This window comes from Chionomys nivalis, chromosome 6 (assembly GCF_950005125.1).
Source record: "Chionomys nivalis chromosome 6, mChiNiv1.1, whole genome shotgun sequence".
In the NCBI taxonomy this organism is placed as follows: Eukaryota; Metazoa; Chordata; class Mammalia; order Rodentia; family Cricetidae; genus Chionomys; species Chionomys nivalis.
In genome coordinates, this window is record NC_080091.1 from 11,194,241 (window position 1) to 11,263,660 (window position 69,420).

Genomic DNA, 69,420 nt, shown 5'->3' on the forward strand with positions numbered 1-69,420 from the left:
AGCTATACAGTCACGAAAAAGACTCGGGTAGTGAGGGTTTCTGGGCAGGTCCTCTCCCCTCCCACCCTCTAGGTCAGCCTGCACAGGGAAAAAGAAGAGATGCCTTCTTAGAGGGCTTTAGTACTGGGCTTTGAGAATTGGGTAAGAGTTGCTTACGCCTCATAACCTGTTGGCCAGATTATAGAACATTCCAGAGGGCCAGGCTTAAGCTGTCACCTTCCTTGGTTGTTTCCTCTACTTTCAAACTCCGGATATGTCCCAATTATTCTGCTCTTCAGTGTCCTGCCTTCCCTTCCCCGCCTCTCAGTGACCTGGTGCTGGGATTCGAACTAAGGTCCTCGTACTCTTCCATGGCGCTTTACCCGCTGAGCTCTTTCCTCAGTGCTGTGTGACCTCAGAGGACATCCCAGCCCATCCCTCCCTCCCTTGGGCGGCATCAAGAACCAGTCCACACTGAGGTCGGACGAATCTTCCTTTAATACAAAGTCGGTTTATCTACATACAGGGGCGGCGCCCACTGCTTCTGCCCAAAAAACTGGCGTGGACAGAGCTGACCCGCTCTACAGTTGCTCCAGGGGGTCGAATGCCCCCAAGTGTCCTGCAGTCCTGGGGACCAGGTCCTCCATGCAGGGCACGGAGCCCACAAGTGGACGAGGATGCTCCTGGTGGCCGGGCTAGACCAGTGTCCTCGGTGGCCCGAGTGCCCCCAGCTTCACCCTCCGTATCTGATATGTCTGAAGATTGATTTAAAAAAAATAAAGAGGAAAAACAAGAACTAAGAGTGTGCCACTCACACAGGGACGAGGGACATGTCGCGGGCTCAGTCCCACGCTCGCACGTAACTGCCACACGACAAGCTGACTGAAAAAATAGGCCTCCCATGGAGGCACACATGGCGATCTTGTTTGTTTTTCAAAGTTTTGACCGGCACGATTTTGTTTCTTCTTTTAAAAAAAATGAGGGAAAAAAAATACACTATTAAAAAAAAAAAAAGAAAGAAGTAAAGTCCCCACCAGGCAGGCAGGGAGCACGGGGCAGAGCACGGGGCAGAGCTCGGCCTGCCGGCAGCGGGGAGCAGCAGCCATACCCTCTTCACTCTCTCCCCCACCCCCCCGCCCTGGAACCTCGTTTGTGCCAAGTTCGAGTTCGGAAGGCAGGGGCTGGGCCCTGCAACGCCGGGCCTCCTCCTGCCCTGCGGGGCCTGGGTCACTTCTGGGCGCATTGCGCAGGGTCTGGCGTCGGGCAGGGCCCATGGCTTATGTTGCATAATGGTCAAAGCTGCCCAGGTATTCCAGCGCTGCCTGGAAGCAGAACTGGTACTCATCCTGTGGGGCAGAGGAAAAACTGAGGCACCTGCTCCAGAGACACAGGGTTCCCCGAGCGGTAGCAGGGTCCTCCCCAGGGCCTGCAGCCTCATCCTCCCCTGGCCTGCTGTGGGTGTTACTTCAGTTATGTGAATAAGGAGGTCACACACGCTCCCGCTGACTTTTAATTATGCAAACACATGTTGCCTGTGTTTCACCTTGTCGACCTAAGGCACCTGATTGGTCTGATAAGAAGCTGAATGGCCAATAGCTGGGCGGGAGAGGGACAGGCGGGACTGGGCTGGCAGAGGGGGGGGAGAAGAAAGAGGAAGAGAAGGAAGGAGAAAGAGAGGGACATGCCCAGGGCCAGAAGCCAGGTGGTTAACCAGTGGTCAGCTGGACTGAGAAGCAGGGAAAGAACACAGAAGAAAGGTAACAGCCCCGGGTCGAAACAAAGATGAGGAGAAACAGGTTAAGCTGTAAGAGCAAGAAATGAAAATAAGGCCTAGCATATTCATGACTAATATTAAGTCTCTGGAAGCTGGCTGGTGACCCCCCCCATAAAAAGCCTGGTATAGGCCTCAGTTTCCCCAATTGTACACAAATATCACTAGATTCAAGATCTGTGACCCAGAGGCAGACACCTGACCAACCCCAAGCTGCAGGGCTGTGGAGCAGGCCCGAGGGGAGCAGGGTCCCCAGGGTCTTGGGCACGGCCCCGTACCTCCGTCTGCACCATGGCGGGCCTCTGGGTCCGAAGCACCTTCACTGTCTGGAAAATATCCACCACGCCCTCATACCGCATCCGCTCCAGCACGATGCTCAGGGTGATGAACACGCCTGTCCTGCCCACTCCAGCGCTGCATGAAAGCGGATGGGGGTCACATGGGCGCTGGCCACCCAGACCCCCACACCTGAGCTCCTCTGTGCACTCACCTGCAGTGCACCGAGATGGGCCCGTCCTGGCCAAACTGCTCCTTGGTCTTATGCACTTGGCCGATGAAGTCGATGAAGCCTTCGCCTGACTTGGGCGCGCCCTGCTCCGGCCAGTCCGTGAACTGGAACTGTCGAACGGTCCGGGACTGGCCATCCTGGGAGGGAGAGCCAGTCACAAACCCCTTCTGCATCTAATGGAGTCTTCCACAGAGACAATGTGATCATTGCCACGAGAGCCTTTGTTATCCAACGTCCAAGATGCCACCTTCTGTGAATGCCGGCTGCCCACACAGCCAATCACAGCACAACCCGCAGAGCTGACGGTGATCACTAAAATCCACAATAGCTCCCAGCAGTGCCAAGCTGCTCCCACCCTGGTGAATACTGCCCTAGCCTCTGCTGCGCCCCACTCACCCGGGCATCTGTGACCTTGAACTCGCGCAGGATGTACTGGGGCATGTTGTACTCCGCCATCGGGTCCACCACAAAGTACTGGTAGCGGGCAGAGCGCTCGGCGGGCCAGTACTGGTGGCATTTCTCCTGTGGGGGGGGCGAGGGCAGGGTCAGAGGCATGTCCTGCAGGGACCTCCCTGGGGGCCCCAGGCACACTCACCCGGCCCATCTCCCGGAGCTTGGTGAGCATCACGACAATGGTGGAGTTGTTCTCCCACAGCGCGCGCCAGAAGTCCTCCGTGGTCTCTGCCAGCGGCCCCTGCGTCGCAATGTAGGCTTTCTGCTGCCTGTGGCGGGGCAGCAAGCATGGGGGTCAGCCTCCAGGGGAGGCACACTGCGAGACACACGTCCTCCGTCCACTCTCCAAAGCCATCAGACACACTCAGCTGTGACAGCGTCCCCTCACCCCAGCCAGGGCGCCACCTCTCGGAACTACAGACTGTGGAGCCATGGGTGCTAGCGGCCAGACCAGGGCCATCTGGACGAGCAGCCAGGGCTCCAGCCACGGGACCATCTCAGCTCCAGGTCAGACTTCAGCTTAGTGTCACCGAGGGGACTCTGGGCTCTAACTCCCGCAATGACCAGGTCAGTGTGGGGCCATGGAGGCGGCTCAGTGGGCAGAGAGCTGGCTGAGCGTGTGGAGACCTGAGTTCAATTCTCAGTTCTGGGACACAGCAACAAACCATCCTGGTGGTCACTGCTCAGTGTGGTGTCTGAGCAAAACCGGCTCCACAGGCTCAGGTCCCCAACAGGTGCACGTGCCACAGAGCTGGGTTCTGAGGGTTCAGGGGCCCAGGGCTCTCTGCCTCTCATTTGCAGTTAAGACGTGAGCTCTCGGCTACTCCAGCATCCTGCCTGCCTGCTTGCCGCCACGATGGACTGACCCCCAGAACCCTGAGCCCCAAATAAACTTTCTTCTTTAAACTGCCCTGGCGTCCATCACAGCAACAGAACAGTAACTAAGGCAGCCTGTAGAACCTACTTGGGGAGTTTCAGATGCCCTGGCTCACTAAAGAAAATGCCTAGGAAAAGACGCAGCATGCAACAACAACAAAAAAAAAAACCACGAAAATCAAAACTAGGCAGCGCAGGTTGAGGACGGGGGCGAGGCGGCCCCCGGAGGCCCAGCGCACCTGTAACCGTCAATGAAGCTGGCATTGATGTAGTCGGAGCCCTCGACGCCGCGGATGGGCTGCAGGCACACACGCGAGCTCTCGTACGGCAGGATGTTCACCAGGCGGTTCTTAAACTTGTTGCAAGGCAGGCTGGCGGTGACGAAGCGCGAAGTGTGTGCCTTGGAGCTGGCGAGCCTCTGTGGGGACGAGAGGCGGGGCGGTCAGGACAACAGTGAGGGGGCCGCAGGGGGGACCCCACCTTATTGATTTTATGTATGAGGTGAATGTGGAGGTCCTGGGGCCCAAGCGCAGGGTGACAGACCTTGAACTCCAGCTCCATGCCCGTGACGTGCTCGCCAGGCTCCACCTGAGCCAGCTTCTGGATGTAGGTGTAGAGACTGCGTGCGGGGACCTCGGTGTTGCCGCAGCCCACGGCCTCCAGCAGAGCTTCGTGGATGAAGCTGTACTGATCCTCCGTCTGCACCATGTAGTTCCGCTGCGACCGCATGAGCGTCACATGCCCATACACGTCCACCGTCTTCTCAGTCTTGATGCGCTCTAGCATGGCGTCGATGACGATGAAGCAGCCAGTGCGGCCCACACCCGCACTGTGGGGACAGATGCCACGGTCAGGACACAGGGCAGGACGGGACAAGCCGGGCAGGGGACAAGCCGGGGCTGCACTGTGCACACCTGCAGTGGACCACAATGGGGCCCGCGTCAGGCGGGTTGCAGGTCTTGACTCTGCGCAGGAATGCCAGGAAGGGAGTGGGGTACTCGGGCACCCCGTGGTCCGGCCATGCTGTGAATTGGAAATGGCGCACCTCACGCTTCTCGCTCGAGCCATTCTGAGAACAGAGGGAAAGCAATCTGTCACCATGGGCCAAGGGCACCCCAGAACACCTCAGTCCACACTTCCCTGGTTTAGGGGCTTTTACGGGGCATCACCCACTGTGCCCACATCACACTGACCACAGCCTGGAGTCACTCAGCTCCCCCCAATTCCCTTCTCTCACCCCAAAATGCACTAACCCCGTGCTGACTCCAGGAGTCCCCCATCCTGCTCCCAGGGTCTGCAGCTCCCGGAGCACAGCCCTTCCATATCCCCCTCCCTCAGAGTCAAAGCAATCCGTGTCCCCTCTGCAGCTCAGCCCTGCCCGATCCTGCACACCCTCCACGTTTCTCCAATGCTGGGACGCCCAGACCTGCAGCCCTCCCACGCACGACGTCCCTTCCTGTGCTCTACAGTCACACCCATTATACAAGGAACAGACGCTGGTGATGGCGGCCCTGGGGGCTCACGGTGTCCTTCCTGCCCCACAGCAAACACGCAGTACACTGTGCCCTGATGAAACAACCGGACTGAGCGGATTCAGCTACACACCAAGGGCGGCCACCATTTAAGATGTGCACGGACAGAGAGATGACTGTGTCCTTTCCTGTCAGGACAGGACTCGTGGGTGGCAGAACCCAATCAGCTCAGAGGCAGGCAGGGCACACCGCACTGCCAAGCCAGGCGGGAGTGCTGTCAGCCTGGAACACACTCATCTTTCTGTGCGACGCCTCTCCTAACCAGGCCGCACCTTGTGTAGGGAAAAGGTCCTGACGCAGAAGGTGGCCAGCTCCATGGTGTCCAGCAGGGTGACCTGGATGAAGCCGTAAGTCTCTGTACCTCGGTTAGGCCAGTACTGGTCACATTTGATCTGTGTTGGGATAAGGGGAGGTGGGTGAGGAAGGGCGGTGGCTAGTGCCCTGGGTGCCGTGGGCAGGTGATGAGGGGAGGTGGGTGAGGAAGGGCAGCGGCCAGTGCCCTGGATGCCGTGGGCAGGTGCTGCCCATGGTCCTCACCCGTGATTTCTCCTCCAGCCGCGTCATCATGACCACAGTGGCCGACCGCTGCTCCCACACCATGCGCCAGAAGTCCCCGAAGGTCTCGGGCAGGGGCCCCTGCGTGGCGATGTACGCGTTCTGCCTACGGTACCCGTCCACATAGTTGGCGTTGATGTAATCACTACCCACGATGCCTGCAGCCGGGCAGGGTACCAGGAACAGCTTTGTGGGGGCTGCCCAACTCACCCTCTGACCCGATGCACTCTGGCCCTCTGTGGCTGAGGTGCTGGCCCGGCAGCCACCTGGGACTGATCTTTCTCTGCTGGGCCCACTGTGGCAGTCGGTCTCTCCTGTCTGCCACACGCCTGTCACTGTGGTACCCTCCCCCACAACGTGACAACCCAGAGCGGGCAGAGGCTGACACAGACATGTGCGGCCCTTCCCCCACCTTCAAGGGGCTGCAGGATGACGCGGGAGTGGTCATAGGCGATGACGTTGGCATAGCGGTTCTTCGGCTTGTTGGCCTCCAGGTTTGAATGTTCCCAGGTGAACTGCTGCCCGGGGTCAATGGACTGTAGGGGGAGGGCAGGCTCAGGACTGGCAGGGCTGGGGTGCTGGGGCATAGGTCAGGGAGGCCCTGCTGTAACCCCAGCTCACCTCATATTCCTGCGAGAGCTTGAGGCTGTCGTTGGCTTTAAGTCTCTCCATGTGCTCGGCCATGTCTGCGATGGGGATGGGCGGGTGGCTGAGCATGCCTGTCGGGAGACAGACGGCTGAGGGTCAGTGAGCAAGATGGGGGATAATGTCCTGGTCCCCACACTGCCCAGAGAGTGTGAGACTCTGGGCACTTGGAAGAGCACAGCAGATGTCAGTTAGACTCAGACTCAAAACCCTTGCTGGCTGGAGCTCATGATGGGGGGGGGGGAGAGGGAGAGAGAGAGAGAGAGAGAGAGAGAGAGAGAGAGAGAGGGAGGTGGCGCACGCCTTTAATTCAAGCACTCAAGAGGCAGAGGCAGTGGATCAATGCGTTCATGGTTGCCTGGTCTACACAGCAACTTCCAGGACTGTTACACAGAGGAACCCTAACTCGAAAATAAAAGTGCGTGCACAGCACAGGTGCCACAGAAGTCCCAGCGTGCACTGCAGGGCAGGGGCGGTCAGTCAAACATGAGACTGCCCGCTCGGTAAGAAGCATCTGACGATGGGACCTGCGGAAGTCTGAGGCCACAGAGGGAAACTCAGGGCTCAGCAGGTGCCAGGACACCTCCAAAGGACTGTGTGGGAAATGGCCAGGATGACCCCTGAAACCCTACCTGAGGGTGGGGGCACAAAACTGCGGTTCTCCTGCCCAATCCACTGTTTTCTTCTGACTTTTTAGGCCGCCACGTAACTGGTAACTGACCTCGCTTGGTGATGAGAGCCCGGGGTGCAAGAGGCCCCGGCACAGCAGCCCCACCCAGCCGCCCCCGACCCCAGGGCCAGCACACACCTGGCGTCTGGAAGTTGATTCGCCGCATTTCCACAGGGTCCTTGGGGTGATGCGGGGCGAGGTCGGCATTGTTCAGCAGGCATTTGGTGCGGGGCTCAGAGTCCTTGCGTTTACTTCATGGAGAGTGAGTGGGACAGACGGCCCGGGGTCAGCACATGCACAGCGGAGGGTGCCCCTCAGGGGTGTGAGACTCGGGGGAAGGGGCCACTACACTCAACAGTAATCCCACGGCACCTTGATCCTACACTGAGCCTTAACCTCGGTCTAGCAAAGCCCCAAATGCTAACAGAGCCTCAATCCCAAATAAAGGCTGGATTCCATCTGGGGCCCCAATCAGGACTGAGCCCAGCTCCTCCCACCGTTGCCCACCTGCCTCAGACTGTTCCTCACCTGTCAGGTTTGCTGTCCGCAGGCCGGAGGAGATGAAAGAAGAGAAGACCACGTGAGAGGTGTGAGTGTGCCCTGCTGTGACTACAGTGGCTTCGCGACCCTGCTGACCCTCAGTCTCTGGCAAGTGAGGGCTTGCCGTTCATGTCTGGACCCCACTCCGAGGCTCACCATGGCTCTCTGGGGAAGGTGTGGTGGTCCTGCCCCTCACGCTGCCTGCGAGGTCCCCCACCCCCTGCCTCCTGCCAGCCACAGGGCTCACTTCTTGTACAGCAGGATGGCGATCACGATACAAATGATGAAGACCACGGCCAGCACGGGCCCGATCACCCAGATGAGACCTTCCTCACCATCCACGATGGGCTGGGGGTCGGGGTTGTCCAGCTGGAATGGGTCTGAGAAAGGACTGGCTGCAAATGTCTGCAGGGGAGCGGCAGGAGAGCTGCCGTCAGGACCGGTCACACACTGGTCTGCCGCCTTTTGCCTCCCCGACTCTCTCTGCTTCTCCTGAGCCCATGAGTGATGGGGATGATGGGATACCTTTTCTGGAGTGCTCCTACTCATCCTTCAAAGCCCCTGCTCCCAGGGTCCTTCTCTCTAAAGGATAAGCCCTTGGGTCCCCCACTGCCAAGTCCCTCCCTCTTTCCAGGACTGACCAATTGGGAGCTGATGAGGCCTCTGCTTGGCTTCAGGGATCAATTTAGGTCAACCTCACTGAGAGGTTCCCTTGTCCATCAGTTTAGTGGGGTGACTGGGGCAAGCCAAAGTCCACTGTGCCCCCATTCCCACACCCTACTTCCAGGCTGGTGGCCAGGCCTAGCTGGGATGTGGGCAGGCACCACGGAGGACTTACAGGCTCATTCTTCTGTAACACCGCAAGCACAAAGAGGACATAGCGGTGGCCTGGCTCCAAGCCGCGGTTGTCAAAACCGCCATATTGCTTCTGGTTCCCTGGATGGAAGACGGCTGGCAGGATGGAGAAACGGGCGGCAATGTAGGGCCGGGGCACTTCCAGCTGGCGTGAGTGGCGCAGGCTGCGCCTCTGCAGCCGGGAGATGTCCTGGATGAGCTGCAGAGACAGTGGTGTGGCGGCTCAGTGCTCCAGGGGTCAACATGAGCCACAGCCTGGTTGTGAGCCGGCCTGGGAGAGGGGAGCACTGGCCTCACCTCTTCCAGATCCATGTCCTCAGGACTACCCATCAGGATCGGGAACTGGCCGCCACGAGTCTTGCGCAACGGGACCATCACAATGAAGTAGTTCCTGTGGAGGAAGTTTGGTGCTATGTGTCCCTTGCCCACGTAGCCCTCTACTCCACATCCCAGTTCTGGGCCACATGCCTTCTGTTAACTTCCCTAGTTCTCGAACTCCTGTGTACCCCTCAAAGTCCAAGTTTTAGTGCCCATGTGCTCTTAAATCCATTTCCCCCTGCTCCCAGGAGCACTTCTAGTTCCTCGCTGGGGGCTCCTAGCCAGGCCCCCATCAGTCCGGAAGCACAGAATCAAATCCTCACAGAGACGCTAAGATTGCCCCGTGAAGGGTCAGGCTCTGTGGGGACAGTGCCATGGGGCAGGCTCACTGATCCGTCATTTCAGTAAGGGAGAAAACGGAGGCAGAGCCTGTGTGGGGACAGCAAAGGACCGGGTCACGCGGGGAAGGGAGGCGTACTGCACTGCCACAGGGCTCTGGCCGTCGGGCAGGTAGACCACGATGAAGCCGTCGTTGTCAGGCTTCGGGGCGACACCAGGTTTGCCACTGAGCATGTTGAAGGCGGTCCTGGCGGTGACGGTCTGCTGCAGGCCACCCAAGCTGCTGCCACGGTTGGTGAGCACGAAGTTATAGAAGGTGTGTGGCTTGAGGTGCGTGATCAGCTTCTTGGTGGTGCGGCCATCCACGTCCAGTGTGAGCCCGTTGTACTGGATCTGTGGGCGGGGCCCCCGTGGGCGGGGCTGGCTCAGCGGGGCAGCTCACAGCCCGTGGACCCCAGTGGAGCCACAACCTCAGAATGCTCACCATGAGCTCAGGCTGGCTGTCCTGAAAACCCAGGCAGAGTGCTGACACCCTCCCAAGCCTGACTGAGCTCTGGTCCTACACTGAACTTCACATCCAACTAAGCCTTGATCCATGGCCAAACTGCAATCTCCACTAAGCCCTGAAGCCAGTCTGAGGACCAACCCAATTGTTCCGGGCCATCCCTAACGGCCCAGTTGGGCCTCAACCCCACAAGAAATCCTGGCTGCAGGCGGAACTCCCAGCTGAGCTTCTGGACTGAGCTTCAACCCGAGGTGAGGCCTATCACCGACTGAGCCTCCATCCCAGGCAGAGGCCCAACACTGACTGATCCTCTTCAGTCTCAAACCTGCTCAGGTCCCAAACTCTTCCTTAACCCAATCTCAAGTTTAAAGGTGATTCCTGATCTTAGACGGAGTGTCACCGAATCCCGACCTCGGTTGCTTTGCCAGCTGATTCCAGCCAGAGCCTGGGTGTCTCCCGCCCGGCTCTCACTGTGGTACCTTATAGGGTGTGGGCGAGTTGTAGTTGTCGGGGAACTCCCAGCTCAGCAGCACTGACGTCTTCATGATCATTTTCACCCTGAAGTTCTTGGGGGAGACTGCAGGCGGCAGCAAGCGGGGAGAGAAAGAAGAGAGACCAAGTAAGCGCTGAGCCAGACCCAAGGGGCCCTTGGGGCGGCCCCTGTCGTCCCTGCGGTGCGCTGTGCCCTCGGCCTTCCTGCCTGGCCCGGCCCTGCCTGCCCTGTCCCCAGTGCCTGCTGCTGCAGAGACGACGCCGCTGCGGAGAGAAGCGGGAGGGGCGTGGCCTCCAGGGCAAGGCCGCCGAGCCGCATCCCACCTGTGCCGACCGGAGCCTCGGGCGCCTGGGCTGAGTCCGTGGAGGCCGAGACTTACCTGCGGGGAGGGGCGGGCCGGGGCCGGGGCGGCGCCTACCTGGGTCCCGCGCGAGACTGTAGCGGAGCGGGGGTGAGAAGGGGCCCGGGCCGCGGCGCGTGTGCGCTCGCACGCGCAGCTCGTAGGCCGTCTCCGGCCGCAGCCCCTGAAGCGTGAGCGCCGTCTCCGCCCCCGGCTCGGCCGCCGCCGCCAGTTCCGTTTCGGTCGCGGGCCCCGGGGCGCCAGCCTCCCGGACGGACACCGTGTACTTGACGATGGCGCCGTTGCGCTCGGCGGGCACGGGCGGCAGCCAGCGCAGCAGCACAGAGCCCGCGGACGCGTTGCCCGCGGCGCCCAGGATCTGTGGGAAGCCGCGCGGGGCGTCCTCGGGGATGCTCAGCGCCGCCGCCGCCTCTTCTCCCAGCCCCGCGCGTCCGCGCGCCGCCAGTCGAAACACGTAGGTGGCGCCCTTGTGTGCAGGCGCTGCGAACCGCCGCTCCCACGCCGCTAGTTCCAGCGTGGCCGGTGCCGCGTCTTCACGCCCAAACTGCAGGCGGTAGCCGAGCACAGGGTCCTCAGCCACGTCCGCGGGGGGCTCCCAGCGCGCCAGCAGGCTGCCCTCTGGGGTCTGCTGCACCGACAGGGTGGGGCGGCCCAGCACTGCGGGGAGAGATGGTCAGCTGTCCCCGCGGCCAGAGCCAGGCGCGTGCCTCAGCCCGTCACTCAGCCCCTCCACCCTGACCATGCCCCCAGCCCCTCACTGGGGAATCCTAAATGGGGCTCCACCCTGACCATGCCCCCCAGACCTTAAGGTCTAGTTCTTAAAGATGCATTTTAGCAAGGACTTTTAAGCAAAGGCTTGGATTCCAGGGTGGGGCACGAGGACATCTCTCGAGCATCCTTTCAACACTGGAAGCCTGACTCCCACACTGCTGCTGAGAGACAGCCAAATAAGTAGTGTCCAGGCAGAGGGCCGGACGAGGACAGAGACAGACACCGGTTAGCAGTGTCTGGAACCTGGAACCTCCGAGAAGAGTCCATGCCTTTCCTCTCTTGGTCCCACTGGCCTGGTACGTCTTTACACTATACAGGCTTGAGAATCATGGGGACTGCTCTGGGCCTGTACCTGCTCCCTTGGTCACCACCACCTTCGGCTTGCTGCGAGCGCCATCGCCTTTCATGGTGTACGCGGCTACCGTGATAGAGTAAGCAGTCTCAGGCTGCAGGTTCGTGATCACCATTTCCTGTGAGTGTGGACGGGAGGGGGTGTCAGCAATGGGGCAGGCTGCTCACCCTCTCCCTAAGACAAAGACGGGACGTGGGCAGACACACTGGTGAGCACATGCACAGATCACAGCATGCAGCGGCCACACCCTGTCAACTAGATGCATCCTGGGCTAGGCTATCACCAACAGGTCCTCAGAGCCACCAGAGTGCGTGAGCAGCCATCTCAAGGGCGCGCCCACTTCTGTGAAGCCAATGAAGTCTTCCCCAGCCCCTCACTCCCTCAGCTCCAGTCACAGGGTGTCCTGGACGCCCCAGGCCTTGGCATGGCTTGGCCTCCCTGAGCCCACTGAACTTTTAGAGATGCCCTAAACGACTTGAGAAATGCAGTTATGCTAGCTGGAGTTTTGAAAGTCACTTGTGAACCGCAGCCGTCTCATGCTAAGATGCAAACTGCAGACTTCAAGTCAACAGCTGCAGAGGTGCAGGACTGGAGTGGGAGTCTGGCGCAGGCTGTGCAGTGAGGCCTGTGTCAGACACAACCCCGCACTGGAGCGCCTCTCCACCCAGACCACCCTGTGCCTGGCCCCTCTCCTATCCAGGTGACAGTGTGACACGGTGCTGGGATACAGTTCACTCACACCGCACCCACAGTGGACGTTCCAACACATTGGGTCCTGTTGCCCCCTTCCTGGGGACTTTGGTCAGCCTTGGCCACCAACCCTCCTGAGCCCACAGCACAAGATCTGTCAACTCTATAGTGGTGACTGACATGTCTTGCACACAACCTATGCACACATGCAGTGTGTATTCTTGTAAGCAGGGGCACACGCATACACACACACACACACACACACACACACAGCATGCCTGGCTGCAGAGTCCTCAGGAGCACAGGAGTGGGGGATGGGGCAGAACACAGGCAGGAAGGACAGAAGGCGTCCCCTGGAGCCGGAGAGAGACCTCTGCAAGCCCCAGCCAGGTCAGTGGCAACTTTAGACCTTATGCGGAGCCCTTGTCTCCTGCCAATCTGACTGAGCAGCCCAGAGACAGGCAGTGCCAATCCACACGGCTCTGAGCTGGCAGCCTGGCAGCTGTCCTTCCCCACCCTGGGTCCGTCAGAAACTATGGAGGGCACGTGAGGGACCACGGGCGTGCAGACTGCACAGTGCGGACAGCAGGTGGCTCGGGAGACTACTCACGTATTCGGCAGTGTCGTCCATCTCCCACTGAGCGGGAGGCGGTGGCGGGGGAGAGAGGAGGGACGTGAGAGGGGGGCCAGCAGTAGAGTGGGGAGTAGAGAGGAAACAGTGCCCAGGCGCCCCTGCCACCCCAGCCGTGTGGCCCACCTGGGCATCTGCCAGCATGATGTCCTTGATGCGCGGTGGCCCGCGGGCCTCAGCGCCTTCCATGCGCACATAGTGGACCTGGTAGCCGCGGATCTGCCCGTGCTGCCGGCCGGGCGTGGGCGAGCGCCACAGCACTCGGATGGCCGTGGCGTTGAGCGCCTCCGCCTCCACCTTCCGCGGGGGCGCGCTGGGCACTGGCGGGCAGGAGGGGGGCGGCGGGGCTGTTACAGGGGCACTAGGCCCCGCCCCGGGCCAGGGTACTGGGAGTAGCTGGCCCGGGAGGGCGTGGCCCCCTCCAACCCCTACTTTCCCAGGACCTGCTGCTGTACCACACAACGACCAACGCGGCCCCTCTCCTAGGCCCCATTCTTAGCGCTTGTCCCCCTCAGAACTGATACACATCTCTGCAGCCTACTGATGGGGAAACTGAGGCCTGGAAAATGGAACCGTGATCCCAGGTGATCACAAAGCTGAGACAGACTGGGCGGTCAGTCCAAATGCATCGTCCCCTGGTCTGCTAAGCTGGGAGCCTTTTTTCTTTTTTCAGCTTGCCATCAGGCCCAAAGCCTCCCTCCGGGCACTGGGCACCGACTGCTATTCACAAGTCCCACGTCCAACGATGCTCCGCTCTAGCATATCACTAGCCTGCCTGTCACATGGTTTTCCTGCTTCAAGCTACATGGACTCTTGAACAGGCCACCATGGGTATATGTTGGTGGAGGTGGCCGCCTGCCTCCAAGGCAGGATGATGCAGGACCACGAAGAGTCTAAAACTCAGGTTAAGGAGGCCACCTTAGAGGCGCACCAAGGGAAGAGGGTGCCCCAGGCTCAGGCTACCTGTGGCGAGGCCCCCTGAGATGCAGCTTGCTCCTGGCTTCCTGGCTCCCGCTCTGACCCCAGCCCTGGGTCCGGCCAGGGCCGGTGCTTACCATCTTCGTCGGTGCGGACGACCACGGGCGAGCTCTCGGGCCCTGGTCCCACCTCTGTGTAAGCCACTGCGGTGACACGGTACTCCGTCCATTTCTCCAAAGCTTCCAGAAGGATCTGAGTGGTGGTCGGGGGTATGTTGTTCACCTCCTTGGGGTCCGGGTCCTCTGAGCCCAGCGGTCGGTAGCGGACGCTGTAGCCCACCAGGGCCCCGTTGTGAGTTTCTGGCGGTGGCGGGCGCCAACTTACCAATATGGCCGTGGAGCGCAAGCTGGTGCACTTAACGTCTTGAGGGGGGGCTGACGGTTCTATTGGGGAGAGCGTGGGGGCGGGGAGGTGGGATGGGCAGGGAGGGCAGGGACAGAAGATGGGAAAGAGAAAATAAAAAGATGATAACAAAACAGAACGAACCAAAGGGAAATCGAACCCAAAGGAAGCGGGTGTCAAACAGAGGTGAGATGGGTGGGAGGGCGGGCGGGAGGGCTGGCCAAGAACTGCTGCACTAGCTGTGTGAGAGACAAGGGTGGTGGGGAAGGGGCTTGCCACTGGGTTCCTCTAAGTGCTGGAGACGATCCTACTGTGTGTCATGAGTATAATGCCGGCTTCGTGGAACAGGGAAAACAATTACTGAGCATCCTCTTTGTGCCTGGTAATAGGACGACGAAACCAGAATAGAAGCTCCATACACTAAGGACCTACTGTCTGCCAGCTCCTTTACAGAACAGGAAAATCATTTCCCAGATTCCTACTATGTGTCAGGCTCCACAAGGTTGCTAGGACACTGTCATATCCTTCAGAGAATGGCAGAAGTCTAGTTCCTGCATACCTACTACGGGCCAAGCACATACTGGCCCATAGTACACTAAGGGATGTACTTAGCCAGGCACCACGACAAGGACTGCAACTGAACACCTACTAGGTGCCAGGTACCCACAGGGCTTAAAAGAATGGGAGCAAAATCACCTATGGCCCCCAGACCTATTATATACTGGGCTTCATGCCAAGGGGAGAAGTCTACACACAGGTACATACTATGTGCTGGGTGTTTGCCAAGGGGATTAGCAATCAGATATCAGGGTCCTACTATGTTCAAGGCGTCACACCAAGATGTCTTAAGACAACAGCAGATTTACTTAGTCTCTGAACATCTCCTTCAGGCCTTGCATGGTGCTGGGGTTAGAGCATACAGTGCTTAAATACTCTCATGGTTCATCTATGTACTGAACACTGAGCCCTGAGGCCACCCCACAGCCAACTCCAGACACCACTGTTCCCTTGGCCTCACTCAAAGATGGGTGTCTTGAGCACCTCATGTGCGCCTGTCACATGCCAGGAGTAACAGCAGAGGCACTGTGCACAGCCTGTGAGGGCACCGGTTGTGTGCTGGGCACTGGGCCAGGTCTCTGAATACTGAATACCCACTGTGTGCCAGGGCCCCAGGCTAGCACTCCTCACATGGTAAGCACTTACCCATGTGATGGGTATTACACTACTGCTAAGTCAGAAAGTCAGACTGCAAATGGAAAATCACCTACTGTGTACTAGTTCTGTGCTAGGGGCTCTACTGAAAAGAAGTCTCCATACTTTAAGCACATACTATGTGCCAGATGCTAGCCTAACAATTCCTGCATATTAAACACCCACTCTGTATAGGTCATTGAGTTAATAGGCTATATATACCAAATACTTAGTGTGCCAGGGACTGGGCTAGTAGCACCCATACATTATACTTACTATATGCCAGGCACTGACTGGGCTAACAGTGACCACCCATTATGTCCCTACTATGTGCCAGACATTACACCAGGGTATTTACTGAAGAACAAGAACAATCCCCACATGTTAAATACCTACTGTGTGGGCACTGGACTAACGGCTCCCACGTATTAAACAGCCACTGTATGCCAGACACTGGAGGAATTGTCTCCATCATTAAGTGTCTACTATGCATCAAACACAGTTTGTTATGCCCTGTGAAGCATTAAGAGTGTTCATGTATTGTCAGATACTCTTAGGGGCTGTAGCTTAAGCATTTACAGGGTGTCTGTCCATGTTGTAGGGATTTTATTAAATCGAGTTCTAACTTTCACATATGAAGTAACGACTTTGTGTCAGGTGCCATGATTCGACCCTAGAACGGCGCAATGCCAGGGCTTTGGCAGGAACTGTGCTGAGCAAACCGGAGCAGAACAATTCCTTTTCAGACCAACACGGTCCAGATGTGAGCTCCTGTGTGCTGTGTGTTAAACATCAAGCCAACTTTTCCTTTTTTTGGTTTTTTTTTTGTGTGTGTGTGTGTTTGCTGTTTTTTGTGTTGTGTGTGTTGAGACAGGGTTTCTCTGTAGCTTTGGTGTCTGTCCTGGTACTAGCTCTTGTAGACCAAGCTGGCCTCGAACTCACACGCCTGCCTCTGCCTCCGAGTGCTCACTGTGTATGAAGAGGCTTGCGTACTGTCAGACCCCAATGTGCGGGACCTACGATGCATCCAGCGTCAGATCCAGCTTGTCTCTGATGGCTTTCATTTGTGATTCTATCCTGATCTAAAGGAGCACCTACTGGCACTGGGCAGGACAGTGGAGAGCCACTGTGTGCCTCACAAGGGCTCTGGGGACACTTGCAGCGCTAGTATGAGTCAGAGGGCAGTCTGTGGGAACGACTGACAACACACGCCACGCACCTACTGTGCTGACACTGGCTCTCTGTGGCCTTGTCTCCTTAGTATGGCAAGGGCTCCCACACCAGACTCACGGTCACTCAGTCATCACCTCTGAACCCTGCTTCAGGCTATAGACGAAAACCCAGCTGCTGGGATTGTCGTACTCCACCCCGGGTGCTATGCCTTAGCTCTGAATTCTCCTGGAAGCCCAGGGGCACATCTCATTCTGCAGGCAGTGACCCGCAGTCTTAGGGAGAGCAGGTGCCAGCCCACTCAGATCGCACAGTTCAAACCTAGGCTTGGCTGTCAGTTATGGTGGCCTGGTTTTGAGCTGGGGACCATAGACCTCAGTCTGTGCAGATGGCAGACAGACGGCTCATGGGCCTGCCCCTGTTGGCAGGGTCACCTGCATACCCGAGTCTGGCATCTAGTCAGTGTTGCTGTGTGCATCCCCTGACCATGTCAGGACCTAGAATCAATCACAGCTTCATCCTCAAAGATGGTGACTGCTGTGGGCCTGGGAACGACCTCCAGCTCCCCTTCCTGAACACTGAACAGGAGCCATGGGATGGAGCAGGGCCATTTCTTGACCAGTCACCCCAATCCAAAGTGCCCTGGGGGAGGGGGGTCAGGCAGGGATGATGGAAACAAAATAAGCCACTGGGGATGCACTGGAAAGGTTCTTCCGCTGTGAACCGGAAGAAGATAAAGATAAAACCAAACCAAAATAATAAAACCAGAGTGAGGGTGATGGTGGTGATGATGGAAAAAAATCATAAAAGAAAGACAGACAGACAGACAGACGCCTCGCAGAGACGCCTGGTCTTTACCTACCTTCCACTCCTTCAAGCGCTAACTTAACAGACTTTCTTACGAGAGGGAACGGCGCCGGCTACAAGGCTATGAGCTCTTGCTGGCCCATGGCCGGGAGAGCCTCTCTGCAGCTCCCGGCTGGTGAGGGACGGCGGGGTCTGGGGACCCCCGGAGTGGCCAACGGGCAGACCTGCACCTACCCTTGACAGGGCCTAATGAGCCCACAGCCCCGGGGACACGCCTGGCCCTGGGTCTTGGGGTGAGAAGTGGGGAGCCCGCTCCCCCACTCCCTGTCCTGGGCCGCCCTGGAACGCACATGGCTGGGCCGAAGATGCTTTCTGGGTGACCTCAGAGGTCACGACCTTCACAATCCAGCCCAACCTGCATGGTATCTCAGGAAGGGACATATGTCAGAAGCTGGACAAGTGTGTGTGGTGTCCAGTCAGAGTTATTTGGAGGTTCCTCTGGGCCATGTGTGAGGCCCAGGGAGGCAGGGGTGACACGCAGGGTGGGCTGTGTTTGTGAGTCGCTTGAGACCGGCTGATACTCACCTGTGGGCCACCTCTACCGGCCGCTCGGTGGCCCCAGGCCCCAGGCCACCCTCACTGACCTCCACCTGATCACCACCTCAGAGCCATCTGGGGCTCCGCGGGGGGGGGGGGAGGCTGGCAGGGGGACCGGGTCTCCACAGCCCCTGCCCCTAGAGAAACCCTGGCCCAAGTCTACAACACCCTCGAGGGACCCGAGACCAAGTGCACACATGGGGAGTGAGGGCACCGCGAGGCAGATGCTTCTAGAACCGTGTCTGGTGGCTGAGGGAGCAGGGGAAGTGCAAGAAGCCACAGCGGCAGGGGCTATGCCAGCCGAGCTGAGGGGGGTAACGGCAGTGGGGACAATAGGGCCACCATGTGGCCCAGAGATAGCAACCTAGTCACAGCTGGCTTGTCTATGGCAACAGGCCAGGCAGGCCCAGCAAACTGCTTTAGGGACCAGGGACCCTGTATCAGGGTCCCCCAAAACGGATATGGCTCTGAGCAACTGGGCCACTGGGGACCCTGTCTTGAGGCTTCTAGAGCCATGTCCCTTTCGGGGTAAGAGCTGAGGGGGACCTGACAGAGGCTGTCATGCTATCTCCTCGGGTGACGGTCTTGGGGCCCTGTAGGGACTTTCTGGGGACAGACTGATTCCACGTCCAGGAAAAGTCGGAAGGAACCAGTGGCTGAGTGGCCGTTCTGTGCTGGTCTCATCCCCATGGGGAGGCCCACCCTGCTGTGGGGAAACTGAGGCACGGCAGGCAGACACGGCCAAGGCTGAGGCAGGCCAGGCGGGAGGCACCCCCACCCCCGCCCAGGGGCTCAGGCCAGGTCAGTGGCCACTGCGCTCCCCCCTCCCCAAGGACAAGGTGCCAAGAGACACGTACTGGCCTGCAGCGTGCGCTGGCGCACGACCGCGGTGAAGGCGCCCAGGCCCTGCGGCGAGCGCGCCGCCAGCCGGAATGCATACTCCGTGTTGGGCTTGAGGTCCTCCACCACAAAGGCCGTGGTTGGGTCGAAGGTGCGCCCCACCTGAGAACAGATGAATGGGAGTGGGTGGGGGACGCAGGGGCAGAGGGGTAGAGAGAGGCAGAGATCCGTGAGAAGTGAGGAGCCGGCGCTGACCAGAGGTCATGGAGGCCAGCGCGGCTCACCCAACCCAGCTGTCGTCTCCCGCCCAGCCCAGCCAGCCCGGGTACCTCTCGGCCTCGGTCGCCCTCCCGGAAGAGCAGTTCATACTTAATGACACTCTCCTGCCTCGGCGCGCTCCACGAGAGCCCAATGCTAGTCTCAGACTTGGCCTCTGCCCGTAGGTTCATGGGCTGGCCAGGCACTGAGGGAGAAGCACACAGGAGGGAGGACAAGACGGGGGAGGTCAGTCTCTCACATGGGCTCCCCGACTCCCGGCAGGGAGGGGCAGGGTTCAGGATGGGTGGCCCTTTCTAATCACTGCAAGGAAAAGAAAAACAGAAACTGCCTGGGGCTGGGTATTTATTCTCATCAATTCTTTTATTTTGACAGTGTCTCTCCATGTAGCCCAGGCTGGCCTGGCATTTGCTGGGTAGGCCAGGTTGGCCTCAAACTCCTACAGATCTGCTTGCCTCTGCCCCCTCCTCCTGTGGTGGGGTTAGGGGTGTGCACCACTTATGTCTAGAAATGGCTGCAATTTGGCAGTGTGTGGGACCCACTCCCCAGACCTCACCTCCCTGCTGCGTCTTGACCTGGATGGGGTCTGACAGCGGCCCATCGCCCACCGAGGTGAAGGCCAGCACGCGCACGGTGTAGGTCTCGTCCTCCAGCAGGCTGCCCACGGTGGTCAGCAGGCTGTCATCCACATTGTGCTTCTGCCAGTTGCCCACCGGGTGCTCGGGTTCCATGGTGTAGTAGACGCGGTACCCGCGGATCAGGCCGTTGGGCTCCACCGGCTCCTCCCACTGTACTATCATGGTGGTCGCGCTGAGCATGCGTGCCTGAACGTTCCTGGGAGCACTGGCCGGTGCCTGCTCGCCTGTGCGGGTCACCACTGACTCGCTGGGGGGACCCTGGCCGATGGAGTTAACAGCCGACACCCAGATCTCATACTCGGAATTGGGGCTCAGGCCCCCGATGCTATAGCGTGTGGTGGTGATGTCCTCTTTGATCTGATACGGCCCGTCCTGGCTTTTGGACTTATACTCAATCACGTAGTAGGACACTGGATCGGGGTTGCCTGAGTCCCATGTGACGGTGATACTGGTGGCGGTGTTCTCCGTCACCACGGGAGTCCCAGGGGCTTTGGGGAGAGCTGCAGGAGGGAGGCACAGTGACTTGAGTGCACCCTCACACACACCTCAGCTTCATCAGCAAGCACCCACCGACCTCAGGTTGGCACTCGCACTGCTAATGGCTGACGGTCACACCGCCATGCCAGACAGGAGGGAACACAGCAGAAGTTAACAAAATTACAGGGCCTCAGGTAGCCCAGGCTAGCCTTGACCTCACTATGTAGATGAGGATAACAGGCACAGGCCACCAGCCCAGTGTTTGTAGGTGTGTTAGAGCTCACCTGTCATCTCAGGTCTTGAGAAGCCGAGGCAGGAGGATGTCAATCCCAGGCCAGCCTGGGCTACACAGTAAGGCCCTGTCCTGCTCCAGTCGGCAAAAGCAGAAGACGTTTATAAAGGAGCATTGTCTCCTGTTAGAAGCTGACTGTGCGCCCGACCCATCTCTCTGCACACGGGGCTTCCTGAGTCCCACTCCACACTTGCTCTTCCTCACCCCTGCAACACTAAAGCCCCCGGCAGATCCCGCTTCTTCCTCCTCCTCCTCCTCCTCCTCCTCCTCCTCCTTGCTGTGGGTCACATGACATCTAGACCTCTGCCATCTCCACCTGTTTCGCCGTTAGCCAAAGCTTTATACCCAACCCTTAGACCTCACGTACCACCAGGCCTGGCGGTTACGTATTTAACCTTCAGCACGTCAATGGGCCGCGGTGACTGAGGCTCACTACTTGTCCAGTGTTGGGATCCAGCTTTCCCATACAACCTCAATGTTGTCAGGGACGAGATGGAAGTGAGCATGAGGCTACCTCAAAACACTTGTCTAAGTGGAGAGCGGGGGCTCAGCCTGGCCTGGGATTCTCACTGAGAACTCAAGCCATGGGGGTCTTTAGTCCCGACACAGGCTGCCCTCATCCCAGGGTCGGAATTGTCTGTTTAACTCTTCCCACCAAACCGACCCCGTTCCTGGACCTGACCCTGCTTGCTGTGTAGCCCAGGCTAGCCTCGAGCACCTGATCCTCCTGCTTCCGCTCCAAAGTCCTGAGATCACCCTAGTGCCCGTCTCACACCCTTTAGCCAGGTACAGCTGCTGCCTCTCAGTCCCACGAACACGGGTGCCACATCCACCCGGCCCCCACTGCAGTCCTGACTTACACTTCACAGTGATCTGAGCCACAGCCTCAATCACACCAAGGCTGGACATGGCCACACACGTGTAGTTGGCTGAGTCCTTGACATCAGTGAGTTCTAGAACATTCCGACCCACGGGCATGTCATCCTCGGGCGTCAGGTCTTCGGCCCCCTGCATCCACTTCACGTAGGGCATGGGTGAGCCCACGGCCACACAAGTGATATTCACGTTCCCACCTGGCATAATCTCGTGGCTCATGGGCAGGATGGAGAAGCGGGGGGCCACACGGCGGACTGGGGAGGGCAGGCGGCGGTTTTGGCAGGAGAATGAGCAAAGGGCAGGGTGAGGAGGAGGAAAGAGAAAAAAGGGGGAAAAGGTAGAAAGCCATTTAAATATAAGCAGGGCCATTACAGCCCCCAGGTCATTTATTCCCCCAAATGAAAACAGAACAACAACAAAAAATTAAACCAAACAAATTATAAAAACAAAGTCCAACACAAAGGAAACTTCAAAGGTAGGAACTTCACAAACAATATCGATCTACTGGAGTGGGACACGAAGCGTTATCTCATAGCAACAGGGTTTCCCCGACCAGCGCAGTTGCTGATCGCAGCACGGAAGGACACACAAAAATTTATCGGCAGTTTCTCATCTTTGTGGAGAGATGTGGCTTAGGGGGAGGCCTCCGCAAGGCCGCCCAAGAAGGGGCAACTACCATGGAAGGTGCCAGAGGGCTCGGGTGCCGAGGGCTGAGAACGGGGATGAGGGTTGCCACCCTCCTGGGAAATGAGGACAGAACCTGATCATAAGGAGGTGGAAGGACCAGGGAACTCCATGGCCTCCCGATCCGATCCCCCAAGGGAAAGATGAGAAAAATGCTAATGAAATTTTTGTGGTTTTGGGGTGTTAGAAACCCTCCTAGAGCTTGAAGCTTCTGTCGGATTGGACACGTTTCCATCAAGAGATGCAGCTCTCAAAAGTCACAAACATCATGCAGAAGAGAGAGAGAGAGAGAGAGAGAGAAGGAGAGAAAGAGAGAAGGGGGGGGAGAGAGAGGGAGGCACGGGGTAGGGAGAGAGAGAGAGACTGATGGAAGGGAAGTGTGGGTCTCAGGATGGTGGGGGAGAGCAGAGATGAGAGAGAGAGAGAGAGAGAGAGAGAGAGAGAGAGAGAGAGAGAGAGAGAGAGAGAGAGAGAAGATGGGACAGCGGAGGACCACTTCAGTGCTGCATGGCACTCTAGCCGATGGGGCGCAATGCGACGCAATCGCCACATCAGCCCTGGCACAGCCATAAATAGGAGAGTTAATGACGACTCTTAGTTGAGAATTCTTAACAATAAGGAGCCGATGAGCTGGAGCATTGGAGACAGGGACATGTTTGCTGCGTTCCTTAGTGGGTGGGGATGGATACCACCTTCTGCAGGGGCCTCTTGGGCTTGGAAGGCAGCAGGACATTTCCAGGGCTCCGTTTTCGGAAGCTGGGTGGGACTGAGGTGGGCGTGGGACACTCATGGGGACCCGAGCTTTGAAGAGTAGCCTCCTCCCCGGGGTGAGGCTCGTAGTAACACCCAGCCAGAGCCCAAAGAAGTCAAGGGGTGAGAGCTTGGCCTTAGGCGTGTGAAGACTCTCTGACAGGCTGAACCCCAACCTAAGAAGACGTGTGAAGGCTGTCGCCATGCCTTTGCCACACGGTTCTGGGGTACAGCCTCAATGAGGGCACTTACCACTAACTGCTGTTAAAGGTTACTCTGCTCTGCCGGGGGGTGGGGGGGAGGCTGTGCCATTCCTGCTAGTCTGGGCCTTTAGGCAGACACCCCAGGTGGAAGTCAAAGGAGGCAGGGACAGGGGCCACTAAGATGGGAGTGAACATCTGCAGGCTGGACCCCTTCGGAAAACGTAGCCCCACAAAAAGTCCAGAGTCATGGAGGACATGGGATGGAGGAGAGGGGTAGGGAAGACATGGGGCATGCAGGCTGGAGGTGAGGGGTGGGACAGGGATGGGGGGGCACAGTTCCGACAGGGCTGGGTGGAGGGTGAGGAGCAGGGGTGGCGGCACCGGGGTCCAGCTGGCCACCTGCTGCCAGCATCCACAGCGAGGCTCAGGGTGGGAGATGCTGAGGCTGCGTTGTCATGGAAACAAAATGAGTGGGAATGAGTGTGGAGAGGCTAATTAATCCAGGACAGAAAACGGCATTTGACGTCCAAACCAAAACTAGGAGGGGTGGGGAGGCAACAAATTTCAAAAAAATAAAAAAGCAAAAACAAATCTAAAGACCAAACAAAAGCGCCCTGAAAGGAATCAACACTCAAAGCAAGAGGAGAAACATGGAATATGGGTATGGGTTGAAAATCGGGGTCTGAACAGAGAAGGGCTGTGGCTGCCCCAGGGAGATGCCCGGGCCCTCCCCACCAGCAGAACACAGCATCCGGCCTCGCCACCCAGTACCCAGGGTCCTCGGCTGGGCCATGAGCCACCAGAGAAGGCTTCCTCGGGGCAGACCAACCCAGACCCAGAACTTCTCTAGATGCTTCTCTAGATGCCCCTGAACCTCATTGGGGCACAGTACACTAGAGCCCAGAGGCAGAGGCCTTTGCCCACGGTCTAAGTCCCCTTGTGTGACCCACAGGGAGTGGGTTCTGAGGGGACAGAGCCCGGGTCTCCGCCCAGCACAGGCAGGTGGCTGCCAACATTGTTGTCCAGACCCCCAGTGACAAAGGATTTGATCCTTTAGTCACTCACCTATTAGTCACTCACGGCTGCCGTCTATCAGCCTCAACAGCGATTATCTATCTGCTCATCAATCCATCAACAGCTATCTGCTGGCAAGGGCCCAGCCTCAGCCTCCTGACGGCTGGCATGGCAGGCTCGGATGTGCTACTTCACAGCTGTCCAGAGCCGGACCTTGGCTGCACGTTCGTCTCATCTGACCCCACTCTACAAGCCCAGTTTGCAGAGGAGACAGTAAGCCGGAGGTGACAAAGCCAACGACAATGAGCAGTTGCCAACCTCAACGCCATCTCTGCCCACTCTCTGCCATTTGCACATGAGCGGCAAGGACAGCTGAATGCCCCTTTCTCAGCAATGTGTGCGTCTTCCGGGGACCCAGTCTAGTGAGCCACCGGCCCCGCCTGAGCCATGGCTGTCACACTCGGTTCCTATGCAAATGTGTGGAATCCCAAAGGGGCAGAGTCCAGAGCTTACAGGGCTCCGATGTCTGGTTCCAGAGGTCTTGCCCATTCCTGACCCAACCTTGGTTTATGTCGAGGGCACTGCTGCGCGGGAGGGACCTCAGCTTCCAGAACACAGAGGCCACAGACGACCTGAATAATAACTGTCTATCCAGGGCTGCGACTGTGGCTGTTAAATGCTGGTTAGGACCACAAGTCATTTTAATGCTCATCATCCCTGACGCGGGCAGCCACCATCAGCTGAATGGTCAGTAGCTCTCAGTTAAATGGCCAGCCCCTATAGGTTAAATGGCTATAGGGCAAATGGCCAGCCACTGGGAGTGAAACGACAGCTCCCGTCACGACATGGATGTCAAGCAGCTGCGCTGCCCACTGGCCTCTCGGTCCATTGGTTTCTATGTCCTTCAGGAAGTGGGTTGGTTTGCCAGAGTCTGCAAGGGAGGGTGCCAGAGGCAGGAGGTGGCTCTCACCCCCTCTGGACCCTCCAAGCCAGAGGGGGTGGCAGCTGGCCGATGCTGTGTTTTGCACCCTCGTTTTGGGTGGTCACCTCCCGCTTTGTTCCTCCACCCCTTGGCTGCAGGCTTGAGGTGCACATTAGGAAATAAAGTGGGCACAGAGCCCATGGGACGGACAGGCCCCGCGGGACCCCCGCCCCAAATTACCGACCTGAAAGGAGGGTCCAGGCGGGTTATAAGGGGCAACACCAGCCTTGGTCCTCAGCACGCTCCAGCTGGCTCTGGTCCCCAGCGCTTCTGGTCACCGAGTAGCCGGGAGGGTCCCAGCAGGGGAAACCCGTGTGGGTAAGTGGGGTCAGGAGGGTTGGGTGGCAGGGGTGGGGGATGGTGGTGGCAGGTCAGGAGGGGATGGTCGCTTCAAACCCCGATTCACATGGCAAAAAAAAAAAAAAAAATCAAACCAACTGAAAAACCATCAAAGCAACCAGGAGACAGTCTCTCCCCCAGGCAGGAAGAGAAGCAGAAACCAAAACTCAAAAGTAGGGTTTTGAGGGTGAGGGATGGGTGGGCAGGGACAGGAGGGTGAGAGGGGAAAACTCAAACAGTGAGGTGATCTGGTTGAAGCACTAGGCAGGGCCCACAGTGTCACACAAGCAGCACCGAGCAAGCTGCAGGTGGGGGGTCTGTGGGGCATTTTGGGGTGAGAGAAAAATGCGGCTGGTTCTCTGAACTCCAAAATGGATGTGTGGATGGGAGCTGGGGTAGGGGTGCCAAAGACTGCGGGCCTCCAGGGAGGGGTGAGTTAAGCTTAGATTACACCTGTCACGGAAAGGAGTGGGCAGAGGCCCGTCTCCCACCGCTCCCCCTTCGTCCCTCCCAACCTGCCTCCCTGTCTGCCACCAGCTCCACTGGCCATGATGATGCTGCCACCTGAAGGGCCAGAGGGCCAGAGGGCCAGAGCCCTGGCTTGGGCGTTTGAGCAGTGGCTGCGGCAGGCTGTCGGTTCTATACTCCACCACAGACCATCTTCTGGCTGTTCAATTTGGGGGGAAGGGTACCCAGTCTCGACCTCTTCATTTCCCTCATATTTTTGCCAACTGACTTCCTCACCCCGACCCGCCACTGTGACCATGGGACATTATGGCTTCTCCCAAGGACCAGGTGTAATCTAATGTCCATCCGACCCCACCCACAGGGGACACAGATGCAGGGATGAGGCAGGCAGCAGGCGACGTGTCAGTCAGTGCTCAGTGTTCCTGTGGGACAGCCCCTGCAGCCCCCCAGACCCCGTTGGAGTCTCCCCGCCCTGAGACCCCTCTCCCTCAGTACAGACAGGATGGTGGGGATGGTGCACCACCACCTCCCCGGGATCAAGTCAGGGGCCTAGCGTACAGGGCACAGTCAACAGACCCCACAGAAGCAGGGAGATGTGACAAGTGAGAGGGGTCCAAGGTCCCATACCTCCAGACCCTGGGTGCGGTTCACCGAAGGCCAACCTGTTTGCCCAAGTCACAGGAGTGGAGCAGGTCAACCTGCAAGAGCCTAGGCCCAGCCGTGCTCTGAAATCGTGAGGGGACCGGGCATCCTTGTCCAGCACTGGGTAGCCTAATGGCCACTACCTCGAGTCTCTTGTAGGTGGGAGACTGTCCCTCCCTTCTGCAGCAGGTGGGGGACGCATCATTAACTGGGTGCACCATGGCTCAGTAATGCTAAGTTCCAATGGGTGCTGTCAGACGCCATTGTTTCTGGTTAAACCGCAAACCTGTTAAAGGCTCACAGCTCTATACTGATGAGGAAAATGTGAGCAGCCACCAATGACGCCATCTGTCTGTCTCCTGGCACGGTCTTCCGTCAGGGAAACCTCAGAGAGGTGCGGAACGTGCATGTGAAAACTGACATAGACTATACATACATAACAGGCTCTGGCGGCTTAGTCCCCGAGGGTCAAAGTCCGGGCAGCTCCCTCAGCAGGAGCTGAGCCTGCCAGACAGGGAAGAGGGCTGGAGCCGACTGACTGACTTAGCGCTCCACAGGCCTCACAGGCCAGCCGCTGCTCTCCTGGTCGGTGCTTCTGTGCCAGAGACCTTGTCTCTCCAGGCTTCCTTTTCTGCCTCTTGGGCCCCAGGACCTCCTCAGAGAAAGTCACAAGGGGGAAAATGATATCACTGGCCCGGAGGAGACACCTGCCCCCAGTGGATAGGGCTCAGGAAAACACCAGGACAAAGACCATAGGGTCCAGGGCTTGGGATTCACTTCTGCACTGTGGAGCTGAGTCAGCCCCCACGGGCCACGGATCCCACAAACTGTCACACACGGGAGACACCCGACCGCCTACGGCCAGAGTCCCTTCCTCCCAACCTTCCAACTCCTGTGAGCACCTGGGTCTTCTCCACCCAGGGCACATAACACCATGGGCTCTTAGAGCCGGAAAGCAATCAGGAACCCTAAGAAGTCACATGAAAAGTCAGGGTCACACATGTGGACATCAGCACCTGCCTTGGGCTGGGAGGCACTGCCCTCAAACCCGGGTGGGTCCTTAGGGGTCCCTGTCACCCAGGTACAGAGTACCAGGACCTGCTTTGCCAGGGCTCAGGCTGAGAGGAGCGACATCATCTCTTCCCGAGGCATCTAGAGACCTTTGCTGACAGTGCTTTGGATTTAATGACCTGAAAGGCGGAGAGGAGGCTGGGGGGACAGGGTGACCTGTGGGGAAGGGGCTTGGCCCTCAGTTGTCCCAAGGGGGCAAAGAGGTGGACAGTGGACTGGGCATTACGGGGGGTTTATTATTGTGGATGGGACAGACTGTGGATGTGTGGATCTCAGGAGAGTGAGAGAGCAAGAGAGAGCTAAGAGAGAGAGGAAAAAAGAGAGTTTAGAAAGAGGAAGGGTAGACAAAGGAAGAGGGAGGAAGTGGGGGGAACAGAGAGAGAGAGAGAGCGGGGAGAGGCCACGCCCCAAATGACCATGGTTTTCTAGGGAATCCCACAGCCCTGATGCTCAGGCAATCAGAAAGTGACCACGCCATGGGACAATACCCGTGGGACAACACAGCCGTGGTCGCCCTCAGAGCCAGAAGAAAGGAGCAGTGGCTAACGCAGCCTGGGAGGCAGAGGCGCACATGCCGCAGACCAGCTCACTGGCCAGGTATTCTCCCAAAATCTGTCACATCACCCCTCTCCCGCCCTGCCAATAGGCAGTTCTAGACGAGCCCAGCCAGCATGCATGAAGCCACCGCCGGCTGTCACTCTGCACTTTCTGCCAAGTGCTCGAGACTCTGGCACCCACTCTCTCGCAGGTTAGCCGATACTGAGTGGGAACCCGGGCACTGGCAGTCCCCACCTCGCTGCATTCTTTGGGAGGGCAGAATGTTAAATACACTGAGGCAGGAGGATGGGAGATGCCCTTGGGATTCCCTCCTGCCAGCCACCAACTAGGAACCAGTTAACCCGATTGCCCCCCACTCGTGCCCCTTGTCCTGTGGTGCCTAAGTGGTCACTTTTCGTCAAAGCATCCCAGCTGTGGGACCCCTTCTGCCCTCTGGGTGACAGCTGGGACAGGAACACTGGCTTTGAACTCACAATGCATTTGGTAACAACCACAACAGCTCAGGCCAAGAAAACCAAAAACCAAACAGCACAAAACAAGACAGAACCAAAGACACTGCTTTGGGGAGAAGGACGTCTGGTGAGGGGAGGCAGAGCGGGAGGGGGGCAATCAATCCCCCGCCCAAAAACTTACAAAAAAAAGTTTAAAAGGATAAGAAAAAGAAAGAAACCAAGAAAACAAAGAAACAGAAGACAGACACTCCAACAGAAGGTCGGGGATCCACCAAAGGGACAGGAGTGGCATGCAGAGAATTTTTTTATTTTACATTCTCCCAGCATGCATCAGGCCCAAGTTACCATGACGACGAGTGCAAAAAAAACTTAGCAACAACATTACCAAGGGATGCAGAGGCGACCACAATGCAAGCATCGCGTGTGCCGGCCGCACCGGCGGCTGACATTACGTCTGTGTGTCTTTCTGGGTTGTTTGCTTTAGGCTTGGTACCTCATTCCACTTTATGTCTGTTTTGCTATTCATTTCCGTGTGCGTGTGTGAGTGTGTCTGCACAGCGTCTGCGTGTGTTTCTTGCGTGTGTGAGCACGTGTCAGCTGTTAATAATTTTTTTTCAGAATGTAAAAATGTGGGTAAAGAAAGTAAAAAAGAAAAAAACCACACCAACCTTCTCGAAGCTCTGAGGGATGTAAAGGGGATTTGATGCGCACAATGACATGGGGAGAAGAGAAAAAATAGGGGAGATACAGAGAGTAAAAAGAGGACTTCCCACGGCTAAAGCTGCAATCGTCTGCTTTTTTCTTTAAACCAAAAAAATAAAAAAAATTAAAATCGAAAAAGAAAAAAGAACGTAAAGTTCCCTGTCTTGGCTCAGCCGAGCACAGCCAGCCGCCCTGACTCGCTCCCGGACCCTCGCCTGCCCCCAGGGAGGGGCTTGGCAGGAACACACAGGGCCCTCCTCCCTCCTCACACCCTCAGCTAAGGGCTCCTCCCTCCCCACTCCACCCCTGCTGGCCCCTCTCTCCTGCACCCTACCAGACTCACAACCCCCATCCCCAGTGTCTACGAAGACACACGCAAGTTAGATGAAGGCCGGTCGCTGGAGTCCTGCGTGGACCGCAACTCACCCGGGTGCCATGGTGGTGGAAGATCAGACTGGCCCCCCTCCCACCCACTCCCACCCTCCCTCCACACAGCCTCCTGCTTGGAGCCAAGATGGAAAACCCACAGCCAGGACCCAAAGGAGTTGACTAGGGGCCGAGGAAGGCAAGGGCTGCAGGGAGAGGGGCAGCCTGCCGGCCTCCCTGGGTGGAGGGGATGAAGGCCAGGGGCGCTGCAGGGAAACTGAGGCTGGGGGAGGAAGGTGAGCAGGTCAACTGATACAAGCAGACGGGAGTCCCCGGTGCGCCCGTGGGACGTGGAAGAGGGTACATGACACCAAGGGTCCCGTAGGAAGCCTCCTGGGGGTGGAGGCATGGGGAGGCGGCCGGCCAAGGCCCCAGGCTTCCAGCCACAACTGAGCGAGCCTGGGATTCTGAAACCTACATAGGGTTTCCAAGGGCCAGGTGGCATGTCTCGCCACCAAGCCACAAGCACAGGGGTGAGCCGTGGCCCTGGCCTCCCACAGCCTGGATATATTCCTTATAGAGCGAGCATTGGGTTCTGGGATGCCAGTGGGAGGACAGCTCGGAAACCCCATTCCCCACAGTTTTCGCTAGAGGACACTGGACGGGGCAGGGAAGCAGGGAGCCACGAGGCCACAGGTTCAGAGAAGCAAAGCCAGCAGGACACAGGAGGCACACACACCACACAAGCCAACTTGGAGGGCGGGAACGTGGCGGGGAGGGGCGGTGGCCCTCAGGCTCCCCCAGCCCTGTAGGCCCGAGATTGGCCCCCAGCCTCACACTGCTCCCACCCACCCTGCCATCAGTGTGACCCCCAGAGGCCCACAGTACAGTGATTGTCACTCAAATGACCCCATGAGGTCAGGGCCTTCCTGCTCGGGTCGGCACAGGACAGGGGAGCCAGGAGGCCATGAGCCCAGGGTGGGATGGGACAGGGTGGGACGGTGGGTCCCTGCCTCTGCCTGGCGGAGTTCCCTACCTCGCACGTAGAGGTTGGCGGGTGATGAGTAGCGTACACCGGCGCTGTTGGTGGCCACGCACTCGTACTTGCCCTGGTCAGTCTCCTCGCTGCTCTCGATCTGCAGGGCACCTGTGGGGACAGGGGATGGGACCTCAGCCGTGACGGCCAGCATTGGATGGGGACGGGCCTGACGAGCACCCCCACTACCACATCCGCACTTCCCGCTGAAATGGCTCCACGGGGCTCAGCATCACCGAGCGCCACTCCCAGGAGCATGGGGAAGAGGCAGAGGCCACGCCAACCTTCTGTGGACCAAGAGACCATCCCAGACTGCAGGTGGTAGCAGTGAGCCCAGGCCCTCCCCTAACCCCAGGGCAGCTGCCCAGTCAGCGGAAAGGGACAGTCCTTCCTTCGGCGGAGGCTGACAGTCGCTGGGTGAAGAATCTCTGGGGCCAGAAGCACAGTGACCTGGATCAAATCTCAAGTCTGAAGCCCAGGGCAGAGCATAGGGACCTTAAGGCCCTACACCTCTGTCTCACTCCAGGTCCTGCGGCCAAGGGTGGCCTCTGAGCTGGTGGCGCACGCCCAAGGAGACCTCGTCCCAAAATCCAACAAAATCCAAAACTCAAACACGGAGGAACCACTCACACCCACAGGGCCCTGAAGGAGGCCATGCTGCCCCCACGGACGTTTCAAACAAGCTAAAGCCGGGTATTGGATATCCCGCTCACAGAGAAGCCAGGAACACTTGAAATCTCAGCCACACTGAACAACTCAGCGTTTACAAATTAAAAACAGAAAGTGTGGTGGAGGCAGCCATGCCTGTCACCAAAGGCCTGCCTCAGATGTCTTATTTACAGCAGAGCAAAGGCGAGGGAGCCTGGCTCAGTATGCCGGATTACAGGCCTGCATCCTGGCAAGGGAGCCTGGCTCAGTATGCCAGATTACAGGCCTGCATCCTGGCGAGGGAGCCTGGCTCAGTATGCCGGATTACAGGCCTGCATCCTGGCGAGGGAGCCTGGCTCAGTATGCCGGATTACAGGCCTGCATCCCGGCTCCTACAGAGCTTGACCGAGTGACAGCCATGTGAAAACCCTGGGCTCCTAAGCCCGGCTGCTCCAGACTTCCTGTTCATGATCTTTGGTTCTGCTGGTGGTACTCCAGTAGTGACAGGACCCAGAAGCCCCCATGTCCCCTCTCTGAGGTGGATGGCCACCATAGAAAGGTTCCTACTGACTTCAAGGCTACTGCAGAGACCAGAGAGGGGAGGAAACCTGTTTGAGGTAGCACAGCAGGCCAGCACTGGGCCCCGGGAAAGTGGGGTATCAGACTTGCCCTTGAAGAATTCCTTTCTCTACTCTCTCCCAGGCTGAACGCCCTAAATCTCAGAAGGGCTTTTGCAGTTATGGTAGATGACTTTGAGAGTGACGGCTCAGCAGGGGTTCCGGGGGCCCAGGAGGCAGTGCCTGTCCCCGCAGCTGGACAGCTACATGGTCCCCTCCAGCCACACTCAGCACAAGCCACAGAGAGACACAAACACCAGAGGGATAGGGGCATGGCGGGTAGGAGGCTACTGAGAGCTGAGGGCAGGCTGGTGAGGGGTGGACCTCTTACCTCGGATTGGGGTGCTTTCTGTAAGGGAAACAGAGAGACACAGGTGAATGCCACAGGAGAGGGGGCGCAGGGCCAGGAGCCACGCCTGCCCCTTTGCCGGGCAGTGGAGCCGCAGCCAGGCTTCTGAGGGCTCCAGGCCGGGGCTGCGGGCCTTCCGGGAGGGCGCTTCCTGCAGGCGGCCTCCCCAGGTCTGGGTAGGGCCAGGGAAACTGCATCTCCTCCCTCGGGTTACTCTGGGGTTCCAGCAAGGGGTTGCTTTGAAATCCAAACGGGAAGGGGTGGGTAGCGGCAGGATCCCAGGAGTCTTGTTAGTGACTAGAGACTAGGGAGGGACAGGAGTTAGCACCGAAGGCTTGGGCACTGGCATGGTGGGGTCAGGTGTCACCAAGGCTGAGAGGGAGACGTGGGAAGGGAGCGGAGGGTGGAGTGGACCGTGCGGCCTCCTTCGACTCCAAAGGAAAAGAGGAAAAAGCCTTCTATGGGCTGGCCACGTCCAGGGAAGAGAAAGTTCCAGGCTGGGGGCGCCCCTGCAGCCTCTAATGCTGTTCCTTTGCTGGGCCAAAGCCAGCCGTAGCCGTAAGAGCTAGCCCAGGCCCGCTGCATGGTTGGGTAAACTGAGGCCCAAGGCAGACAGTGCCGGTCTCAGGCAGCCTCCTGGCAGAAGGCTTGACACCCTTTCTCACACCTTCTGAGCTGGACCTCACCGAACCCTCCCTGCTCTGCGTGGTTGCTCCCCCCTCCCCTCCCCCAACACACACATAGTGTCTGTGCAGCCCTGGCTGGCCTGGAACTCACTGCAATCCTCCTGCCTCTGTCTCCTGTGTGCAAGGCATAACCATACCCCATGGAGACATCATACTCCCCTTGGGGCTCTCCACCTACTGTCAGTGGGAGCCAATGGGAGCTTGCCAACTGCAGTGGGAGTCAGGAGTGGCCCTAAGGAAACTCTCTTTGCTTGGATTACAGCGGCAGGATATGGCACCAGGACGTTGCTCACTGTCAGTCCCATAAGGGGAAAAGGAGCCCTGTTTCCTCTCCCACCTTTATTTCGAAGGTACTTGGTTTAAAGCTCAGGGCCTCGGGAACGCTTCTATCAGTCACTCTAACTTTAGCAAGAGTTATCCCGGCAGCTGCTTCAGAATGAATGCTCCGGGTAGACTCAGCGTCTTCAGCATTGAACCCCAGCTCCACCAACTGGAACACTGGAGAAGGCTCAGAGCGGGCTCACGAGGTGTGAGATCCCCCAGCCTGGGGTCAGGGGCAGGAGAGGGCGTTAGTACACATGCCACACGCAGTGGGTCAGTTACTGTCACGGTGGCTGTTAGTGTGGGGGCAGGTGGCAGGGCCGTTAGTGGTTGGCGTGGCAGAGAAGTGAGGACTTACCAAAGCTCTCTGAGCGTTACACGGAGGAAGGAGAAGAGAGAAGAAGGTTAGGGTGGGCACTGGCATCTGAGGGGGAACAAAGGGTGCGGGGCGTCGCTGTGACCCTGGACTGTGGCCACATGATGGTCAGGAGGTGCCTCAGAGTGTGAGGGCTCCCCCGGTGTGTGAGCAGATCACTGTGGCTGCCAGTGGGTAGCCGTCTCGGGATGTTGGGGTGGGGGGCAGAGTGGACGCCCTGGGACAAGGGTAACCTTGAAAGGGGGAGAGAGCGACTGTGACAAAGTCGGCATGGGGTGCTGGGGAGACCAGGAGACGGGGACACAGGGGACATGTGAGCCAGTGGCTCACATGTGGCAGAGCCCAGCTACTGTACTTTGGTCACAAGGGAGGGAGGCAGGGTGAGCCACGCAGGGAGTCGCGCATACACAGACACAGACAGAGACAGGAAACAGTGCCCCAGACGGACACACACCACTGTGAACCACCCAGCCTCACTGGTCCCAAGGCCTGGCCTCCATCTCCAGCCTTCCCAGACCAGCAGGAACCGTGACAATCATCCACGCGGCTTGCTTCTGACACCTTCCACACAGAGGACACTCCCGTCTGCCAGTAGCCCTCCATCTCCCCTGGGCTCCCTGCACCTGAGCCCCACCGACTGCTTGTCACTGTGTCTCCTGCCTGTCAGGGCTCTCCATTGCCTGACTGCCCACATGCTATTGGCACACCCTGCCTACCTGCCCACAGGGCTGGTGCTCTGCAGCTGCCCGTCGGCCACAGCTGTGCCCACCCACAATGCACACCACAGAGCCCTGCTCCCAGTGCGGGCCTCTGTGGTGCCCTGTGGTCTGGGTGTTGGGCCTGAGCTCTGCTCCTGGCCAGCTCTGCGTACACCGTGTTCCAACCTCGGGTCACTGCCATCCATGTTGCGTGCCAGGTGGTCTCCCACCAGGCCCGAGGTGTGGGCCCTCTGCTACCCTCGATGGCACCTGTACCCCATATGCCCACCTGATCGAAGCTGCTTGATGCGCCCATTGCTGGCACTGGGGTCCACAGGCAGGAAGTCCTTGAACCAGGTGATCTCGGGGTCAGGGTTCCCGCTGGCGGCACAGAGCATGGTGGCTGTGCGCGTGCGCTCCACAACTTTCAGCTGAGGGCCCATGTCAATGTTGGGGAAGCCAGGGGGCAGCTGGTCCTCTGGGAGTATACAAACCGGGAAGAGAGGGCGGGAGTCTGGTTATTGCAGAAAACACCCTTAGGGTGGGCCCAAGGTGACCGCGGTCCCAGGCTGCCACCTTCCCACGACCCTCAATGGCTCACGCCCCCAGACCCCATGGCTCCCCACTACCTTGACTAACCCGGGCTAACGCTGCCTCTGGGAGGGCCCCAATGCTATGTCTACAGCTAGATGGGGACACTGGGGACCGTGGAGGGGTGACCCCAAGCCAGGCCCCTTAGATTCCCAGCTGAGTCTGGGCCACCTGTTTCTGCATCCCCTCCTCCCAAACTCAACCACATACTCCTGCCTCTGTTCAAACATCCCCTGGAACAAATGGATTTGTTCTAGACTCTCCCAGAACTTCTCAGAACCCAGACATCTCCTCCAGAACATCAAACCCAGTTTGCTGGGACATGAACGTCACCACAGAATCCCAGTTTGACACCCAGACACCCAGAAGAGCAACACAACCCTGAGACCAGCCTGGGCCACCAGGAGAGCCGAGGGCAGAGACAACGTGGAGCCACCCCAGTCCCAGGGGTATCTGCTGCTCCCAGGGGATGCTGGGTAGAAATGAGATACTGCAAGGGGCCCATGCCACCCACAGACAAACAGGGTCACTAGACATGTCCCTCACTGCCTGTATTAAAAAATATGGGATGAGCTAGGGAGAAAGAGCTTGGGGTACTGTCTGTTGTGTTAACAGTGCACAGGTCTCAGCCTCTCGTGCAGGTGGCCCTGTCATCTGCGGCGTGTCCCGGTCATGACACCAGATCTGTGTTTGCAAAGGAGTCATTTGGTGGAAGGTGTTTGGAAGGAAAGGCCTGGAGCCTCAGGAGCACTGGGGGTGGAGGGGAAACAACGTCAGAGGGATGGTGAGTACTGTGAAGGTGGTTGGGGACAGAAGTGGACAAGAAGCCACTGCCCTGGTAGGGAAAGCAACCCAAGATGTAGCCGGCTCCAGACAAACTCGAGGGGTCCCGTGCGTGTATGTGCGCTGCAGCGGTCAGCTGGGGTGCAGAGTTGGGGAGGGGCCTGCTTCCTGGTGTCCCCACATGCCACACTGTGCCCTACACCTCAGGGTTCACACGCCCCGGGGCATAATCAGAGGGGAGGGAGGCAGGTGCAATGGTGTGGGCTCTGGTGTCTGTCCTGGGGCTCAGTGTGGGGAGCAGGCAATGGTCAAAGAACAAAGGGAGGCGGCTGGAGTGTCTGGAGGAGGCGAGAGATCTTTCCAGACTCGCAGAGAGGAGTGCCTGATGGAGGCGGAGTAAGTCCCAACTCTGGGAGTGCTGACCATGAGGCCGGCCGGGGCGGGGCAGCGGGAGACTGGCTGCTGGGAAAGGTCAAGGCAAAAATATCCCAAAGGGAGAAGGGAGAGGAGGGGCCTTGGGGTGTGGACTCCGCCCAGCTCCGCCCCTGCCTGCAGAGGTACTGAGGGGCCCCTTGTTAGAAATGACAGAATCCCCAGACTGCACAGTGCCCTGAGGTGGCCCAGAGCTCCCACCAATGCAACTGGCCCTGTGTCCCAGTTTCATGAGAGAGTCCTTGGGGACCTGCAATGCCCAGGGCTGATGTTCATGGCCACAGACGCTATGTCCCTAAGGAACAGATACCCAGTCCGTACAGGTGCATTAACCCTGCCTGGTCACACAGCTCCAAAGTGACTGCCTTGGGGTCTGAACCCAGCCATCTGGGGTCAGTATTACAGAAACATCTCAGTGTCCCTTAGACGGAGCAGGGCACAGGCTGTTGGGCTTGTGTCTGTCCTGGTTTTGGGGAAGCGCCCTTTGCTACGTTCTTCTGTGGGGGCTGGTCCACTGGTGGCTGCAGGCAGACATGAGACCAGCTATGGCCATCTGATCCTGAGTGGCAGGGCATTTATGACCCAGGCACTGACTGATCTAGTGCGGAGCCTGAAGCCCACCAGCCGCAGACATTTTAAACCACACACACCACCGGGGCGGGCAGTGTTGGGGGACCAAGAAACCTTTGTCCTTAAAGCAACAGGCAATGAAGAGGGTCTGCAGTCTGCTCCTCCTCCCTGCACCCGGGGCTGGTACCTCGGAGAACAGTCAGCTTCGCATGAACTGTGATTTCCCCCACCGAGTTCTGGGCCACGCACTCGTACACGTTCTCATCTCGGGGTGTCCGCAGCGGCTGGATCCTCAGCACTGCCCCAGAGCTCTCGTCAAAGTCGATGGTCTACGGGGAGTGGGGGTGACGCGGAGTAGGGGTGAGGACACATGGGGAGTAGGGGTGAGGACACGTGGGGGGTGTCGGGTGGCAGGACATAGGACAGGGACACACATTTGGGGACACACCTCAGGGAATGGGACAAGTGGGCGGGTCTACGGTGGGTTCCAGCCCAGCCAGGCTGTGCTGCTGGGGTAGGTACAGTAGCCACCTCAGACATATGGCATCTGGGAGCCAAGGGTGTCACATGTGTGTGGGTGGGGACACGCGAGTGCGCACACAAGATGCCACCCAGGATCAGTCACAAGAAGAAGACCAGCTGAGATACGCACACCTGACCTGACCACGCTGACTAAGCGCTGGGATGGAGCTGAGCCTGAAGCCCACATACTCCGTCCTGATTACAGGGCATGGACCTGCGTGCAGATGTCTGGTCACGTGTGCTGCAGCTGTGAGCGTTCTCCTCCCAGGTCAGGGAAGGGAGGCCCTGCCCGAGGACACACAGCACCGAGTGGCAGACTAAGGAACTCTGTGGTGTTGGGGAGTGGGGTGCAGGATGGGAGCTCTGGGCCCCACTGTGGAGGGGTGTGCTGGGCGGGGGGCACCCCACCCCAACCCCAGCTCACCTCAAAGCGCTGTGAGTTCACTTTCTTGCCCTTCTTGTTCCAAGTCACCCGTGGCTTAGGGTCGCCCGTGGCCTGGCACACGAAGGAGGCCACGCCTCCCGACACACCGATCTGGTCCTTGGGCTCTTTGATAAACCTGGGTGGCTCTGGGGGTTCAGCAAGGAGAGGGGAGGTCTGAAGGAGGGGAGGAGGCAAACAAGCGAGGGTCTCCCCCATGCTCACACATGCACACCCTTTGGAGACTGGAGTTCCCACACTGAGCCCCTAGAGATGCCTCGGTAACCAGAGACCCTTTACACCTGGACTCGCCCCTAAAACATACAAAATGTGCCTTAATTCTTTAATGAGACTTGTGGGAAAACTAAGTCACCGGCGGAGGAGGGAGGGTTCAAGGTGACCATGAGATGAGAGTGGACGGCTAGTGAGGTGGCCCAGCTGGTACAGGCGCTTGCCACCAAACCCTCCAACGCCAGTTCACATGCCCTGTCAAGCCCACGTACACACAGTAATTAACATGTAAACGGGTGTCCAAATAGAAATACAAAAAAAAAAAAAAAAAAAAGAGGACCAAAGTCAGTATTTGAACTCAGAGCCCTGGAGAGTGGTGTGAGCTGGGGGCGCAGGCCTGATGACAGCCTCATGGGGACTTGGAGGAAGGCTGGGAGTCCAGCTCTGATGCTCGCCTGGGGATCTGAGGTGGAGAAGACTCTGCCAGGCTTCTCTTTCATTGACTGTTTGGTAGCAGCCCAGCCCAGCCCAGGACTGGATGCAGAGCGTTAATCACAGCTGAGCTGCAATCTCCTCCCCAGAAATCCCCACAACAAAGCTGGGACACAACCTAAGCACCCAACAAAAGGGGAGCAGGTAAAGGCGTGGGGTAGGGTGTGGGTATGGGTGTGCGCGCACACGTGCACCAGGAGGGGGTAGAGGGAGCACAATGACCCTCCCCACAGACCTCAGCTTCTTCCATTCATGGGTTACATGAGCTGTCAACAGGAGTGGCTGCTATGGGGACTGACCAGTCTCCCCTCCCCCTGCAAGAGGCCCCCTCCTGAACTCAAAGCCCCCAGGGTCCAGGCTACTGTACGTGGTGTGTCCCTGTTACAGATTTGGGGGTACTAATGGGTTTCCCAAGGTTCCCCAGAGAACTCAGAAATGACAACCCTCGGCCCACATCAGGTCCAGGCCCTGAGGTGACTTCATCCAGGGTTGGGGAGAGTCACTCCAGCTGGGTGGGACCGCCCCCGAGGTGGACACGCCCCTCATGTCCTCCAATCCAGTCAGCCCTGTGGAGCTGGCCCCTACCGACCCCTCAGTGAGCCCACATTTTGACAGCACCTCTCTTCCCTTTCGTGGCCCCCCCAGTGACCTCTAAGAACATGGGCCCCTGCCCCTCTGCCCGCTGTCCCCTGGTGCTGAGCAGACGTCCATCAGTCCATCCAGCTCTGGGCCCTGAGCCAACCCTGCAGAGGCTGCTCCGCCCGCTGCAGTAGACAGAATTTTCTGGTTCCTGCCATCTCCCCTTGGCACGCACACACCCGTTTTCCAAAAAGGAAAACCACCTTGGTCCTGCGAGGGTGGACGCTCTCTAAGGGACTAAGTCCCCTCAGCACCGAACCTGGATGGGCTCACCAAATTCTTACACTCATTTGTACAGAGGCCTAGAGGGGACACGCGGTCCCCAGCTCATGCTGGGCAGTTAGGGTCTAACCTGGCCCCACAGGGCTCCATGTCTGGGACAACGCCTCCCATATAAAGGGGTCATGTTTCCCCAGCCCCATCCTTAGAAGAGACTGAAGTCCACAATGGAGGTCGCATCTTACAGAGGCTGACAAAACTGTGGCGTGGCTCAGCTTTTCCACTTCAGCCCATGTGAGAGTCAAGGCTAGGGCTGGGATATCTAGGGACATCTGTCCTAGCTCCCCCATGCCTGTCCCACCCACCTACCCCCAGCAGCCTGGGAGGGTCCCCAGGACCCAGAGCTGTTTCTATATCAGAAAGTGACCATCTGAGCCCACCGAGGTGGCCGTATAACCATCTAGACTCCGGGTGAAGGGCTTCCAGCTGGACAGAACCATGTTCTGGGCTCTGGACAGCACAGCCTTGGAGACCAGACCTGGCTTGCATCCGTCACTCACTGGCCACAACACAAGCACCTAAGCCTAGGCTGGGACTCCTGTCCAGAAGCACCACCCCCCTCAGCACGTCCTGGACCAGCTATCTGGGTCCCAGGTTCCCATCCTCTACAACTGCATCACCAGCTCTGCCCCCTCCCTACTTCCTATGAGGAGAGGGGTTTGGCCTGCCCTTACCCTCCAAGGCCCCTTGGGAGGGGGTCTCCTACGCAATGATGGATCTTGGTGCCAAGCCCAAACTGAGGTTCTGTATATATCTCAACAATATGGAAAATATGGCTCTGACTTTGTCTGAAGCACACCAGTCTCCCCTTTAAAAGATTTATTTTCGTGTGTGCGCATGCAGCACCCTTGGGAGCCAGAAGGGGGCGGTCAGAGCCCCTGGAACAGGAGTCACAGACCGCTGTGAGTGCCCAGGTGGTGCTGAGAATTGAACCCCGGTTCTCTGAAGAGCAGCTGGTGCTCTAATCGCTGAGCCATCTCTCCCAATCCCTTTTGGGTTTGTTTTGGTTCTTTTAGACAGGGTCTCACTAATCAGCCACGGTTGACCTCAAGCTCACAAAGATTCACCTGCCTCTGCCTCCCTCCCAAGTGCTAGGATTAAAGGCGGGCACCACCACCCCAGACCAACAGCACTTTTTATTTCCAGACTTTTCATGGTCAGTCAAATCCCCCAGGAATATCAGCAGACTCTTATATACCGACAAAACCCTGGCCTCCAGACCCTGTCTCCCGAGAGCCTGTCTCAGCTCCTCCTGGCTGGACCTGACTTGACACAGGTGCAGTGGAGAGTCACCTCACTGTTACCATGCCACCAGCGCCACCTCGCTGTCTCCAGCCGTTCACACATCTAGGCACTAGGCCTCAAGTGCGGGAGCTCTGTTTGGGCCGCACCAGGAGGCAGTGGGCTGGGGAGCTGCAAGCACACACGCCGTGGACCAGACGCATGCCCAGGTCCACCCCACTCCAGCCGGGCCTCTTACCTTCAGCGGTGCATCCTCTGGTCAGCAGTATGAGGAAGAGCCCCAAGGGACCCACCACAGACGCCACGCTGGGAGTCCAGGTGGACGCCATGCTTGGCAGTGGCCTCTGGCCTCTGCCCCGGTGGGGGACAGCGCCCCCGCCCCTCACGGAGAGGCCTCGAGCTGAGGTGTCCAGAGGGGCAGCAACTGTGGAGACAACAGAGTGGCAGTGAGGGAATGAGCTTCCCTGCAGGGGGCGCTGGGTGAGGGAGCCACACCCAGGGACCCATGTGTGGGGTTTCTAGAGACCGTATCTCCTGTAGCCCAGGCTGTCCTCCTGTAGCCCAGGCTGTCCTCCTGTAGCCCAGGCTGTTCTCCTGTAGCCCAGGCTGTCCTCCTGGCCCAGGCTATCTCCAACTTGCTATGCAGCCAATGACCTTGAACTCTCGACCCTTTTACCTTCCGCTCACCAGTTCCCTGGTGCTGGGGTGAAGACCCTGCAGGTGCCTCCACCCACACACTGAGCCCCATCCAACAATGAACCCGCTAAGCTTGGACCTTGACCTTCTGGTCTCTAGAGGCCAGTGTAGACGAAGTCTCCACCCCCCAGCTGAACCCCATTACCTGCCTCAACACCCCCTACCCTGATAGGCCACAGCTTCCAGGGCCCCCAGGACAGCTGATGCTGCCTCTCCCCAACCGCTGAGTCTCAGCTCATCAAAGCACCCCACTGTCCAGCTCGGAAACAGCAGATATGGTGCCATGGCATTTACCCAGCATCCTGCATGGGCGCCAGTCTCTATCCCACCCACAAGGACCTAAGTTCCCCGGGGCAGCATCCCTCAGGCATGCCTCGAACCCAGAACCAGCTGTGCCCCGGCATCCTTAAGTTCACAGTCTACCTCGAGCTAAGGCAGTGGGGAAGAAAGGCCAAAGAGAGGCCAGAGAGTGTGACCACCACACCCCAGGAGGGCCCAGGCTGTGGCCTTGGGGAAGAGAGAGGAGCATAATGACAGGTGACCCTGTGATTCTGTCTCCCAAAATACCCAGCTGTGGTTGCCTCACCCAGCCCCGAAGGAGGGCAGGGCCTGCAGTGGCCAGTTCATGGCCTAGTGTGAGCCAGGAGGGCATGGATGAAGGCAAGGGGGACACGTATACATAGTCAGACCACAGTCACAAAGACATACACACAGGCAGTCAGACAGTAGACAGACCCAGGGAACACAGTCAGATGGCGGGCAGACCTGGACATAGTCAGGCCATGATGGACACACAGATACATCTAACTCTGACTCTCACAGGCAGGCTGCCCATGCCAGCCTCACCCGAGGCGCCTATGCGTGACCACAGCAAGAACGGGGGTAGTCAGGCCTAGGACACTTGGACAAAGCCCGGGGAAGCCCCTGGGGTTAACTGAGAAGCCACGCAAGCCCACAGCCCAGGATGTGTAGTGATGTCCCCAAGGTCCCTGGCCTGTCAGGGTCCCGGCTTTGTGTCAATAGCGACGCAGTGGGGTCTAAGGGACACAGGCAGAGGGGATGGGAGGGCACCCCCACATTCGCTCGAGGCATGATGGGACGTGGGGTGGAGGCGGAAAAAGAGCAACTGAGGAAGTCCACACACCATCCCACGCAGATAGAAAATTCAAGAGTCTGTCACACCTCATTGTCCTTGAGGGTTTTCGGGGGGAGGACGAGGACGCTGTGTCACCCTAACTTGGTCCATCCTGCCCCAGGGTCTTTGTGCACACAACTGGATATAACATCATCAATCATCAGCTGGGGAAACTGAGGCTCAGGGAGGCATTAGGGCTCCTCCAGGCTGCCTCAGCTGGAGCCTGGGAGGTGTCTGGACTGAGTCTTGCCGGCCAGCCACCTCTGGGGGCTTTCACACTGCACCCCCAGGGAATGAGCAGGCGCCAGGCCGCAGGTCACGCGGGCCTGGAGCCGGCTTTCTGTGCCCACGCGGCCCAGGAGCATAAAAGGGTGATTATAACCCAGGCTGCGCAACACACAGGCTCTGGGTCCCCCGCACAAGGGGCATCTCCTGGAGCCCAGACAGGCCTTCCCAAGCTCTGGAGGACACCGGAAGCTGGAGTCCTGGACGGTCCCATGACTAGCATGCCCCATCCCTGGGTCAGAGACTCCAGGGTGTGGGGTGTCCCCCCAGATCAATGGGGTGTCAGTCAACAGGGACTTAGAGTAGAACACACTTGGCCAGGAGGCAAAGTGCCCAGAGGGCACCACTCCATCCTCAGCCCAGAGCTGGCTTTAATTACTACAGATCTATTGAGGGGTGGACATCAAGGCCAGGAGTGGGTGGGAGCTGCCTGAGCGCCAAGCCCGGCCCCAGAGAACAGCTGATCACACCTACTGGTCAAGGAAACCGAGGCTCCGAGAGGGGGTTGCTGTGCCCAAAGGGCCAGGAAGGAGTGGTCAACCTTCCTTGGCTGCCACCAACCTTGGCGCTGATGAAGGTACTCGGGCTGCTGGCTTGGCCTGCACTCTCTCCCAACTACCCATGATTCAGAGCGTTGAGCCTCTACCAGATGCCCCTTCTCACATGCGGCTCCAACAACACATCCTTCAAGCTCTAAGACACCCCCCCCATCGGGGCCGGGCCTCAATTCCTCTCTAGAATCCTCCGTGTCTCGCACCTACATGACCCATTCCTTGCCTGAGACCGTCCTGATGTTGCATGCTGTCCCTTGCAAGGGGCACACCCTTCCCCGTTCCCCATCGAACACCAGCCCTACATCCCTCCAGATTCCCCAGGTGGAATCCCAAAAACACTGTCGGGGCACTGTACCAAATATACTTTCCCAGCCCCGCCCCCACTCCCCCCTTGCAAGAATTAAAACGAAAGTCGCACGCATCAACGCCTACGCGTACCTGAACCTCGCTGGGCGCCTTAATCCACTACACCCCTCTGCACTAGAAGGGGAAACTGAGGCTGCAGAGCCAAGCTCTGCAGAGCAGACAGGAGGAGACAAGAGTGAGCTTCTGAGGACCTGGGGACCGGAAAGGTCCAGGCGCGAAGTTGTGGGGTGAGCGGTGGGCGTTGCCCGGGCCCCTTTTAGTCCCAGGACCCTCGAAGTGCGCGGGGGTGCAGGCAGCCCCGGGGCGGGTGAGCGGGAAAGTTTCTGTGCTCCGAGCGCCCCTCCCCCTCCTGATAACTCCGCGGTCCGCGGGCTCCGCCCCCAGGTGGGGGAGGGGACCGCGGAGCATAACGGCCCCGAGCTCAGCCAAGTGAGGGGCGCGGGCAGGGTACGCACGGGACCGAGGGGACCCGAGCGGCTCCGATCGCGCCCGAGCGTCCCCGATCACGCCCGAGCGTTCCCGAGGTCCGGCGCGCAAGGACGCGGGGGTCCCCAGGCTCTTTGGAGGATACCGGGACCGTGACAAAAGCCGGGCAGGAAGGCGGCCTGTCCGAGCGACTCACCGCGGCTGCGAGGTCCTAGCTGGCCGCTCGCCGCACAGTCCGTCCGTCAGCGCCCACACAGCTCAGCGCGGAGACTTGGCGCAGGTAGCGGAGCAGCCAACGGGCAGGGGGCGGGGCCTGAATAGCGGGGGCGGGGCCCTGAGGCTCCGAGGAAGGGACAGGAGGCGGGGCTTCCAAGAACACGGGGCTAGGGGGCGGGGCCTCGCAGTAGCCGACTGAGGGCAGACTCAGGAGGGCGGGGCTGAGACCCTCAAGACCTCCCAGGGGCGGAGACGCCAAAGGAGTTGAGACTGGCAGGCTGGGGGCGTGACTTCTCCCAAACCGGAGGCGTGGATTGCAGGGCTCCACGGGGCGGGGCTTTGGTGGGCGTGGCTTTCTGGCACAAAGCCGGGCTAGAGGCGTGGTCGCGGAGGCCTGGCTCCGCGGCAGGACACGCCCCGTCTCCTGAGGGCGGGGGGGGGGCGGGACCGGCCGGAAGTGAGGCGGAGTGACCCCCGAGCCTCAGTGTGTGTGTGTGTGGGGGGGGGGGGATGGCCATAACTGATACCCCAGACCTGGTTTGCAGCGGCGCCATCGCCATAGCAACAGATGCAGGCAGGGCCGGGGATGGTCCAGGAGTCCCAAACTAGCTCAGGCCTCTGGTCCCCTCACCCTGGGTTTCCCTGGGATCTTAGGGGCTTTGAAGCTCGGACCCGGGGGCCAAAGCTCCCGCCCAACTGCACGCCAGATTGGAAACAGATGCTGCTTCCCACACCCTCCGCACACAGACCTGGTGGAGGCTTGGGGTCCGCGCAAGGGACTCAGTGCTCTCACCCCTCCCCCATGTCCCAAAGAGCAGGCCAGGCGACTCCCACACAACAGAACGGCTAACCACGTACTGAAAGGCCCTACAATAATCAGGGACACAGCAAGGCTGGAGGCCCCTGATATCCAGTTGGTGACCTATAGACGACAACCCGGGGCCAGATGCCTGTCCCGTCGGCCATATAGCAAGTGTGAAGCCGGCCTGTTCCCAAAATCAACAAAATGCCTGTCTGGCCGGGCTCAGGCATGCAAAGGCCCAGGCAACCCGCAGCATGCGCTAGGATGTCTACCTGCCCAAGCCCCTTGGGCTGTGCAGTGCAGATAGGGAGGAGCCTCTGGGCTGCCCAGCATACAGGGGACAATATCCAAGGGCTAGAGGCTTGCTCCCAGTCAGCCTGGGTCTTTTTTCTTTGTCTTTTCTTCAAGCATATGGAACTGATATCCTGCCCCTTTTCACCATGGTAACCACACTGGGCTGGGACACAGCCACCGCCATGGGAGTCAGGGAAATCTGGGCCAGGTGTCCTTCTGCACTGGGCAATACAATCTGTAGAACCCCAAGCACCCTGACACAGCGCTGACGGCACACGTATCAACAGCTGGTCACAGGACCCGCCTCTATATCAGAAGTGTCCTCAGATGGAGCAGCTGGGATCTGCCACCACCACCCCCCCCATCGGCACAGAGCAGGTTACCCAGGAAGCTCTCAGCAAAGAGCCACCTGGCTCCAGTCCAGCCCGGGGTGTCTCCTGTAAAACAGTTTCTGTTAGTCTTCTGTAGAGAGCCAATCACATTAGAGACCAGGAGGTGACAGGAAATGGGGGGAACGATGTGGATAAATGAGGGGCTATGAGGCAATGGGATCCTTATGGAAAGGCGAGGCAGCGAAGAACATTCCAACATTGCGGCCGTGCAAAGGCCTTGGGTTAGTACTGATCTTGCCACGTGGCTGGAGCAAAAGGCAGGGAAGTAGAAGGCAGAAACAGGAAAGCTCCGAGCAGGGCTCCGTGGGCTTTAACCCTGAGGGAGGTGGGAGCCACAGAGCTGTGGGCAGGGGCAGGGGATGAGACCTAGGGGTTGGAGTCAGGTGCCCAGGATGGAGGACACAGGCTGATCCAGGTACAGGCAGGGGAGGTGGATTCTGGGTAGAGAGTTTCCCGGGAACAGGTTATTAGGCTAGGAAAAGTCCAGTGCCAACATCTAGGCCCCCTGAAGGTGAGCACTCAAAGGGTGTCCTTGAGCACCAACCCCAGTGGTTCCGGAACCTGCTGTCACCACGTCCTCCATCGCCACCAAGACGCAGCCACCCTTGGGGAACAGACACAGGGACGGATCGCGTCAGTGGCTCCTGCAGCTGGGATGGGGGAGTAATTTTTGTTTTTTCAAAATAACTTTTCTTCTAATTATGAAACAGTCCCGTGCAGGAAAAAAAATCCGCAGACGTCGCAGAATGGGGAAAATAAAAGTTACCCAGAATGCACAGGGCCAGGGCAGAAACAGTGTGCTGGACTGTGACTATTTATTCAATCTTTCCTGGGAACACAAACTGAGGACCTACTATGTGCAGGGCTGCTGGGGACGGGGTGGAGGTTGGTCCTGGAGCAGCCCCACCACAGGCAGGAGATGAGGCTCTGGAGTCTGGTAACACTGGGTCCCCTCGGCTGGGTGAAGTCACCAAGTGAGACACAGAAACATCCCACAGGAGGAACAGCACTCCAAAGCCCCAGAGGCCCGCCACTTCCGTCCAGGCCTGTCTGTGCTGGGTTACGTCCTATTAACTATGTACCCCAAGCTGCTTCTGATCTTGCAGCAATACTCCGGCGATCCTCAGCTTTTTACAAGTATTGAGACGACAGATCTCAACCACATTGGGGTTTGCCCTCCTGAGACCACGTACTGGCATATGTCCCCCGGGTATAGTAGAGTGCCCCATGATACACACGGCCAGGTTCACTATGGAGTTCCGGGACGGGGTGACCCATGTGACTCTGCTTCTGAATGGGGTCTGCAGGCAACACTGCCCCTTGTGGCTGGGCAGGACCCGACCCATCAACACCCAACACCACACCTGGGGCAGCGGCTTCCAAGGAACCGCTTGGTTGGTACAGCTTCCTCCTAGAATGTGTGACCTAGGGCAGGAGCATGTGCCAACAGGCTTGGGAGCCCACCCCACCCATGCTCACAGCCTGCGGGCACAATTGCTGCTCGTCAGCAATTGTTACCTGCTAGGTCCGCCCACCCGTGGGCGCCATGCGTTTCTTTCCTTTGGGATAAATCCAAAAGGCTTTCAGGTTTGGTTAGGTGCAGTGATGCTGTTCCTTCCTGCCTCCCTCCTCCCTCTCTGCTCCTCTTTTTCCTTCCTCTCTGCCACCCTCCTCCCTCTCTGCTCTTCCTGCCTTTCTCCTCCCTTTCTGCTCCTCCCTCCTCCCCCTCTGCTCCTCCCTGCTTCCTCCCTCTCTGCTTCTCCCTGCCTTCCTCCTCCTTCTTTGTTCCCCCTCCTCCCCTTCTGTTCTTCCCTGCCTTTTCCTTCTGCTCCTCCCTGCCTCCCTCTTCCCACTCTGCTCCTCCCTGCTTCCTTCTCCCTCTTCCCACTCTGCTCCTCCCTGCTTCCTTCTCCCTCTCTGCTCCTCCCTACTTCCTCCTCCCTTTCTGCTCCTCTCTGCCTCCCTCCTCACCCTCTGCTCCTCCCTGCCTCCCTCCTCCTCTGCTCCTCTCTGCCTTCCTCCTCCTCTGCTCCTCCCTGCCTCCCTCCTCCTTCTCTGCTTTCCCTGCCTCCCTCCTCCTTCTCTGCTCCTCCCTGCCTCCCTCCTCCTCTGCCCCTCTCTGCCTCCCTCCTCCCCCTCTGCTCCTCCCTGCCTCCCTCCTCCTCTGCTCCTTCCTACCTCCTTCCTCCTTCTCTGCTTCTCCCTCCTCCCTCTCTGCTCCTCTACATTCCTCCGCCATGCCAGGACCTCCTCAACACCCCACCTTCCATCACACATCCCTGGATTTTATTTCTTTCGTGTGGTTCAGGATTTTCAATGCCCTCGACTGTCGACCGTCCGACCTAGCTGTGCAATTCGGGTTCCACCAGGCCCCTGCAGCTCCCACCACCCTCACTCTGGCCACAGGGTCACAAAACTCCCCATTCACCAAGAAGTACAAGCCAAGAAGACAGAGCCAGTACACGCACCACGTCACGCAGGTCACACCCACTCTCGGCCCCAGGGGACCCGTGGGGTCGCCCAGACAGCCACGTCACTCGGGGATCTTCTGACCGGTGTCACGTGGCTCCGCCTTAAACAGGTTCACACAAGGCGTCAACTGCATAGACCAGGGTGACAGACCTCAACTTCTCAGGGCTGGAAGGTACCCCACGCTTTAGCTGGGGTCCCCAGTGACCGGCGCCTGGGGCAGGGAAGGGACCCCAGAGCACTCCCCGCAGCCCAGCTAGGAAGAGAGAGGGAACCGCTTGCTGGGCTGGTGATCCTGAGTCGCTACTGCGAACCGTCATCCCAAGTGGGTGCTTGACTCTGTACAATCACAAACCACAAAGGCAGAGACCCCAGTGTCTCTGGAGTCTTGAGCAAGCCTCTGCTACTCTCTGGCCTCAGTTTCTCCCACCGGTGCAGGGCAGGGGAGCCGTGGCTATTTGGTGGCTGGGATTAAATTTTGAGCCTTCAAGGTCTGTGGAGATTGGGGAAATTGAGTCAGGAGTCGCAGACATCGCAGGAAATGTCCTCTATGGAAAGGGAGGTAGGGCAGAGAACACCAGGACAAGACGACGTCCTGAGACGCACCAGCTAGTTGCAAAGGCCCCCCCGAGGCCAAAAGCCAATCAGAAAGAGGGCGGGACAAAGCCCAAGGGCAGTGCTGGGCGGGGCCAACATCAATCACGCCCCAATCAGGAGGAGCCTTCGTAGAGTGCTCTAAGCTGAGGACAACCTGCACGTGGAAGGCACACTCCCTCGAGCCTGCTGATGCCCGTCTGCAGTGACCTAAGAACAACATGGGGTCCTCCAAGGCGAGCATCAGCCTGCAGGGGTGGGGTGGGCTCTGCTGCAGTTAGTCTAGAAGGGTTGTTTCCTTTCTCTCTATATACAGGGTCTCACCATGTAGCCCAGGCTGTCCTGGAACTAACCCTGTAGCTCAGGGTGACCTCCAATACAGAGATCCTCCTGCTTCTGCCTTCTGAGTGCTGGGATTAAAGGCGAAGGACTGCTTTCAAGAAAAGTGATAGAAATAAGTGCAAGGCGGAAGTTGGAGGACACCGTCGGGATACGGGGGTGTCACACGCACTGGGAGGACGCACTCGGGACTCAGGGCAGGGTCACATACACCGGGGGACGCACTCGGGGCTCGGGGCAGGGTCACACACACTGGGGGGCGCACCCAGGGCTCGGGGCAGGGTCACACACACTGGGAAGACGCACTCGGAACTCAGGTCAGGGTCACACACACTGGGGGCGCACCCGGGGCTGGGGCAGGGTCACACACACTGGGGGACGCACCTGGGGCTCGGGGCAGGGTCACATACACTGGGGGGGATGTACCCGGGGCTGGGGGGGGGGGGCTGCTGAGCGTGGAAGGCACAAAGGACAAGTATATCATGTTTGAAGAGGCCTCCATCAAGGTGGGAAAATGAGCGAGAGGGGTCAGGGTCCGATATCCACAGTGGCAGTTGCCTTTCAGCCCAACACTCGGGAGGCTGAGACAGGAGGATTGCCCGGAGTTGGAGGCCAGCCTGGACTACAGGGCAAGGCCAAGAAAGAAAATTCAAACCCTAAAATCAGACACCTCCATCCTCAGAAAAGCAACTCATCCCCTTCACCGTGGCCCCCGCGTGCCTTGGAAGTCATGTGATCAGAACCCTCAAGTCCAAGCTCCAGGGAAAACGGGGTGCTGCAGGAAAGCAGCGCAGCCGTTGGAGTGTCTGCCAGATAAGCACCCACTAAAGAAGCCAGGCGTGGTGACCCCAATGATACCTCAAGATACGAGGGGGTGGGGAGAGATGCGGTGACTGTAGTGATATTTTGTTTGTAACCTAACAAACCTTGCCTGAAGATCAGAGTGCAGAACTAAGCGACTAGTTAGCCAAGTTAGGCAGTGGTGGCTCACACCTTTACTCCCAGCACTAGGGAGGTGGAGACAGGAGTGATATGGTTGGGTGGAGAGAGGAATATAAGGCAGGAGGAGACAGGAGCTCAGTGCAGGCTGAGGATCCAGTCTGAGGTTTCGTAAAGACAGGGTAGCCCCTTTGGTCTGAGCATTGGTAGAGGTAAGCATTCTCTCGCGGCTGGCTGCTCTGTCTCTCTGATCTCTCAGCTTTCATCCCCCAGTATCCGACTCCAGGTTTTCATTATGAATACCAATTAGAAGTCGTCCTGCAGTGACAACACTATGATATTAAAAAAAATTACAGAAAATGATTGCCAGGCGTGGTGGCCACACCTCCAATCCCAGTGTGGGAGGCTGAGGCAGGCAGATCTCTGAGTTCCGGGCCAACCTGGGCTACAAAGAGAAACCAGGTCTTAAAAAACCAAATAACAACAACAAAAAAACTACTACATAAAACTGACAAAGAACCCAAACCACCAAGGTGTGGAAAAACTGAGGGTGAATACAGCTGGAGACACAGACCCTTGGGGTGGGAGACATTGAATGCAGACCCCAGTTTCTCTGGAGCACCCTGGGACTGAAGATGGGGGTGGGGTCCCTGGGATCCAAGGATGGGATGTAAGTCTGCGGGCTGAGGATCGGGATTGGGGGCCCCTAGGGTCTGAGCATGGGGGTTGGGGGTTCTTGGGTCTTGGGGTCCAAGGACAGGGTGGGGGCCCTAGGGGATTGAGGACGGGGTTGGGGCCCTGGGTCCCGAGGACGGAGGTTGGGGGCCTTGAGGGCTGAGGACGGGGTTGGGGCCCTGGGTCCCGAGGACGGAGGTTGGGGGCCTTGAGGGCTGAGGACGGGGTTGGGGGGGGGGCTCTGGGTTCCCAGGACAGGAGTTGGCGGGTGCTGGGTGACTGAGAATGGAGGGGTCCCTTGATCCTCTGAGGCCCAAGGGAGTGTTGGACTCTGGGGGCTGGATGGGGCCCCCTGGGTTCTGAGGACAGGGTTGAGGAGTCCTAGGGTGCTGAGGATGGGGGTTGGGAGCCTGGGTCCGAGGACAGGGTTGAGGGGTTCTGAGGATAGGGGTTGGGGGGGGCTTGAGGGCTGAGGACGGGGTTGGAGGGTCTCTGGGTTCCGAGGACGTGGGTTGGCGGGTCCTGGGTGGCTGAGGATGGAGGGGGGTCCCTTGATCCTCTGATGTCCAAGGGAATGGGAGACTCTGGGGGTTGAATGGGGGTTGGGGGGCCTGGGTCCGAGAACAGGGGTTGGAGGATCCTAGAGGGGGTGAGGATCGGGGTTGGGAGGCTCTGGGTTCCGAGAACAGGAGTGGGGGTCCCTGGGTCTCAAGGACGGGGGTTGGGGAGCCCTGAGGGTTGAGGTCGAGGTTGGGCGCCCTGGGCCGGTAGTGAAACCATATATTCAGCAGAATCTCAAACAAAAGCCCCAGGCCTGCCCGTCTCTCCGGCCTCTACGGTGCTGAGCGATGAATTACCCACAATGCCCGGCCAAGCGCAAGTGGCTCTTGGCCTGGATCCTAAACCAATTCCTACTTGTCCGTGTGTAATTTCCTCCCCTCCCCCTCCGCCCTCAGCAGCGGGGACACAGAGGGAGGCGTGGGGGGCAGAAGGAACCCCGAGTGGAGGCAGGGGGCCGCCTGCCGAGGGGCCTGCCAGCGGGGCCAGCTGGCACCAGCCTGGCGCTGCGGACCGGGAGGCAGGGTGGGCGAGTCAGGCGGGACTGGAACCGAGCAGGAGCTGGCAGCCCCGGGAGAGGGAGGAGGCGCGCGCGGCGGGGGGGGGGGGTGTCTGTGTGCTGAGTCGTCTTTGGTCAGCACCTTGCAGCCCAGAGCTTTCCACCCAGTCTGTCTGTCCCAGGTGCTGTTCTGAGTACATGCTGAGTGTTGGACCAAGTACTGCCGTTGCCTGGTGACCCTCGCACCACAGTCCACTCTCCCCTCAGTCCAGAGCCCTCCCTGGCTCCCACCTCCCTCCATGAACCCCACTGGTGCCACTTGGAGGATTTTGCTCAACGCGGGCTTTGCATCCTTGCTGTTGCTGTGCGGTCTCAGACAGTGGCTTGGCCTCTCTGGGCAATGGGACCGTCATTCCAGAACAATCCAGCCTTCTCCGCCTCTAGAGACTTGACAGGTTTCTGCGGCCTTCCAGCTGACCCCCTACCCCTCTCCCACCCTCACCGCTGCAGTCAGCTCCCCCAGGCCCTGTGAGGTTCTCAAGCCCTTCTCTGCCATGTCTGGATGTTTCTGGACGTCACCGACTCGGGGAGACATTCTGCGCCCGTGAGAGGACGTGTTCACACCTAGCCCCAAACTCACAACCCTGAAGATGCTTTTATGAAAGATTAATTTTATTTTGTCTGTGTCTCTGCACGTGCATGCAGTGCCTGCGGAGGCCGGAAGGGGGCGTCGGGTTGGTGGCCCTGGCCGAACCCAGGCGGGCAGGAGGGTACCTTACAGCCAACCACGGGCTAACTTCCCAGCACAGAGAGGTCTCCACAGCACTGGTCCTCCCGCCCTTGCCAGCTGGACCCCGTTGGTGGCCAAGTCCTCGGCCACACGTGGTCCTGTGGGTGCCCAGCTTCCTCAGACCTGGGGGGCGGGATCCCCACCGCATCTATTTCTGCAGCCGCAGGACAGCGCGTCACATCCGTGGGCAGCGCCGGAACTTGGGATGCGGCTATTTCTGGAGACAGAGGTGAGAAGCAGGAGCGGAAGGAGAAGCTGAAGCCGGGACTGCCAGGGCCAAAGAGGGATCAGGACAGAGTCACAACTGCTGTCCCTGTCCCACAGGGCAGTCCTGTGCAGAGGGTTCCTACTGTGTGCAGGCTGGGGGGCCTGATGTGTTCTGGGGCAGAGGATGTACAAAGGCCTCAGGGCGGGTGGAGCGAGTGCTGGAGGAGGGAGGGGCAGTGAAAGGGAGAAGAGAAGGGAGGAAAGGAGCAAAGGGAAGGGAGGAGGGCGAGGAGGGAAAGAAAGAAAGGGAGAAGGGTGAGGAGGGAAAGAAAGGAAGGGAGGAGGAAAGGGAGAAGGGAAAGAAAGGAAGAAGAAAGGGAATGTGGGAAAGGAGGAGGGAGGGAAGGGAGGGAGAGGAGAGGTGGGGAGGAAGGGCTGGCAGGGGCCTGGCTTTAGGGAGGACATAGCCTTTGATCTGAGGGAAAATGGGAGCCATGGAGGGTGGTGGGCAGAGGAAGGGGAGGGCTGTTTAGAGGGGTAAGGGGTGAGAGCCGGGAAGGGTGAGGGCCTTCACAGGGCCTGGGGTCACTGGAAATTGCTTTTCCCCTCACAATTGCCAGGCCACAAGCGACTGGCAGGCCCAGAGGCCTGATGCAGGGTGGTGGGTGCCGGGGAACAGGGAGGGGTCCCCAAGAGCTTCCGTGCCAAGAGTGGGTCAGCCTGACCCTGACTGGATCGATTCAGGTAGGGACTGTGCTCTAAGCACCCAACAGGAAGCCTGGGAGGCAGCACTAGTACCGCCAGGCTTAGTTCACCATCACTCATTGCAAGAGAACCAACCGTTCCCAGAGAGCACTTGACTTAGCCCCTGCGAATCCCGGCTTTTCGGGGTGATCCTTCCTACCCGCAAGGCCCACGAGGCCTCGTGGCTCAAAAGCAGCTGCGCGAGCACCTGCCATCCACCCGCCCCCCTTCCCGCACTTTTCCAGGGAATGCAGACGCTGCAGGGGACACCCGAGGCCATGCCAGGCCCTGCGGGGTCACCAAGCCGGGGCCCCAGAGCCAGCCACCCGCAGCCTCCGGCTCCTTCGGCGCCGCCAACACTTTATCTCTTTCTACTCCGTAAACAAATGTCAGGGAAAATAAATAGTTTTTAACAGGCTCATTAATTGAGTTCGGGAAGAAGGCCCCTCCCCCAGGCTACAGTGGGGAGCTGACGGGAGAGGAGGACGCAGGGGAGGACTGGAGGGGGAGAGCACCCCCCCTCATGCTGCCTGATGCCTCAGGGGAAACTGAGGCCTGAGAGGAGGGCCTGGCACTTGAACCTGGGACCTCTAGCTGTCAGGTGACTCATCACCTGAACCCGGAGCTCACTGATTGGCTGGGGGTGGGCCATTCCACCCCCACAGCGCCGGGTCACGGGGTCACGCTACACTAAGCTCTCCTAAAAGGACACACAGCCATCCTCTTGCACTTGCCCTCGGGGCCAAGGCCACGTTGGAGCCGTGGGAACCCCAGCTGCTGACCAGAGACGCTCAGCAACAGTCCCAAGACCACGCAGCCCCCAGGGAACAAGAGCAAGCATGAAGCTCCTGATGGGGTCTGGGTTCAGGTCTGCCTCCTTCCCCCATGAGCTGTGTGACAACCGGAAGGTCGCTGACCCTCTCTGTGACCTCACTCAGCAGCCAGCGGTTCCCTGATGTGAGTAGGCACAACCCATTGCCAGCTGGTGAAACTGAGGCACTGCATGGCTCTCGGAGTGTGGGGTGCTGGGAAATGGGTACCCTCGCAAGATCTTGCTTTCTTTCGGCTCCTCCAGGTTTTCCGGAACCCAGAGACCTGGGATGGGAGCACAGGTGAGGCCCGTGAGGGGGGAGCTGAGCAGCCCTTGGCCCAGGATGACCTTGAACTCCGGACCCTGCTGCCTCCACCTCCTGAGTGCTGCAGTGGTTGCAGGCCTATAAGAAGTTGCTCTTTTCGAGGTTTCTGCCTCAGTTTCCCCTTTTTTGACCGGTGGATAGTGCTCTAGAGCTGGCCCAGCTGTGCCCACATGGACCTTTCCTCAGACCCAACGTCCCTGCTCAACCCTGGAGAATTCTGGGAAACCGACCAAGTGTTTCCTCTTTCAAATTTTTAAAAATTGTTTATTTTCTCTTTTGTGCGAGGCACGTGGCAAGCCACGCAGGGTGCTCGGTGGAGAGAGGACAACTGGGAATGGGTCCTGGGGTTGGGACTCGAACTCAGGCCTGCAGGCTTGGTAGCAAGTGCTAGCCGTAGCCCAGGCTAGCCCCGCGCCTCTGAACAGTCAAGGATGACCTTGAACCCGAGCATCCCACCTGCGGGACCCCTCCAGGGGGGATCCCCCCACAGAAGTGGGGCTGCCTGGTTAGGCAGCCAGCGGCAGGAACGCCCCAGTTTGCAGCACTGAGTCATCCGGCTCAAGGGGCCAGGGAGGAGGCAGGGGGGTGCCGGGAATCACCGCTGAGCACCCACTGTATACATCCGCAGTAACACACAACACAGAGAGGTGGAGCCCCTGCCCCAGGCCACACAGCCTCCGAGCAGCAGAGGTGGGATTTGAACCTTGGTCCCCGTCCTTTCTCTAACTCGCAAGTGCGGCAACTGTGCCCCCGAGACTACCACTCTGGCTGTGTGGCCCCCACGGAGGCGACATCGGCCCACAGCGCACAAGGACACGGGGTCGCGATTCCCTACTGGGTGCCTGGGACAGACATGGGCACAGCGGGACACAGAAAGGCCTAGAAACCCAGCCGGGCTGCACAGCATGAACACCAGGCACACTGAGGTCCCCCGGAAGGCACAGGGGGTCGTGGGCCAACAGGAGGGGGACATCCGACTCACGGGGGTGGGGGGCGAGCCCGGGCTGGCTCTCAGCTAGGGTGGACATGGCGTCAATCCCTGGTCAGTGCCCCGCAGCAGCTCCGCCAGGCGGAGCGGGGGGGGGGGGCAGCGCAGAAAGAAGGGAGGAACAAAATTAGGTGAGGGGAAGCCGAGGATACGAGGCCCTGATGGTCGCCTGTCAGGATCCGCGACACCTCGCGGGGCGCCCCAGGCCTTTGCCCAGGCTGGCCACCCAGACACTCCTCCATTTGTGTCCTTTAAAAGAATTTAATTATCCGGGTTATTTTTTTCATATAGAAAAAAAAAGGGGGGGGGAGCAGGGAAAGCCAGAGATCAAGATGGGGCAACTCGGACTTCACTGGAGCGCTGTGCAGCCTCAGGCTCAGACACCCTCTCTGGTCAGCCTTGGCAAACAGAAGTTTCTAATCCCTAAGGTCAAGTGCCCCTGGTGACAGCACCGCCAACCCGTCCTCCCCGGCCAGCAGCCCCCTCCCCGCAGCAGGCAACTCCCCCTCTGATTTCAGGGGAGACTCAGCTGTTATCCCTGCGGCCTGGCCTTTGTTTAGGGACCCCTCGATGGGTGTGGTAACTGTGTGGCTGCCCGACCCCCCCTCCCCCTCCCACCCCTCCCGCACGGGCTGGGCCACCGTCTGCCACAGAGGACAGAGGAAGGGCGGCCGGCCTCCTCTTCCTGGGACTTCCAAGGTTCTGGGATGTCAGGTGCGCCTGGAACGCAGGACTAGAGGGGGTAGACCCGAGCACGGGGGATGCACAGTAAACGGGAAATAGTCAGACTTAGGTGCACACCCTCCCTCACTTGGGACCCTAGGCTGAGGGCTCCCCACAGGAGCTTGGGACACCCCCAAAAAGAAACCACAGCCACGAAACGGTCTGCAGACCCAACCAGACCCCAAGTCCAGGGCGGCAGACGCGGCTCTCCATGTGCCCCCAACCCGGCGGGTTTATAAATATCCGGCTTTATTCTTAGGCATCTCCTCGGGCTCGCCCGCACCCCGAACTCTCTTGACGCCCCCTCCTTCCCCCCACGCGGCGGCTGAAACACAATTTCAGGGAACAGGTGAGCGCAGGGCCACGGGGCATCCTGCGAGCCGAGGCTGCCATAACCACTTCACAGCCCATCCATCCTCCTGGCCACCATGGAGGGGCCACCAGGACCGAGCCACACGATGGCGGGGCCACCCGGCGGGTGGGACACTGAAGCCACAGGTCTGCAGACACAGCAGACTGAGAGTCGAGACAGCAGGGGAAACCGAGTCACCAAGAGGGACTCGGCTGCCTTTGAGTCCACGAGGGACGCCGAGACACCCGTCTTCCTAGGGTGGTGGAGAACAGAGCCCCGGAGGCCCCGAATCGGGTCAAGTCTGCGCGAGTCACAGGCCACGCTGCACCCTGGTGCAGACCGGGGGAGCAAGAGGGGCTGTGGGGCGAGCGGTTCCCTCTGTACCTTTCTTCCACAGAGCCCCTCAACTCACAGGGACCCCGACAGCCTTGCCCGGCCACGCCCAGCGGGCATCGCTGTCGGCTGCGGTCGCCTCGGGGACCCGCACCCGCCACAGTCGCTCGCCCTGGGGACACCGATGTCACCTCTCGGCGGGACGGCGGCTGCGGCGCTCGCAGGCGGCCCGGGCTCCCGCCGCGGTTTATCCGCCCTGAGCCCAATTAGGAGGAGGTTCGGGGCGGTCTCGGTGGCGGTGGCTGCTTCCCCCAGGGCACTGGGGGTGGGGGAGCCGTCCCCAGGAAGAAATGCGATGTCATGGTGAGGGTGTGTCCCCCTCATCCTCCCTGGGGCTCCGGAGGGCACAGGACGGGACTTTGTGGGTCTCTCCGGAGGAGGCGGCAGTGATGGGCAGGGAGGCGGGGAGCCGGCCTGGCGGGGATATGGTCTGGGACCCGAGTGTTCCCCCCACGGTCCAGAGCTCGGGACACTACGGTTGGCCTGGCGAGAAGCCGCCCCCAGCCCCAGCTGCCCGCCTGCCACCGCCAAGAAATCAGCTGGCAGAAGGCAGGAGCAGGGACAGAAGACAGCTGGAGATTGACAGGGGGAGGGACACAAAGAAAGGAGAAAGGAAGGGGCAGGGGGAGGGGAGCCTATGCAAATGGAGTACCGACTCCCGGCCTCTAATGAGGGAAGGAGCCCGAGGAGGAGGGTCCCAGGCTAGCCCAGACAAAGCAGACAGCCGGTTCTCCGCACCCCAGAGGGGGACACAGAAGCCAGGACCCAGAATCCCGGTGGAGAAAGATGGGTACAGAGCTGTATCCCCCAGTTCTGAAGCACAGTCTTTGGGTCCCCAAGTGCCCGTTCTGGATTGGGACACCTCAAAGAGGTCTCCCCCGAAGCATCAAGGACGCTTTTTGTTGAGGGGGGGGCCCTCCTGGCTCGGGCTGGAGAAATGAAGCCGGGGTGAGGGAATCCCAGGCAGGCCGGGAGACACCCCAGGGAAGTGACCGTTAGGGGGTTCACTAGAGGGAGGGATGAGGTGGGGGTGACCGGGAAGGTGGGCGCTCTCACACCTGCTGCAGGCTTTCGGGGACATCTGGAGGCAGATCCAAGTGCAGGGAAAGGGGGTAACGGAACAGGGTTTTGGGGGTGTGGCAATCAAAAGGATCCTAGTTTGGTTTGTAGTGGTACAGGGATTTGGGGGCAAGGAGGTTCCACAAAGAGCGGGGAACTTGGCCTCGACCCAGCGCGCGCTGCAACCCGGGGTCCCCGCGCTCGGACCCCCTTTCCACCTGCGCCCCAGGCCCCGCCCCCGGTGACGTCACCACCCTCAGACAGCCGGGGGGCTCCCGGGGTGTATGGGGGGGCCCGGGGCCGCAGGCTGCCTCTCCGGGAATACCCACGGGGCCCCGCACCGCGAAGACGGGAGGATGCGGAACCCTAATCCAGAGCCTGGAGGAGATCGCGGGGGCACCGGGGCCGCGGAAGGGTGGGGCTGAAGCCCCAGGTGTACTGAGGTGCCTGGCCCGGTCCTAGCTCCCGACGGCGACACCGCGCACCGCGTCCCCGCCCGGCTGGTGCAGTCGGAGACCCTGGGCACCCGCCAAGTCGCCCGCGCGTCCCCATCCCTCCCGGTCCCCGTCCCTCCTGGCCTCCATCCCTCCTGGTCCTCATCCCTCTCGGGTCCCATCTCTCTCGTCCTCCATCTCTTTCGGTCCCCGTCTCCCTCCATCTGTATCCCTCCCGGTCCCCCATCCCCTCTCCATCTTGCAGAATCCGATCGGGGCTGCAGCCCGGACCCCCTCGGAGCACAAAGGCCGAGAAGCCTGAGAGCACAAAGCCGGCGCCGCCCGCCCCACCCCCGTGTCCCTCGTGCACCCCTGAACGCCCCATGCACCCCGGTACCTGCGGGATCCGCATGCTGCTCCCGGCACCGGGTCGGCCCGGGCTCCGGCGGCTCAGCGTGCGCGCGCGGCCCGAGCTGCCTGGCGGGCGGGGCGAAAACCCAATGCGGCTCGCGCGCCCCCAGCCGGTGACGTCACCCTTCCGCCGCCGCGGCCGCGGGGCTGGCCGTGTGAGAAACTGCGCGTGCGCGCCGAGAAAGGCCCAGCGAGAGGCGCGACTCGGTCACGTGCTGTGGGAGCCTTTAGAGGGCTGCGGGAGCACGTGGGGCGCGCGACACGTGGGCCAGGCCTGCCTCCTCTCGCTTCCCTTTAAATTAAGGGTGTGGGGTAGCCCAGGCTAGCTTCGAATTCAATGTGGCTGAGGACGACTCTATGATCCTCCTGCCTTGCCTCCCCCTCTGCTTCCTTTAGCCAAAATATCCTTTAAAAAAAAAAGTCTTGCCGGGCGGTGGTGGCGCACGCCTTTAATCCCAGCACTCGGGAGGCAGAGGCAGGCGGATCTCTGTAAGTTCGAGGCCAGCCTGGTCTACAAAGGGAGTTCCAGGACAGGCTCCAAAGCTACAGAGAAACCCTGTCTCGAAAAACCAAAAAAAAAAAAAAAAAAAAAAAAAAATCTTTCCTAACAAAGCGGAGCTTGCTGGCTTAAGAGGCTGAGGCAGGAGAATGTCAAGTTTCTGGACCTCCTGGGCTAACAGTGAGTTAGAGATCAGCTTGGGAAAAGCCCAGAGACCCTGACATGAGATGAAAGGGGTTCTCAAAACGGCTCAGTACAAAGAGGTGTTTGCTGCCAAACTTGAGGACCCGAGTTCGATCCCCGAGGTCCTAGAGAGGAAGGCGGAACCCGACTCTTATGGTTACCCTCTGGTCTCCACATGCATGAGCACACGCATGTCCCCGGAGCTACTAGACATGCCCAAAAATAAAAACATAGCAAGAGACCGAAGAAAACCTTAAAGAGTTATCACGAGCGTGGGGATGCCGGTCTGTCCGACTGCGGCAGGAGGATTGCTGCAAGTACGAGTCCAGCCTGGGCTACACATTGAGACCCTACCTCAGGCAGCAAAACGATTTTATTTTACAATTTGGGTTTTTTTTTTTTCTCTCTTCAGAATTCATTCATTCGGGCCAGAGCTGGAGCCATGAGCAAGGAGCCTGGAGATGGGGCGGAAGGACTGGGTCGTAAATGGGGAAGAGCGCCATGAATAATTGACAAGGCACCTAAATTAAGAACAGGGCTTCCCAGGCCGGCACCGAGGCCAGGTTTGTGGAGCCGGCTTTGTCCTCTTGCCTGACAGGGGTGACCCTGACTGGCCTGCCTGGTCCACGCGCCAAGCACTTGGCGAGACTGGCAGCACACAGTCTTCAGTGGCCCTTGGCATGGTTGCCTGTGCACAGTAGGTCTCCTTGGCGAGTCCGGCATGGTTTGCTGCACACAGTAGGAGCCCAGCTTGGCATATTCTTGCAGGTGTTAGATTTCACACAGAAGGCACACACACTATGGAGCTGGGGGCTAGCAGACCTGGCCGTCCATCAGGGAGGGAACCAGGCCTCATCCTGTCTGTCCGAGCTGAGTAACCGCTTCTGCCCCCGGGTCCTGGTGAGCAGCGAAGGGGAACGTGTAAACTGTGTGGATCTGAGCGTCTGGAAGCTTCCGGCGACCATTCATCCACCCACACAGCCGCACTGTGTTCAACGCAATGGACGGGGAAGTAACAAACAGGACAATCGGCCTGCAGCTGACAGGGAGCAAACAGGTCGCAATACATCAGCTTAAAGCAGGTTATCCGTGCAGCCCTGCTCGCCATGCTGTGTGGCTCCAGCCACAGCCCCCCCCCCCCCGTGCTTCTCCCACGCAGGCTCCAGCCTGCCCCAGGACCCTCACACATACTGTGCGCTCAGTCTATCTCGGTCTGGTGTGCTGCTCCTCTGGCTGCCCAGAGCCGACCCTCATCAATACCTCCCCACCCCCCCACCTCCCCACCCAGTTCCTGACAGATTGTTTCCAATATTGTGCTGAAGTGACCATGAATTTCATAGGAATGATGTCATCAGGACCCGTTGATTGGTTTTCCGTGAGTCTCCCTATTCTGGCTGTGTACCTTGATGTCCTGTCTGGGTGGGTCTCCTAGTGGGTGACTTAGGGCTGTAGGAAGGATGAGAAGCAGCCTTACAATCACCAGGGGTGGAGCCCCGCCTGGAATCCCCCAGTGAGGGGCTGGGGCGTGGGCAAGGTGGAGCCCCACTTAGAATCCCCCCAGTTTGGGGGCTGGGGGCGTGGCTCATATAACAAGAAGGGTCAACACCCAACTTTGCCTTTGTGAGCTTTGTGGCCTCCAGGCCCCTGAGGGCTTAGCAGCTGCCACGCCTGAGCAGACCAAAAGATACCAGTCTTCTCTAGAGGGGGTTGGTCTCTTGTCTGGTGGTCTCTGGGCTTCTGTCCAGCCTGGCACATGGGGAGGGGGGGCGGCGTGACTCACTGTTGGGTGAACAGTTCCTTCGCTCAGGAACATTCCTTCCCTCCTGTGCTCGTGGGGCGGGAGGGACTCTCCCCAGACGCCCACCCTCATCTTGCCAACTTCCAGAACCTGGTAATTATTTCCTGTGTGTGTGTGTTTGTTGAGATTCCAGGGAAGCACCGAATGTTCACAGACAGGATTCTTCTAGCCAAGTGGGGATCCTGTGACCGAAGCCCCGCCCTGCGTGTCCTGGGCTCTGTCCCCAGCACCTTGGTGGCACGGGCCTGTCACCCGGGAGGCAGAGGCCGGGGAATCAGGGGTCAAGGTCAGCCTTGGCTGTAGAGGGAACTTAAGTACCTGAAGTACAGAGAGAGAGACCTTGTCTCTAAAAGCACCAGGTAGGGCTGTGGGAAGAGCTCAGGCTCTAGCCTGGGCAAAGGATCTGAGTCCCATCCCTGGACAGACACTCCAGCCCATGTCTACAAACAGTGTGAAGTGTCTGCCTTCATGGAAGGCTTGGGACCGGGCCAAGAAGGCCAGTCCATGAGCAGGGGATGCCCAGAAAATGCGGCCCAGTTCCCTTTATTACAGCTAGAGAAACAGACTTCAGGGGAAGCCAGGCTCTGGGGAAAGTTTCGGTTTTGTTTGATTTTTGAGAGAATCACACTAGCCCGGGTTGGCCTCAAATTTCCCATCCTTCTGTATCTCCCTCCTGAATGCCACCACAAACAGGTCCAGACTAGCAATGCTGTCGCCACTGAGGCCCCTGTGATGTTAGAAAATAAAAACAGGGCCCAGGACCCAGCTGTGAAGAGGCTCCAGGGACAGGAACAAGGAAGGCAGAGCAAAGGCCCCTGTGCTGCGGGAACCTAGAGCAGAGGCAGGCGGGAGCAGGCGGGCAGGGCCTGGTGGGCTGCAGGGTGGTGGAAGCCTTGGGGGTGGGGGGGGTCAGCGGGTGTGTTCACCGGCGCCCCCTGGTGGCGACTGCAGGAGCCTGGCCCTGAAGGAGCTGCCTGCAATCCAGGGTTGTTCCACACTCTGTACCCGCACACTGTCCCGCACCGATCTGGCTGTGGTTAGTGCTCTGTGCAACAGAACAGGCACAGAGAGGCCGAACACCAGCCTGGCGTGAGACAGAACAGCCAAGAGTGAAAACCCATTTTCTGTGCGCGGGATGCACTTGAGACAAGCCGGGGCGGAAGACAGGGGCTGGGTCTCGAAATGGGGTCCCTGGAATCAAAGGCTCCTGAAAAGAAGCCACTAGGGGGAGCCCCCCACGGGCCAGGCCGAACTTGCTGACTTCCAGGACTAGTGCCTGGCTCTCTCTGCGGAATGGCCTTGGCGGGGTGGGACCTAGCAAAGACATACTCATATTTTAAATATTTATTCCTCTGGCCAGATGGAACCAGGGCCTTTGTCTTGGCTAAACCCGGGACCCTGGCACACACACAGCTTCTGCTCCCCCTCACTGTCCCCTGGTCGGTCCTCCTGTGGTTCACTATGACCCTGCTGGTCACCAGGTCACCACAGGGACAATCTTAGACACCCCTTGGGACACAAAGACCTGATGAGGGACTAACAACCATTGGTTGCTGGAACAGATGTGCCAAGGGCCTGGGGATGGAGAAGGTGGGTTTTCTCTACAGAGCACGGGTAAGGGGCCCTAGGTGGGGAGCCAGGGCATAACACAGGACACACACACTGGTGGGGAGGGAGGAGGTGACATTCTCCATGGTCAGGTAGGGAGTGGTACACACACGTGGGAACAGAGGGCTGACATCCCCCACAGTGGGGAGGTAGGGGTGTCACCCCCCCCAAGCCTCCATTGCTGAATTATCTTGGGACATGATCAGCTGCCGACCAGCGGGGCTCTCCACTCTCCTGCTGGTACAACTGAGACCGGCTCCATTTCCGCCGCAGGCAGCACGTGTCGGCCTCGTCGCCCTCGGATACAGACTTGAGAGTCAAGTGACAGCGGGGAAGAGCTAAAAAGAAAATTATTTTTAAATCGTCTTTTCTCGGGAGGATAAAGGGACGGGCCATTCCAACACAGCAGAGGCCGGGGAGTGCCCGGGTGTAAAAACACTCACACTTCCGGTCCCCACAGCTGCGGCAGCACTGGGTCCTCCAAGGCCATAAGTGATTGCTCTAAGTTCGAGTCTCAGTGCCGGCTCTGGAGGCCAGGGAGACCTGTGTTTTCCGGGTCATGCAGGGGTCATGCTCAGCCCCTCCCTGAGCTGTCTTGCTTTTTCTTTCAATTTTACTTTTTAAATTTTGTTGTTTAGAAGAGAGGTGGATTCCATTTGTGGCTTACAAAGAGAGTTCTGGAAGAAGCAGGGGTAACATTACCCCCCCCCCACACACACACAAAGCTACCACGGCTGTGTCAGGATTCTGAGGATGGGAGAGGTGGCTCAGAGGGTAGACTGCTCGCCCATGATAGAGAAGGTCCTGGGTTTTGTTCCCAGCACCGCGGGAACCTGGCATAGTGATGCTCACCTATCCTAGAGGATCAGGAGTTCAAGGCTAGCCTTGGCTATATAGTGAACTCAGGGGCAGCCTGGGATACCTGAGATCATGTCTATCATGTCTCATTAAGAAACAATAAATAGCCGGGCGGTGGTGGCGCACGCCTTTAATCCCAGCACTTGGGAGGCAGAGGCAGGCGAATCTCTGTGAGTTCGAGACTATCCTGGTCTACAAGAGCTAGTTCCAGGACAGGCTCCAAAACCACAGAGAAACCCTGTCTCGAAAAACCAAAAAAAAAAAAAAAGAAACAATAAATATTCTGAGCATCAGTCTCCGATGAAAAAAGGTGCTACAGTCTACTGGTGGTGTCTACTCGTTGGTTCCTGGGGAGAGTTTGGTTGTTGATTAATGATGTCCGCCACAGCACCAGATGGAGACATGGTCTGCATGCTACACGCGTGTGCTACCAGGATCAAGGAGCAGTTTCTGTTCAGAGAGACCACTCTGCAGCCTCCAAGGAAGGTGTTCTTATCTGAACAGGTGGAAGTGGCACCTGTGGGCTGTCTTCGTGCCATGTGCCCCTGGGGCAAGCTGCCTCCTGTCCCTGACTCTTGGTTGTCATTGGAGGCCCATGGTAATCACGCACTTTTCTCTTCTAAGAGAGGACAGGGCAACTTGGCCAGCCTGGGCTTACCGGTGGCCTGGCTGCCACTTGGCTGCTCCAGGCTCCTGTGCAGAGCCCAAATCAATTCATTTGCAGCTTCAGTCCTAGGCCGGTGGCAGCTCTGCCTTGGAGACCCCAGAGCTCATCAGCCATGTTGCACACCTGCGTTCTAACCTCTGTGCCCCATCCACACTTGATGACAGTGAGCGCCAAGATTGAGGCTGCTGGAAGGGTTTGGCTTGAACCTTTCCTGGGCCACTGTCCACACACCTGGCCTGCCCTGGCCCTGCCTGTGTCTGGTTCCCTCCATAAGTTTTATGTCTGCAGGTGGCTGGGGCAGCACTGCCCATTTTAGCAGTTGGCAGGGACCCCAGTGAGACAGAGGGAGAGGGGACACTGCAAGCAAGTCACTCAGTAGGGCACAGAGTGGACTTGCCTAGTTGTCATCTTGAGACTCTGTAGCCCAGGCTACAGAGCGAGTTCCAGAACAGCCAGGGCAACACAAAGAAACCCTGCGTCGGAAAACAAAAGCGAACATGTTGAAGGGCACAGGTGAGAGGAGCTAGGTAAGAAGGAGCAGAACGTGGCAGGGTAAACAGCACACAGCTTGGCGTCACTGTGACAATAGCCCTGGGGATGGCGCCACGTGGCTGGTACCCCGTGAGTTCCGCAGAATTCACAACAGCCCAGAAGTGTGATTAAATCTCTTTTTAAGATTTTGATCTGCTGCGTGACATTCTGCAAACCTGTCCTTCTCTGTGCAGCCCACACTCTCCTCATCCACAAAGTGGACACGGTGAGCAGACAGCCCTGAGGAAGGGCGGTCGTGCCCTTCAGGGCCACACCAGAAGATCTGGGAAACTCCATTCTTTGTGCCCTGCGGGTTTCTTCAGCTCCTGGTACCAGCCCCAGTGGGTACCTGCAATCTCCTAGCTGGTGACCTCACCCCTTCCTCTCTCACTCCCTCCGCTGCCTCCAGGGACCAGCTTTGGAGCAGGTGACGCAACCTGGGGAAACTGAGTCCCTCAGGTCAGGGGTCCTCCCACCACCCCAAGCCTGGGAGGGAGGAGTGGGGGGAGGAGCAACACACCCTCCTGGAACTGCGCACTCAGGGGACGGGCGGGGAGGTATCTCCTGTTTCCTAATCAGTCTCTCAGAGGAACCAGTTGCCAGACACTCAGGGAAGTCCCAGGTGGGGCAGGAGTGGCCGCTCCTCAGTGCCCCACCCCCAGCTCCTAAATTAAGACCTGTGAAAGCAGATTTACAGTTTTTTCTTTTTTTTTTTCTTTTGAGACAAGGTTTCGCGGTAGTTTTAGAGCCTGCTCTGGAACTACCTGTTGTAGACCAGGCTGGCCTCCAACTCTGCCTCCTGAGTGCTGGGATTAAAGGCGGGCACGACCAATGCCCAGCAGAATTTTCTTATTTATTTATTTTATGTCTATTGATATGAACGTGTCAGAACCCCTGGATCTTGGAGCTACAAACAGTTGTGAGACAGTTGCTGGGAATTGAATCCAGGTCCTCTGGAAGAGCAGCCGGTGCTCTTAATCTCTGAGCCATCTCTCCAGTCTCTAAAAAGATTTTTAAATCTTTTTTAAATTTTTGAGCCGGGCAGTGGTAGTGCACGCCTTTAATCCCAGCATTCGGGAGGCAGAGGCAGAAGGATCTCTGTGAGTTCGAGGCCAGCCTGGGCTACAAGAGCTAGTTCCAGGACAGGCTCCAAAGCTACAGAAAAACCTTGTCTTGAAAAACAAAACAAAAACAAACAAAAAAACTTTTAAAATTTTCTTTAAATCTTCAAAAGCAAACAGCTCAGCAGAGTGGCTGGGGCCTCCATGAGAACCTAACCTGGTGTCTCCCTCCCAGACGCTGGGGGCGGTAATAAGAAGAAGGTGGACAGACAAATCGATGTCACCACACAAGAATCTGAACACAACACAGCCTTACAACCCAGGGTGCTTCTCAGGAGGGATGCCTGGAACCCCAGTGTCCAGAGTGGGAAACTGAGGCCAGACACGACTGGAGATCACACAGACACAATGGCGGTGTTGGGATCCCAGGCAGAAGGGGGAAGCCATGACATGGAATGCAGCAGAGGAAAACAGTGTGGGACGCCACCCCAGAGTGTGGGGGAGCTGACTCTGCAGGGGCAGCCGGCAAAATGGAAGGAACACAGCCAGGGTGCAGGCAAAAGACAGCGTGACAGGCCATGGACCAGTGAGGAGCAGGAGGGGCAGATGGGAAGCTAGGGGGAATAGGTGGGTGGATGGGTGGGTGGGTGGATGGACGGATGGTTGGACGGGTGGACGGGTGGGAGGGTGGGTGGGAGGGAGGGTGGATGGATGGATGGATGAGTGGACGGATGGGTGGACGGATGGATGGATGATGGATGGGAGGATGGATGTGCCCAAGTGATGAGCGCCCACTCTAGTCATAGTCTGGCTGAGATTGATCAGTGCCTTGGCTACAGAGGTCTCCCCGTGATGCCAACTACGCACCAGTGCAGATGGTGATGGGAAAAGACTGTCGCATGGTGAGTTTAGGGGTCATCTGTGCTAGAGAGGGAACCCCTGTGTGTGTGTGTGTGTGTGTGTGTGTGTGTGTGTGTAGAAGATGGTAACAATCAGAGAAAAAAAACGAAAGATGCCTTCACCTTGAAGGCATCAGTGGCCTGGCAGCTCCATCCACCACCATGCACCAGCCTCTGCCCAGCCTCACCCACCTCCATGTCAGCCTCTCTTGCCCTCAGCTTCCCTCCCTCTCAGACTCCCTCCCCCCTCACCTTCCCTCCCCCTCACCTTCCCTCCCCCTCAGACTCCATCCCCCTCACCTTCCCTCCCCCTCAGACTCCCTCCGCCCTTCGGCTTCCCTCCCCCTCAGCTTCCCTCCTCCTCAGCTTCCCTCCCCCTCAGACTCCCTCCGCCCTTCGGCTTCCCTCCCCCTCAGCTTCCCTCCTCCTCAGCTTCCCTCCCCCTCAGACTCCCTCCCCCTCAGACTCCATCCCCCCTCACCTTCCCTCCCCCTCAGACTCCATCCCCCCTCACCTTCCCTCCCCCTCAGACTCCATCCCCCTCACCTTCCCTCCCCCTCAGACTCCATCCCCCTCACCTTCCCTCCCCCTCAGACTCCCTCCGCCCTTCGGCTTCCCTCCCCCTCAGCTTCCCTCCTCCTCAGCTTCCCTCCCCCTCAGACTCCCTCCCCCTCAGACTCCATCCCCCCTCACCTTCCCTCCCCCTCAGACTCCATCCCCCTCACCTTCCCTCCCCCTCAGACTCCATCCCCCTCACCTTCCTTCCCCCTCAGCTTCCTTCCCCCAGTCTCCTTTCCCCACAGCCTCCCCAACCCTCAGCTTTCACACCCCTCCCCTCTCTGCTCTTCCCCCTCCTTTCTCCTTCATTCCCCTCCCTCCCCTCCCTCACTCCCTCCCTTCAGCTCCCCTCTCCTGGCTGCCATCCTAGTGAGTGATAGCCTTCAGTGCACAAGCGTAAGCCTTTTGCACCCTGGCCCGGCCCACGTGAGCCTGGGAAGAAATGTAAAGGTCGTGGTCTATAATTGAATTTTCCTGGAGATAAAAATAGAATCTCTGTAATCGGTTAAATGGCTCTGGGGAAGGTGGGGCTGTGCAGGGATGGGGACGCCAGGGGCTCCTGCAAGGGCAAGGGGAGGCTTGCGGGGTGGCTGGGAAGATCCATGAGGCCCCAGGTCCCTTCCCTAGCTCCACGGAAGTCTGGCGGGGGGGGGGGGGTCAAAGCAGGGGCATCAAGATTCTGAGACAGCCTGGGCTATATAGAAATTCTGGGTCAGCCTGGATGGCACAGACCCAGAAGAAATGCCCATGGGCAGCACCATCAACTCCATGAGGCAAAAATGGAAACTGAGGCATCGGGAGACTGTCCCCTGTTGAATCTCTACTGTACGTGATCTAGAATGTTCTCCAGGGTCTGTGCGGTCCAGGCATGGCCCCCGAAGGGTGCTACTTAGAGGTGGTGGGACCTTTAAGGGGCGGAGCATGGCGGGAGGAAGCCAGGGCCTTGGGTTTGCTCTGAACGGTAGAAAGCCGCCTGCACAAAGTGATCAGAGCGAGCAGTTTTATGTATACGGCCCTTAGTCTGATTATCCAGACCACGGGGTTCTAACCTCACCTCGCATATCAGGACCTCAGTGTATGTGGTCCGTGGTCACCTGGCAGCTGTGGTGTGTCCCGAGAAGCCACAGCCCATTCTCGGGGAAACTGTCCAACAAGGATGTGTTCTGCAGAGCAGCAAATCCTGGCTGCAGAGAAAGTCTCTGTGCCGCTGGTGGGGCGGGAGCTGGGCACTGCCGAATGCCTGGGACTGTAGATAGAAGAACTGTTTGGTGTTTTATTTGCTCTGTTTCCCTGAGACAGGGTCTCTCACTTCTCAGGCCAGTGAGGCCCAGGGACTCACGGCACTGGAATCGGATGCCCACGTTCCACTGGCTTTTCGCCCCGGTTCTGGGAACTTACACTCAGTCCCTCACATTTTCACCACAAGCGTTCTAACTGGTGAGCCATCTCCCTAACATCAAGGTTGTTCCAATGAGAATTTTATAACTTTCTTCAGAGGATGGATGGAGAGCAAGCGCCTGGCACTGCAGCCTGTGATCTAAAGGTGGTTTTGTTACACACGCTGTCAGGCCTCGCTGACAGCTACACCAACCGTGCATGCATCTGCAGAGATTGGTTCCCTCCTGATGGGTACAGGATCAAAGCCCAGGGACCCACACATGGCAGAACTCTCCATCAGGACAGGAGCCTGCTCCACATAAGGCACTAGAGAGGTTCCTGTATTGTGTTCCCTGGTAAGTCACTGGGAAAGAAGTTCAGCAAATACAGCTGGCGAGATGTGGGTGATATGC

At 58.7% G+C, this 69,420-nt stretch overlaps 1 protein-coding gene across 9 annotated transcripts; it reads right to left on the reverse strand.

Moving 5' to 3' along the window:
• Window positions 1-459: 459 nt before the first annotated feature.
• Ptprs (protein tyrosine phosphatase receptor type S) lies at window positions 460-59,098 on the reverse strand. 9 transcript variants are annotated; one of them, XM_057771419.1, is made up of 35 exons: window positions 58,955-59,098; window positions 40,731-40,916; window positions 37,613-37,758; window positions 36,854-36,995; window positions 34,580-34,768; window positions 30,596-30,706; window positions 21,313-21,582; window positions 19,602-20,183; window positions 19,099-19,232; window positions 18,787-18,931; window positions 14,147-14,205; window positions 13,900-14,014; window positions 12,971-13,164; window positions 12,824-12,850; window positions 11,524-11,641; window positions 10,458-11,057; window positions 10,026-10,123; window positions 9,181-9,434; window positions 8,682-8,775; window positions 8,368-8,583; window positions 7,777-7,934; window positions 7,518-7,529; window positions 7,128-7,240; window positions 6,296-6,393; window positions 6,087-6,210; window positions 5,657-5,832; window positions 5,392-5,511; window positions 4,502-4,656; window positions 4,131-4,416; window positions 3,827-4,005; window positions 2,854-2,980; window positions 2,655-2,780; window positions 2,241-2,395; window positions 2,029-2,164; window positions 460-1,325 (listed from the first exon to the last, which is right to left on the reverse strand). In XM_057771419.1, the coding sequence occupies exons 2-35, from the start codon at window positions 40,819-40,821 to the stop codon at window positions 1,257-1,259; spliced, it is 5,619 nt and encodes a 1,872-aa protein (XP_057627402.1). In that variant the 5' UTR covers window positions 40,822-40,916; window positions 58,955-59,098; the 3' UTR covers window positions 460-1,256. The 9 variants fall into 9 exon arrangements, with proteins under 9 accessions (XP_057627402.1, XP_057627403.1, XP_057627397.1 ...); XM_057771420.1 differs by lacking the exon at window positions 12,824-12,850; XM_057771414.1 differs by having other exon boundaries at window positions 13,900-14,205.
• Between the last annotated feature and the right edge of the window lie 10,322 nt (window positions 59,099-69,420).

Coding starts and splice junctions, on each gene's coding strand:
- Ptprs (XM_057771414.1), bottom strand. CDS start 40,821: ATGGCGTCCACCTGGACTCCCAGCGTGGCGTCTGTGGTGGGTCCCTTG. Junction 9,435..10,025: donor ACTCGCCCACACCCTATAAG/GTACCACAGTGA, acceptor CCCCGCCCACAG/ATCCAGTACAACGGGCTCAC. Junction 2,981..3,826: donor AGCTTCATTGACGGTTACAG/GTGCGCTGGGCC, acceptor GCCCCGCCACAG/GCAGCAGAAAGCCTACATTG.